General features: G+C 38.2%; 3 protein-coding genes across 7 annotated transcripts; all 3 read left to right on the top strand.

The window, feature by feature from the left end:
* The first annotated feature begins 2,279 nt into the window (after positions 1–2,279).
* On the top strand, positions 2,280–7,361 carry LOC117405199 (FUN14 domain-containing protein 1-like). 2 transcript variants are annotated; one of them, XM_059030061.1, is made up of 5 exons: positions 2,280–2,427; positions 3,402–3,555; positions 3,928–4,003; positions 4,575–4,703; positions 6,173–6,408. In XM_059030061.1, exons 1-5 carry the CDS (start codon positions 2,409–2,411, stop codon positions 6,263–6,265), a joined length of 471 nt encoding a protein of 156 aa, XP_058886044.1. In that variant the 5' UTR covers positions 2,280–2,408; the 3' UTR covers positions 6,266–6,408. The 2 variants fall into 2 exon arrangements, with proteins under 2 accessions (XP_058886044.1, XP_033863958.1); XM_034008067.3 differs by lacking the exon at positions 6,173–6,408 and adding an exon at positions 6,437–7,361 and having other exon boundaries at positions 2,286–2,427.
* Positions 7,362–10,496: 3,135 nt separating this feature from the next.
* On the top strand, positions 10,497–40,044 carry LOC117405305 (EF-hand domain-containing family member C2-like). Of its 3 annotated transcripts, none has more exons than XM_034008257.3 (16): positions 10,497–10,637; positions 11,893–12,081; positions 13,108–13,258; positions 14,115–14,338; positions 16,642–16,893; positions 18,860–18,967; positions 19,964–20,102; positions 20,851–21,016; positions 21,820–21,962; positions 22,829–23,025; positions 24,349–24,482; positions 25,256–25,453; positions 26,790–26,882; positions 27,218–27,320; positions 36,507–36,603; positions 37,247–40,044. In XM_034008257.3, the coding sequence occupies exons 1-15, from the start codon at positions 10,596–10,598 to the stop codon at positions 36,600–36,602; spliced, it is 2,235 nt and encodes a 744-aa protein (XP_033864148.3). In that variant the 5' UTR covers positions 10,497–10,595; the 3' UTR covers position 36,603; positions 37,247–40,044. The 3 variants fall into 3 exon arrangements, with proteins under 3 accessions (XP_033864148.3, XP_033864149.3, XP_058886046.1); XM_034008258.3 differs by having other exon boundaries at positions 38,757–40,027; XM_059030063.1 differs by lacking the exon at positions 37,247–40,044 and having other exon boundaries at positions 36,507–36,616.
* Positions 40,045–49,377: 9,333 nt separating this feature from the next.
* On the top strand, positions 49,378–60,803 carry LOC117405258 (norrin-like). Of its 2 annotated transcripts, none has more exons than XM_059030064.1 (3): positions 49,378–49,495; positions 54,836–55,198; positions 60,056–60,803. In XM_059030064.1, exons 2-3 carry the CDS (start codon positions 55,007–55,009, stop codon positions 60,278–60,280), a joined length of 417 nt encoding a protein of 138 aa, XP_058886047.1. In that variant the 5' UTR covers positions 49,378–49,495; positions 54,836–55,006; the 3' UTR covers positions 60,281–60,803. The 2 variants fall into 2 exon arrangements, with proteins under 2 accessions (XP_058886047.1, XP_033864074.1); XM_034008183.3 differs by having other exon boundaries at positions 49,378–49,490.
* The last annotated feature ends 11,286 nt before the right edge of the window (positions 60,804–72,089 follow it).

The raw sequence follows: 72,089 nt of genomic DNA on the forward strand, positions 1-72,089 counted from the left end.
TGACACATCATTTATACACTTCATAACCTAAATCTCATCTCACAACTGCAACAGATCAACAAACAACCTCTTGTGGTCTCTATATTGTGTCACTCAGCCACAGTTCCCTGTCTTTCTGCCAGGTGGCACTTGGCTGGAATTGTGGAGGACAATCAGGTCAGAAGTGCGCCAGCCCTCCATCAGCAAACCCAACAGAACAGCTGGTTTCTTTCACAGGGCAAATTAATGCATGTGCTATCCTTTAACAACAGCAGTAGCAATAACACCAGTTGGATGGTTTGCTTAATAGCCTCAGTGCTGCCAATATTATGCCTTTAAAACCACTGGCACAGAATGACCTAGAGCATCTTTGCCTATGTACATTAAGGCATTTCGATTTCATGCACTTGCCACTCAAAAAGTTTGGAGGTGTGTAATCAACTGTGACACAAATGTATCCTTTAGTAAAATAAATATTCCAATTAGCACCTACCCACACACATATTGTTACATTCCCACTAGCATCTACAGTTTTGGTTTGTCATTTCAGGCAGTGGCCAGTTTGTTAATAAAAAGACCAGCACAGTAAGTTAACACACTAAGAAAAACAAAAACCTATTAGCTTCTCTCATTTCAAACCAGACAATACAAATTTAATTTAAGAACTACAGTATATACTCTGCATACCACCATCTTCGTTCTAAATGGAAGGTGCAGACAGTGGGTTTTTGTTTCCTTCCTTTTTCACCTTTCCACCTAACACCAATCCCTACCGGTAATGCATTGAGGAGTTGCAGGCTGTTGAGCTTTTATTGCCAAATGCTAGAAGAAAATAGCACCAAATGAGAAAAATAAAGTTATTTTGTGTGTCTAGTGCACGGGGTAGAGTGGTAACCTGTCTACAGTCAGCCGGTGCACTATGTGGCGCAGCAGATTCATTCACAAGCCTCTCATGCCTCTCCTACTCAGGTCACATTTGAAGTGACACTAGCCCACACCACAAAAACATCACAACATTTGCCACATATGGCAGGCGCCAGTCAAATGTATCTTCAAGACTACTTTGATAAATCCCCATATTTAATTGTTGTTAAATAACCTGAAACAAGACCACCAGACTATAAGGGCACTTTTAGACAGGCCCAAAACTGAATAGCTTTGGATTGATGTGCATTCATAGAGCTGTGAAGAGAACGTTAGGTTACTCACGTAACCCTGGTTCCCTGAAAGAGAAGACAACCACCAACGACATTATGTATGGGATGTGCCTGCACACTGGGTAGGTATCGCTGAGCTCTCTATATCAGAGCTGCCGGTAGGCCCCTTCCTGGGATGATACACTCGGTCCCACCCACTGAGGGATTAAAACCGTCATACTGAGGAAGCCATTTCTCTTTTTCCATCGAACCCGTGAGGGCGACCGATGCAACCTCGCGGTTGGTGGTGGTCTTCTCTTTCAGGGAACCAAGGTTACGTGAGTAACCTAACGTGCACTTTCAATTCAAAGATGACCACCAACAACATTATGTATGGGATAATGTATACCACAGCCGTCGCGAGGGAGAAGGAACGGCAGCATATGAGGGACGCATCAGAACCGCATAACCCCAGGGTTAGCATCCCATACATAATGTCGTTGGTGGTCGTCTTCGAATTAAATGGGAATCTTTATTTAGCTTGAGTAATTGTCCATCACCTTTCATGACCCCAAGATGGTGCCAAACGATCAGTTACAAATGCCACTTCCCTTAATACATGATGCTGTTGAAAAGAGTACAATGTTATCAGTGAATCATGAGTAAAACATACAATGTGGAAAAAACAAGCCCCTTTTTAGTTTATATTTTGCTTTTTGTTGAGGTATATAATCCAAGATCTTTGATAAACGAATTCATAACCCCCAACTCTTAATGCAGCAGCATGACAAGAGTATGGCTGAACATAGGCAAGGGACCTTCAAGAAAGGGGGGTAGACTTACTTATTGAAACAGAAGTGCATCCGTTTGCAATAAAAGATTTGTGTAAGGTACCCTTTATTTGTTTGTTGCGATTGAGTCTTTTAAATAAATGTTTAGCTTATTTTACCTACTTGATTTCTGATATATGGGTCTAAAAATAAAAACTGGCCAAATTATTACAATCTACAGTAATTGTAAAACGCTGACACCTTAGCACAGAGTTGATACCGGTTCCCTTCACCTCTCACTTATTATTCTAGACCAGACACGCTCCGCCGACCCCACAGCACTACACCCCTAGCTAGCTATCAACAGATATATTTTAGTGTATTAATTTAAACATGACAGGGTGACATTGCCCCTACGTTACCACATGCAGACACTAAAGCTCGTGTTTCCTGATGCGACAGTATGTACGTAGTCGTAGGTGGAGCCTAGGAGGACCTCACAAAACAGAGAGTATACTGCAAAATGGCGGAGCGCAGAGAAGGTTGGTGTAATGTTCGTGTTTCTTTTTTTTAAAAAAACTAGAGAAAATCCACCCAGCAAAGCCACTGTCGGTAAAAAAAAAATAATGAGCAACTAAAAAAAAAGGAATGACTACACGGTAATGACTAATGTCGTAATACGACTACAGCCGGCCAGTCTGTGACTAAGGAGCATCAGTACATTTCATACTGTTGTTTGCGGTACTGCTTGCTGTATATACGTAATTAAATATTTGAATCTTTAAAAGACTAAAGAAGGGAAATTTATTTTCTTACCACCTCTTCTGTTAATGCCAGGACTGAAAATGTGACAGAAATTGTGTATATTACACACAGAAACAGTACGTTGGGGATTCTGTGCAGAACTGCCAGGACGAGGATTGCCAATAAAACTAAGTAATATTCGTTTTCTTTTAACTTTAGTAAAACCGTGGTTTATGTCATATTATTTAAAGCGTTTATTTGTGATGTTTGTGAGTACAGTGCCTAGGAGGCCTTAGTCTTTTTTGAGAAGCGGAAAATGTAAAATACTATCATAAATTTGGATGTTCATAAACGGTGCACGTTATCCTGCAAAATTGGTTTGCCATTCATTTGCTAAGTATTTACCCTCGCTAAACGTCCAACACGGGGATGTTTGGTGATAGGGGACATACAAAAAAGAATGACAAAACAGAATGCCCATTGAATATAATGGAGAAAAGAATGCCCATTAAATAACGAAACAAATGATGAATAAGGAACGAAAGCTTGTATCTTAAAATCCCTAACAGAAATCATAAAACCCTAATACTTTTTCTTACAAATAAACTAATGTACAAAATAAAAGTGGAATGACAGCTGTTTTCCATTGAATAACAGGCCTGCTTTCTTATAATTAGTTTATTCATTTTTTATTGTGCGTTTTATTTGTCATTTTTACTGGAAACGATTAGATTTTTGTATCTGTATCATTTTATTTTCATCTCCCCCAAAGATCAAGACAGCGATGAAGACTATGAAGTGGTGGATTTGACAGATTATGCAAGACGGCATCAATGGTGGAGCAGGGTCTTTGGACAAAATTCCGGGCCGATTGCAGAGAAATATTCAGTCACTACTCAGATAATGATGGGTGGAGTAACAGGCTGGTATGTATTAAACTACCAGACAAGTACTGTGTGAAATAGTTGTGCACTTGCATGATTTTCCCCTAACTTTAAGCATGTGAGTTTCATGGGGCTCCCGAGTGGTGCATCCGGTAAAGGCGCGCCGCGTGGAGTGCAGGATGCGCCCTTTAGCCTGGAGATCGCAGGTTTGAATTCAGGTTATGTCATTGCTGACCATGACCGGGGGTTCCTAGGGGGCGGCGCACAATTGGCCGAGCAGGGCAATCCACTGCATTTGTTTTGAGATTCTCTTTTACAGTTTGTGGAGACTGGTGGGGGGAATCTGTATTTTCATGATGGTGACTTTTGAATATGTTGAAGGATAGTTGCTGATATAATTCTGTTCTTTACAAGGTGTGCAGGATATCTGTTCCAAAGGGTTGGGAAGATTGCAGCCACAGCAATCGGTGGTGGATTTATTTTACTACAGGTATGATTGTGTGGAAGCAAGCATTTAAAAAGCTGTAACTGACTTTTATTATATCCACTTTGCAGTGACTTATGACAAGAAAAGAAAACTTTACTCAAAACAACATTTTCAAAGATACTATCCAGCACAATATGGTGACAGTTTTAATCAGACAGTGTTTAATTGTGTTTTTTTTTTTGTTACAGTAGCAATGCTAAAGGAAACTTACAGTAGTAAAATTCTTAGATAAGTGTTTCGACTCAAGGTCTTTCTCAGTGTCTTCTATAGTATACTAATAACAATCCAACAAAATGCTGAAATTAAGTATTGTATTTCTCACATTCTTAAAACCATTTCTTGTACATGCGTTTCATGTAAAAAAAAAACAAACTAGTGATTGTTTACAAAGTATCATTAAAACATTACATTCAATTTGCCATTCACTCATTACACCTCAAATATTGTACAAGAAACAAATTCTATACATTTGTTTCCCAAAATGATTATTCGCAAAAGCATTCACACCGGAATGCTTGATTTGAGAAAAAAAAAAAAAAAAAAACTTGACTGCTACTGTGTGCATTACTTCCAGTTTGCAAATCACAGTGGATACGTGCAGGTTGACTGGAAGAAAGTGGAAAAAGACGTCAATAAGGCCAAAAAGCGCCTAAAGAAGAAGGCCAACAAAGCAGCACCCGAAATCAGCAATGTGATTGAAGAGGTAGGAATGATGATATTGTGGATTGTCAATCAGTAACTCAATCTCTGGGTTTCCTGCTTCAGCTTCTTGGTTTTAAATGATGGCATTATGCATGAAAAACTTCCACTGTGTTAACTGTTTTTTTTAGTAATTCTGGGACAGACAATGTACAGGATCATGTTTGATGCAAATTACCAAGATATCGCATTGCCAGAGACAGGCTGCTGTTTTTAGGTGTATATCTGTATACGTGGAGCAGCACTGGAGGTGTAGGGGGTGTGGGTTATTCCCTGACAGACAGAAGAGATCGAGAGACACGAAGGCCGTTACGCTGTGTTTTCAGTTTGCGTAATGGCCAAAAAATAATAATCCTGTGAAACATTGTTGATTATTCCTGTGAGAAATCGCTTTGCTTAAAATACTTGTTTCAGCTCTCAGCACTCTTCAATGGGTTGGTTGTGACAGCATGTTCTTTAGTTTGGTGCATGTAATGTATGCGACACAGAGACGAGATTGAACTTCACCGAACTTTATTAGCACATTCCCCCCTGTTGATGGATGAGACTAGATACACAGCTCTGTAACAACCAACCCAGTTGCAGATCTTTATTATTATACCATAACAAGCTGGGTTAAATCAATAAATCGTTCAGACAAAGCACAGTAATGTGTATTCCAAACACTTTTGAGAATCTTTTTTATTTCAAGGTCTAGAAAAAAATCCAAAGTTCCACAATTTTACAATAATCCTTTTGTATGACTTCAGTTTCCCATAGATACATTTTCATGTAGTATGTAGGTTTTAAAATATAAAATGTGGGACACAGTACGTGTCCAGTTTTACTTGCGATAAATGGAAAAAACATTTATGTTGTATATTTGTATGGAACAACAGTGACATGGGTTTTCCACTTATTCTTGCAAGCACACGTGTGATCAAGTGTAAGTAACGTCTTTTAATGGTGCACCAACCATATATATCGGAACAACGACAACAAAAGCAAACTCCACTATCACATGATCACAGTAAAGTTTATTAGAATATTTAAAATGTGAGATGAGGCACATCATTAGCATAGCTTTTTTAGTAATCAATAAGTAGCCTATATTATTTTAACTACAAATAATAAAATACCACTCACATGCACTACTGTACTATGCAGTAGGCTAAGATTGAAAGAAAACAAAAACGACAGTCGTGAATTTAAAAAAAATGTTTAGAAAACCAAATATTTATGCTATTTTTGAAAGAAGATCTTAATGTTTTGAAAGGTAAAAACAGGTTTCTCAGTCGAACAGAAACGATAACGCTATGGCAAAAATCTAGTTTCCCCTCCACAGAATGGCGTCCATGCATTGCTAGGGAGTATGTCATCCTATGACGCAGACTCTGCATCTACTGACAACCATAGATATCGAATATTATATATGCTGACAACTACTTCCACAAAGTGTCAGGATGTGCATGACTTGTCCTGCCTCGCCTGCAGGGGGTTGCGAGGAGCTCCGTTTCTTTCGCCATGTCGCTGCCGCTGCCCCCGCCCCCGCCCCCGCCCCCCGCTCCTCCCACCACCACGTTGTGAAAAATTCCTGGTGAGAACCCTGCATATCTAACACAAACTTTATTCACAAAAACTAAAAGGAAGCAAAAGTACGTAACCATACTATTTACAGGGTTTCTATTTACAGGGCTTCAGCCCTGCCACAGGGGGGGTACATTATAAATGTTGTTCTGTCTCTTTGTTTTTCTATAGTCTACAGAATTCGTGAAGAAGAATATTGTGCTCTCCAGCGGGTTCCTTGGAGGATTCTTGCTTGGGCTTGCATCGTAAAGATTCAAGGCCTACAGGAGCTCCCAAAACAATACTTGATAATAGTAACTGTGAAGCTTTTTTTTCTGTTCACGAGCAGGAAGGGAGAGTGTGTGAACAATAATGCAGGAGGAGAAGCAGCAGTACAGCCAGGGCACTCCACAATGCCTTCCTTCTCTTTACTGTGCCTCTCAAACCAGCAAGAGCCCAGGAATCTTTATTTTGCCTGGCCAAGAAAGTGTTATAATTCTATTATAATCTAATTATAATTATATTATAATCTAATTATAATTATATTATAATCTAATTCCATTTTGTAACACGAGAAACACCAATTGGATGTACTGTATAAAATAGTGTCAAAATATTGTATATTCTTTGTAAATGTTGTTATTGTTTTTTTGGGGGGGGGTTTTGTGTTTGTTTTCAGTCATTTTGCCTTTAAAAGGATTGTACAATACATGTGGGGGTCAGTGCAATCCCAGTAAGAAATTCAAAATATATTTAAAATTTAAAGTTGTATTTTATATTTTCTGTTTGATTTAATTCATTAAAAATAATAATAATAATGAATGCAAATATTGCATATTCATATATTTCTCATGTCATTCCTAACCAGTTTTACCATAAAATGATGGTTGTTGAAATCAGTGATTTTGACCAGTTAATCAATATGCTGGTAAAGGGTATGCTCGGTAGAACAATGAATCTGGACAGGAAGCAACAGCAGACCATGAGGAAGAGGGCTGTGGGGTTGACACCTTGGGGCTAACTCACAAAGCTATTACAGTACTCCAGCACCATTTTTTACTGAAAGAAGACACCAATTGAAGCTTTAAAACCTGAAATAAACAACCAAGGAATTCAATATTCTTTCATTTACTTCTGTTTGGGTTTTGTTTTGTTTTGTTTGTTTAACATTAGTGAGTGTTTTTCTATTTTGTAATAGGCCTTGCTATATTGGCACCTTGTTTCAGAGGGCACTTCAGTTGAGTGCTTTTGGGGGCACTTACAGATGACATCGCCATCTATGATGCAAGGTGCCAATATACCAATCTCTAAACCATGACCTGTGGCACAGACGACATTGCCAGAGATTACAGGCCACTGTTGGCCTACTCTGGATCAGTAGAGAAGAGTTAAATCATCAGTCTTGCCCATTCAGCACCATTTATTAACATCCAAATATTGTTTGGAGATGAGTGTTCGTTTTTAATCTTGCATGACAGCGCAAAGACCAATGCAATCACAAAAAGGAAAGATTTTTTTTTTTACCTGAATGAGTTCGGACTAACACAAAAAATAGCCAATGGTTAGGGTTGTGTTGATACATGAAGGTGGAGATGTCAGATTTAATGTTTAAAAGGTGTAGTAACCCAGGTTTTAAATTCCATTTCCCTACCATTAAGTACCCCTATTACTGCATTGCTTTAACATAGAACTTTTACATTTAAATATTTCAAATGTTCTTAACTTTGAAACATTTCAGAAGGTGCGACACTACAGAGCTACCCTCTCCTTGTGGTCTGCTAATGTTAGTTCCTTAATTTTTTCTATGCTGGACCACGCAGCCTTTTCAGAAGTGTTATTCCCCTCTTCCACCCACTGTTTCAGGTAAATGTGATGTCACAGCATACGTTAAGGTAAGTGGAGTTCTGACTGAAAGTGGAATCTCTGGAAAGTGTAACTGCACAATAAAAGAGAAGTGGAAAAGGTGCTGAAGGTAATAAAGGTCCTCCTTTTCACAGGGACCCACAAGTTACTAAGACAAATTGCATTAATTTACTGTCTATTAAACAACATGTTTTTGAATGAATGTAAACACTATAAATCATCCATAACAACATGAGTTGCTTGTGTGTTTGTTTAAATAGATAAGAATATGTCCAAATATAAACTTTTTAAAAAAAGAATGGGTTACTAACTGAATTCGGATACAGTTGGAATTGCTCTAGTGTGGTTGTTGTGTTGTGCTGGGGCTGTCACTGCCTTGCTGTGTGGTGTCTCAGGAAGCCTGGGAATTGTATAAATAAGGGTCTGAAGCACATGGTCCATGTGGACCACGGTGAGATTCAGAACTCCTTGGCAGTGTGTGGTACTCCAGAATGGAGTTTGCTGTCAAGACAGTCTTGCACATGTTCTTTAAGTCTCTTGTCTATTTTCTGTGAAGTCCAAAGTATTAATTATTTTAGTGACTTCAGGTCACCATTGATACCATGCCCTGGCACCCTAAATGATACTGAATAATAGGCAGCCAGATACTAAGTAGTGTATATGTGACCCTTTTGTAACTGTTTAACGCCAATGATAGCCACAATAACAATATGATTATTGTGATTTGCATATATCCTTACCTCAAATTAACATATGATATTCAAGTTAAGATGTGTTGTTTCAGTGTGATTTGAAACGCCTGCATAAAATATTGCCACCCCTAGATGAGAGTGTCAGTATAGCCGCAGCTGGCTTGATAAATGAAATGTCTCTAGAACACTGAATATTTATGTCAGTTGATAGTTGACAACGTGGCCTTCATAGAAAATATCCATTTGATTCTTGGCTTCAAACAGTTCTATGGGAAAAGCAAGATTTGAAGTGTTATTTACAAAGGACATCTTCAGATGTGGGCTCAAGTCTCAAGTAGAATGCCACAGAAAAGAACTGTTGACTAGCAGCAAATTATTATTTTACATGAAGGGAATTTACCCGATTTCATTTTTCAAGCCTTATTGAAAAATTATTGTTTGATTGTTTCTCACGGATACTGGGATCACCATAGTCTTCGACTGGCTACATTTAATATAACAGCCACTAAGTCAAGAGTTTCTTCGCACTTGCTTAAATATACTGTAATATTCAAACATGTGAATAATACAGTACAACATACATTTTGTTTATTATTCCTGTTCTTATATTACTAATGTATTTCATTGGTTGTTCAAGTGATCGTTTGTTTTTTGCTCTGAGATACAGTGTTTGTACAAGGAACTTCCCATCGAAGGAAACAACGGTTCTGTTGATCTTTGGATTAAGTAAACAAGTCCTTCATTAACAAGCATATCCTCCAGCTGTTTTGGACCTCCGCTGTCATGTAAATATATTCTCTAAACAAGAAAATGTTTTAAATGGGAACCCCTCTTGGCAGGCTTGTTGGTGATGGACAAGCTCATCAATGTATGAAAAACAAATACAAATATAACACCCAAATATACTAGAGAAACGACACATGTGGCAGGTTTGTGTTTGTAAAAACTGGTTTGCTGATACCCCATGTCAGTTCTTAGTCAAATATTACATATTTAAAAGATAGGAAGATAATAAATCTGAAGCTATCAAATCTCTCTTGGTAAAACTAACCAATTAGCCATATCTACTGTGGGGTTTTATTGGCTTGTGAAAAGCTGGCTTGCCTTTACTGACAGTGTTATAGGAGGTCTTTGTATTTATTTTCTCTACCCTTGTGGGCAAGAAGGGTGCAAGTGGCACAGCATTTATTTTTATTGTAATTTGGCCTTTGCAAATGTTTGGTCCTGTGTTTTTTTTGTTTTGTTTTTATAACGTCGGGTTTTTTTAAGTCCACATGTACAGTTTTTTGTTGTTATACATTTGAACAAACCAGTTGTTGTTTTTTCTTAACCTTATGAAACTGAATTCCCAAACGCACGGTCTTTTTTTATCTGCAACTGGCGAAGGTATTGTATTTTACACGATCGGGTGACAGGTCCTAGGTGCTTACAAGACTGATAATTAGTTTTTTACAAATATAGTTTGATGATTAAAAACACCAAATAATGGTAAAGTTTCATTCCATAAGAAAAGTAGCTTTTAAAATAATGCATTCAAATACATATCTAATATTTAAGAAACACCTTTGGTTGTATGATGGTCCTTAAAAAATAAACGTATTTTAGACAAAAATTCTAAACCCTTGTAGGTGACGTAGCGTACTACTGTGACGTTCAATGAAGTACCAGTATCTGAGCAACAAGGGACCAAACAACGCACTCCCCATAGCAACCGAAAAGTTGATACAGAAAGTTCTACGCAGTCCGACTGCAAACACACCGAGTTACAAATATATTGGATTCTGCATTCTGCCAACATGGCGCTACCTCTGCTCCCGGGCAATTCCTTCAACAGAAATGTAAGTAAAGATTAAAAATGTTATAATTTACTGAATTGAGAATATGTGAATGTCTTTTTTATTCTAGTTTCTACGCTAATTTCATAATAGGGAACACTTAATGCAGATTAACCTCATATTGTTATCTGGAAATGCATTTAAATAAATAAATAAAAGCTGATATTTGCAAAATATATTGCACAATAACTCCAAACGCCTGTACTTGATAAGGAAAAATAAGGGAGAATGTAGCGATTAAACAATATAAAATCAGGATACCTAGAATAACATACGTTTTATTTATTACAAGTGAAACGAATTAGAACCAGTGGTGTAGTCGAGGGTATACGCAGGTAAACGAGGTTTACCCACTTTTAATTTGGGCAATATAGCGTTTACCCACTTCTCATATAATGGTTACAGGGTTTACTCTTTTTGTTCTGTGCTTTGCAAACCCTTGGTTAACGGTGAGCGTCTCTGTGCTGCGGTGCTGCGAGGTGACAGCTGACCGCTCTCAGTCAGAACTGCAGCGCGAGCATGGGAGCGTGCAGCCACTGGACTCCCGGAGTGTATAACTGCAGGCTCGGAGACCTTGCCCGTGGTTTTGCTGTTGTATATTTTTATAAACACTTTGAGGTTCATTTTTTATTAGTAAATTATATTTTTGGTTTTGCTGTTGTACATTTTTATAAACACATTAAGGTTAATTTTTTATTTTTATTTACGATTGTTAGAGAGAGAGAGAGAGAGAGAGAGAGAGAGAGAGAGAGAGAGAGAGTTCTGTTTATGCTCTGTTTAAGGCTGTCAATTATTCGCAGTTAACTTCTGCGATTAACGCGTTTTTTTAGATGTGAACGCTTTCATTTTTGCCCCTGATGTCTTCCAAACCCAATTAAGGAACCCGGAAACAATGGTCAACCTAAGTTCCTACCATGCCACTGCCTGGCCTCGAACACCAAACTGGGGAGTTTAACCACTTTTTTATTTACCGCTACACCACTGATTAGAAACATTTTGGAAAAACTGAATTCAACCATATGTTATCCATAACAACAAAACACCATAGAATAGCTATCAATACAAAAGGAGTTTTTGTACAACCAAATTGACAAACGTTTTTAGACTATGAAGACTACAGGTTTTATTGTGTTATTACCACAGCAAACTGGTAGCTAATATTGTTTTTAGAACTCTTAACACAAAAAGTGAGTACAACAACATGATATTTAGGGCTCAGTATGGCCTTTGAAACACAATTTAATTATATTCACTCCAGCTTGGAAAGGAGAAGTTCAACAAGTCCCAGCATTTCGATTATTCCAATGGCATCCCGAAGATGGTGGGTGAAGAGAAGCCGGGCATTGGAGGAGAGCTGCTACTGGGACAGAAGATGCGCCCCAAGTACACGGTGTTCCCCAAAGGAGAGGGCAGCGATGCACCATCCTGGGTTGCCTTCGACAAACAAGTACGATTCCAAGAATTTGCAGGGCCACGTTTACAAAATTTTTCATCAATCTAAAGGACGCATCTTTAAAACAAACAATTGAAATTAATATGTATGCAGCTGTTAAATAAAAATAAATAAATAAAAACACAATAGATTCTGCTGTGTGTTATCTTGAGATGATCAGACATATGTGTTGGGTTCTGTTTGTTCAAAGACTGATTTCTGCCAAAAGCTGCATAAAACTAATTCTTAATATAACTGCTAATTTTTCCCTTTCTCTATACTTAAATCCAATAAAATATAAGTATTTATCTTTCTGCAGCCCTGCTGTTAAACTACCAGCAGCAGTCTTATCAGGGCAGTAGAATTTGTACTGGTAAAAAGATGAAATGGTACCATATCAGTCCAGAGATGATAGGCAAAGAGAAAGAGATGTGGTACCTTTTATTGGACAAACTAAACAATAATTAATCACAAGCTTTCAAGACCTCAAAGGTCTCTTCTTCAGGTGAAAGTAGGAAAGAGAGATTGATTATTACATTCAAAAGTGGCATCAGAACTTTTAACAACAAAACAAAAAAAACATTTTGAATCACTTCATTTCTTATGCAAGGAAACAATGATGTGAATGTAGTGCTCAAAAAATTGTAGATGATGGGTCCTTTTGGTATTAAGTTCTGTTTATTGCGTCTAGTTAGGGAGAAAATATCACTGTCGAGTTTAGCTTCCTTTCTTCTCAGAACTTAATACCCAAAAGACTCATAGTATACACTGAATGAGACCTTGGCACTGGGTATCAAGATATTAATTGCCGGTCAATCATGACAGGCCCCATGCATAGTTTACTTAAAACCAGTTATACCAAGCAATGATGTTATTGCATTTTTATCTAATTTCATACATGTCATTAAATGAGACCGAGCAGTGATGTCATTGCAAACCAAGCATTGAAACGTGGTGCAGTGACTTCAGTGTTTGCTGTGTAAGTTAAACAGAAGTAAAAAACTGTCCATGTTAGAACGTTTTAAAACCCTGTCTTCAAAGGTGTTGTGCTTTGATGCCTACTTCCAAGAATCTGTACATGAAAAGAGGGAGGAGCAGTTCAGAATCAGAAGGTGCAAAATTTACTTCTACCTCGAGGATGACACCATACAAGTTGTGGAGCCAGAAATAAAGAACAGTGGGATTCCGCAAGGTAATAATCCAAAATAAGTCAATACATTAAAAGCATTTTTTTTGGATGTATAGACAAAGGGTGTAAAGTACTGCATGTCAATGTTTGTTTTTCTAAAATTATAAGCGCATAGTTTTTTGTTACTATACACTTCTTGAGCGTGTGTCTCTATGCATAAGGGAAGCTTCCTTGCCTCAGCTGAGATCATAAAGCTTGTAAATACTTTATAGGTCTTATGAATAGAAGCTAAAGCATATGTTCTAAGTGGTTGATTCACAGCTGATCGATTCATGCTGTGGGTTACATTGCCAAACTATAATTTATGTCATCCAGGCCAACTAGCTAGTTAACCATGGAAGCATTTGCTGGCCAGACATGCCATGACCGTGCCTTGAAGATGTGCAACTACAGCCTTGTGTTTGAGAAAAATGACACATGCTGACCAAAAGACTTCAATCAAGTTTAAAAGAACATATCTTGTATATTGCTTTTCACTACAGTATTTAAGCAAAAATATCCAACTCTCCATTTTAAAGTACAGCAGTGGCTTCACCCTGTTAAGTACTGAATTCATTTATTTTATTTAAGTATTCCTGATTACTACTAAGGTCCTAAGTGGCTTCCATTACTTGGGCCAGAGAATACATTAGCTAACAATTAGGAATATAGGGAGTCATTTCTGACATGTAAGAAAACACATTAGTACCCAGTTGAGCCGACAGGTGCTATGCACCCAATGCATTTGTGGTGCAGGGACTGTTCATTGCAGTAGTAAAGCACCTTGCACACATCAGTAAAGATGCTTGCACATAAAAGCATCTATAGATGGGTGTCGTGTATTGTAGTATGTTGTATGCTGATGTCTGATTTTCACTAGGTACTTTTATTCGGCGTCACCGCATTCCCCTCCCACCACCATACGATGATGAGTGTTACACACTGGAGCACTTCAACATCGACCAGGAGATGGTGTTCTACTCCCGGACCTTCACGATCACTGACTGTGATGCGTTCACCAGGAACTTCCTGAGGAAACTGGGGGTGCGACTGAACTCCCCCAGCACCACCCCCAAGGACCCATACAGCACTGTCCGCAATCAGGTTAGACGCCCCCACACACACAATACACAACACACAATACACTACACTTTTTTTGTTTTGTCAGTAAATAATATAGATATGCATATATGTGTAATATTATATATTCTCAAGAAAAATATAATGTAGGTACATAAAAATGTGAATAATTGACAAAACAAATAATCAATTATATCAGGACTACAAGTCCTTCTTCAGCTGGATGGAAAAAGCAGTGCTGTAAACAAGCTGGCGTTATAAACAAGTTTCTCCCATGAAACGATTACCCCTCTCAGTCAGACGGCTGCAGACAGCTTTCACAACCTAAACTAATTGAGACAAGAGAGCCGTGTGAAAATTTGGGACAGCCATGTGAAAGTCGGTGTTCTTTTAAATGGCGAGTCAGAAAGAGTGTAGAGGAAGAGTGTACAGTAAGTGAGTTATCATTGCTCCAGGAAGGAGATAAAATATGATGATCGTGTATCCATACTTACCATTCACAAAAAAGGGTATTGCATGAGGGAAATTGCAAGAAATGTGAATGTTTTTCGCAATGGAGTGCAGACCACAGTCAATAGATACAGAAAACTGGTAGCTATGCAAAGAAAAGTGACCGAGGCAGAAAGAGGAAAACAACTAAGAGTAGACAGAATGATTGTTGAAAGTCCAAGGCTAATCGCTTCCTAACCAGACCTCAACTTGCTGCTGATTTCAATTCCACATCAAAAGTCACCATATCAAAGGAAAGAGTAAAGGGACGTCTTTGAGATGCTGGTATGATGGGGAGAGTTGCAGCTTGAAAGGAGGAAACCAACAAAAATGCCTAGAATGGCCAATAACCATAAAGATTGGTCAAAATATCAATGGAGAAGAGTGTTCTGGACAGATGAATCAATGCTTTAACTTTTCAGCTCCAAGAGGAAACAGTACGTGAGAAGAAAAACAGGAGAGAGATTGTCAGGATGTTTTGCAGTGCAAACAGTACAACATGGAGGTGTTAACGTGAAGGTCTGGGGTTGTTTTATTATTATTATTATTATTATTATTATTATTATTATTATTATTATTATTAGTTTATCTGACGCCTTTATCCAGCAGAGAGGGCGAGAAGGGATTGGAGGTAGGAGGGGCAGTGTGATGAAGAGAGTGGTAGGCAAGAATAAGGTTCTTGAATTGAATGCGAGCAGAGATAGGTAGCCAGTGGAGGAAAGCAGAGGGGTAGCATGATAGTAGCGAGGTTGGGAGAAAACAAGATGAGCAGCAGAATTTTGAATAAGCTGAATGGGGCGGATAGCCAAAGCAGGGAGACCAGTAAGGAGAGAGTAAAAATGTTTTGTAGTAAAAATAGAAGGTACATTACATTCTTCAACATCATGCAGAAAACAGTCACTCACTAGTCACCTGGCCTTAACCCCATTGAAATGTTATGGGATGAGCTTGACACGAGCGGGGCGTGGGGAGGTGTGGGGGGTCTATTTAAATAATCGGCTTATCTAAATGGGAAGGATCAAGTTGCCTCTCTTGTCTTCAGTTGGATAGCTTTCCTGCAACTTGTGTTAAGATTTACTAAAACATTTTTAGTCTAGTAACCTTTGTTGAAATGTTACAGGGCTGTATTATGACGAATAAGTTATAATGCAATAAATATTAATTTCAAAGGGACATGTTTATGTTATACTACATAAATACACAACATACAGCGAAAACTCAATATACAATAAGGAGGTTATATAGAAGTTATTTAAAAAAAAATAATAATCTATATTATCTACTATCATCAACCAACATCTGCAATAAACTTGAAGCCTAGATTAAGATTTTGCATCACTCGCTTCACCTGCGGTGTGCATTAGTCAATTTAAAACCTGTGCCTTAGGCTTGTCTGAGCCACTGGACCAAGTGTTTAACTTTAGAAATGAATACAATGTGGAAATCAGGATTCAACCACTAAAATATTTGAGTGAATTATTTGACAAATACTGTACCCCAGTTGTGTACCCTGGGCTGCTGTGGGATCCTTTGAATATATATATATATATATATATATATATATATATATATATATATATATATATATATATAACCCAGGTGGAGCTACTCACTAATAGACACCCTTAATCAAATAACCACCCAGTTAAAGAGAAGATTGAGAAAATAAGCGCCCAGGCACTATTTTGAGCAAATACAGTACATACATAAATATAGGAGATGGAGTCCTGATAATCATTTTCAGTCAAAGGTGAATATGACCACCTCTACTCTGTAGTATGTTGCTGAATAAACAGGTGAAAGTATCCCGTACGAAGGTTTCTAATTTTGTTTTGTAGATGCAGGAGAGCATGAAACCCCTGCGGCCCTTTGAGCGCTTAGATAAGCTGAAGCAGTTCCTGGATCACGACCGGCACGTCCTGCGATTCTTCTGTTTCTGGGATGACTCGGACACAATGTTTGGGGACCCTCGGGAGCTCACGCTGCACTACTTCCTGGCGGACGACACCATCGAGATTCGAGAGGTGGTGCAGGCCAACTCAGGCAGGGACGCGGCACCCATGTTCCTCCAAAGGAACAAACTGCCTAAGGTCAGGACCATGTGACGATCCAGGTTGTGGATAAACGTTTCTATTACATGTGACCTTTAGAGAATATATTTTTTTCTTTATTATTATTAGTTTTGCTTCTTTGCACTGGATAGTTAATTATTTTATGTACACTATTGTTGTACTGTGTTAAAATGTGAACTGCATTTGGTTGATATTTCTATGTTCCGGTTTGGTAGAAAAAGGCAGCACAGTTGATGATTCTGATGATTATTCCATGATTTCTTGTGGCTGCTGTTTCCTTTTTACCTGCACGCAGACTACAGAACAGTAAACATACTGATGTCTTTATGCTTGGCAGTCCCTGAGTAGCCATAAGAAATGTTTACCAAATCAGTATCTTTGCCAGCTATTGCTAGAGAACTGTCCACCCAAGAGGTATTGAGTTTATTATGGTCTCAGTTAGCTGAACGGTTCCTTTTCATTAGCTCAGACAGTAATGTCGTGGTTCCAAACAGTCACTTGTGTGTCACCCTTTTTATTCACACCTGCTATTTCTACACATCTGTTCCTTCTTAGACGCAGGTCCGAACAGCCCCCGAAGAGATTCCGGTAGCATCTGGCTGTGACCTTTTGTAGTTTCCAATTTTACAACTGCCAAACCTGGCAGTGCTTTTGTTACAGCCAGTATATGATGTTTCTGAATCAGTTGTGACTCAACTTACCTTCTCAGTTCTGCTTCACACAGACACACACCCTTAACAGGTGCAAAAGGTGTGGGAGCAGGGTTCTCTATTTTTGTTTATTACGTGGCTTGCTTTTAAAGTGAGTGGGTGGAATAACAGCATAAGTATCTCCTTTTTTTGAATTGTACAAAAGTCAATCGGAAATTATATATCATATATATTTAGTATATATATATTATATATCATTTTTGACTTTGTCATGGATGGCTAAGTGGTTACATCACAGGCCAGGAAGTAAACAGAGGCAGAGTACTGCGGGACGAAGTGCTGGGCGCGTATTTATTAAATAAATCAAACAAACAGACACAAAACACTTTAACAAAACAAAAAGGCACGATGGCCAAAACAAATACATCTATACAAACAAGTAGCAATTATTTATCTTTGTGATGTCTCTCTCTCTCTCTCTCTCTCTCTCTCTCTCTCTCTCTCTCTCTCTCTCTCTCTCTCTCTCTCTCTCTCTCTCCTCTTAACCCTCTTCCCCCTTATGAGCGGCTGCTGTGCTTTTATACATGTGACCATCTCCAAATTCGTAATCACTTAATCAATTTGGAGATGGCCACATTACGCACGAGTTTAGAGTAATGGGGCTTTAACCCCATCCGCGCTGCCAAACCATAACAAACCATCATTTTTAACGAACACAATGCAATACATTGAAATAATAATAATAATAATAATAATAGTAATAATAGTAATAATAATAATAATAATAATAATAATAATAATAATAATAATAATAATAATATTACAAAAATAATATAAATAAACATTGGGGCGGGCAGACCCCGTCACAGACTTTTACAAATCGTAAAGCTGACCAAATAAATTTGAACCTAACTGCACATGTATGGTTGAAATTCTATAAAAAAATGCCATTTTGTATTGGAAGCCAGGTGGTGGTTACTGTGTAATTAAAACCACAGTCACCGCCACCTTTTCCATGGTTGTGTATGGGGTGATGCTTTTCTTTATCATGGTTGATGCGCTCTCTTTCTGCCTGGACAAGCTTTGCTTTACTCCACACTGAACACATATATGGATTGACAGGGCTGCAGCTCCAGGCTTCAAAGTTACCTTGCTATCCAGCAACGGCAGTGAGCGAACTGTTTCCGAAAGTATGAATTAAAAAGATGTATTTATTTTTTGCTTTTCCCTGCATCGCCTCCTTTGACAGACTAATTTCATAAACAAGCTTGATGGTAATAAAACGTAGAAAGGTTTTCTAAAATATCAAGGTTTTTATTTTTTTTTTGTCACAGCATGCACCAGCTCCTAAACATCAGCCTGGTGAAATAGCAGATCGCACCGTTCTCAATGTGTTTGGTCCAATGGGACACGGGGGGCGCTACATTTTGGATAGCCGTAAGGTTGGTGAAAAACATTAAGCATGCATTAATCATTTACTGCCTTTAATCTATTTTAGTCAGGTTGTCATGAATGAAGCAGCTAGGATAGGCAACCTCAATAAGGCATATTAGAAATATATATCTATATATCTATATATCTATATATCTATCTATCTATATATATATATATATATATATATATATATATATATATATATATATATATATATCACCAGGGATATAAATAATACGCTGTAGTTGATCATACCATGAACAGCATAAAATATTTCATAAGAAATTTGCCATACTTTCACATATAAAGTGCTTCCCAAGATAAAGCCTTCTCTACAGTCTGTTGTCAGTACAGTAAAAAGTCACTTAAGCAAAGTTTAATAAAATCTAACTGACCCTCTTCAAAAATAGATGAAGGATTTAAAAACAAATGTCCATTTCCTACTAATGCAGAAGTAAATCGAAGAACACATATCCTACCCAGTCATTCTGCATTGTTAGTGAATGGAAAACTTCTGTTCGCCTCTGTCTTTGTGGGGCATCTTCCAATTCTCTTGCCTATTTTTGAAGAGGGGATCGTTATCATGAGACAGGCAGATCTAGTCTATCTGATTTTGCAAAACTACTCCACTTTCCTTTCCTGGAGCTTGTTCCTCTTGCTTAGCCACACAGTCCAGTCTACTCAATGAGCAGAAACCTGTTCCTGTACAACTGGTCAGAGTCACTAAATGATATCTTATATATAAACAGGGGGAGCTCATTTAGGTTCATGATCAATAAATGTCCCACCTTCACTCTCCATTCCTAGTAACTTGATAACCTTTTGGGGTACTTGGGAGACAATTATCTCATTAAAAAAATGCATATAGATTCTCATACCAATGTTATACATTTTTCAACATTTGCTCACTTTTAATCTTTCCTTTAATCTTATTAACATTTCCTAAAATAGTATCATACCGCCAAATGAATGCAGTTAATGAACCCATTGTCCCAATGTGTTAGACTGGAGCTGTGCATGAAGAGTTCTACAAGGATTGTGACCTGGCCATAGGGGCTGTGATAAATGTGTGGGGGAGGAAAGTGATAATCTGTGACTGCGACGGATTCACCAAGGAATACTACCGCACAAAATATGGAGTCGGTAAGTATTTCTTGAATGGAATTTACAGTGATGTGAAAAAATAAAACTGAGTTGTGGATTGTGCATTGTGAAATATGAATGTGGTATTTCATTATGTAAAGAAATTAAAAACTACACAATACAACACAATGCTGTAGTTGCAATCTATATATTTTAGAATGTGAAAGCTGGTTGCTGTTCAGTTTTCATATTCTGACTGCTGGAGTGGATCCTTATTGTCCGTTGGTAGCTGCTGTCCTCCTCCCTTGACTTCCAGTGAAACGTAGAACAGAAACATCGGACATAATTTAGGAATGATCTGCTTAATTGCTACAAACTTCATGACCACTAGATGGCAGTAAGAGGATGATAATGACAGACTTGTAACGTTTGGTAGAACTATTGCCATTGCTGCAAGAAGCCATTTCTAAAATTGATCAAAAGTGGTATTTACGTGGCACTTAAAAGTTCTAATATAACTTGTGTCTAACAATGGAGCAACCATGGGACAATGTGCTGTACACAGCTGAACCAGCATTTTTGACTTGCAACAACACAACGTGTCATTATTTCCTGCAAAGTCGACACCGCAGCTAGTTTTGTTCAGATTAAAAATGATAGTTACAGCTGCTTTAAAGGCACAGGTGTATTGGAAACAGACGATTTCATGCTACACGGGTAATACACACGACATACTATATATAATCCAGCGCTAAAGGGTTGAATACTGCAGGTCTGCGGTATAACATTTCTGTCTCCTTTTCCTCAGAGGACTTTACTCCAGTGAGACACAGAGCCTCTACAGGCCCTAGACTGGAAAAGAAAGTTCCCCCTTACAATGGGTTTGGATCAGAGGAAGACTCGCTGTGCTCATGCCAAGGGTTGATGCCGAAACCACCTCAGAAAGACTTCAGGAAGATGATGGAGAAAGACAGGTAGAGAAACACTTTTAAAAAAGGGTGCCAATGGCAGACCTGCAGCAAACTCTATTGACTAAAAGGCCTCTTTCCATGAAGTCAGGTGTAGTTTAAGTAAATTGTAGCTTATTTTTTGTGGAAGCAACTAAAAATAAATCAGTACTTGAAAATTTCAAAATAATAATGTATGTGCTTACTTACAATAATACATAAATTAGAGGAATACAGGTTACACCATGAACGTTCATGGAGTACTGTAGTTATTCCATGAATGAGGATGGTCTGGATCGGGTGTCTACTGTGTTACAGTGAAACAGTGGAATTACAAACCTCAAGCAATGAAATATGTAAAGTCAAAGCAAAGAAATAAACAAGAAATGTATGAATGACGTTTTTAAAGAATCAAGAATAATAAAACAACAACTTTATAATTAGTTCAACTACTACTTTTTTCTTTTCCATATAGCTTTGCAATACTGTACAGAACAGTCAGGTACATCTTGTCTACATATTTATTGTAATTGCATAGCCTGCTTTGAAAAATAAAAGTAACAGTATGTTAATGGAATTGTTACAAAACAAAGTGTTAATCATTTCTGGTAATAATGAATCAATGTGCATATGTTAGGTACAGAAATAAATATAACTGTTCAGCTTCATTTTTCATATTGAAATGTATTTTGTTCCATGTTCTCTGTTTCCCTAAAGGCAGTCGTTCAATTGCTTCAGCTTTAATTTGTTACAATGAATGTTCAATATCAGTAAAGTGATTCGGTTTTATAGGGCACGGGTAAATTGCTAATTTCACATTTAATTTCCAGACATGGACTGGACAGCAATGTGCTGCGCTTCGTTGCCAAAATGATTACGGACAGTCCTGTTGACAGCGAGCGGAAGTTTATCATCTCCTACTTCCTTTGTGATGACACCATTGCTGTGTTTGAGCCTCCACAGAGGAACTCAGGTAATCTATTGCCCTAGATTCTCAAATACCTTTATACAACCTTTCTGTGGTATTTAACCCCCTCCCTGCGGTGCTACACAACATATATTCTACTCAGCACAGCACAGCACAGCACACAAAAACTATCACCTCCACCAACATTAATTCTCTACACTAAATCCGTGAACACCTATTATATACACCCGTGACTGGAGCCTAATTAATCATTTAAACATGTATTCAACTGACGGCTCCAGCCACATTCCCACGTGTGTTTGCAGGGAGGATTTTAACTCCCTCCCTGCCACCCAATATTCCCCACATATACACACCGTGCCATACTGCCATGCAACTACACTAATAATACACACAATTCACAGAAGCAGTAACAATAATAACAGCAACAATATAAAAATAATACAAATCAACACACGGGCGTGGGGTACCCCGTCACACCAACCTTGTGTAGTTTGGCTTGTCTTAGTAGTAACAAAACATTATGTAACACTATAAAATGGCTTTGGTAAGCACAACACTGATTGGCTGAACATGATTCCTGACAACAATACACTAAATGTTTTCTAGGGTGGTTGTGACACTCGGCTTTGCCTTGTGGCTTACAATGCACCTAGCAGTGTGTATTTTTACTAGTGTACACCTAGGTGTGTCTTATTGCTTACATTTAGGTGTTTTCAGTGTAACTGACAAATGAGGATGGGTTGCTCACGGTCAACATCATGAGAAATAAACACAGTGCTGAACGTTCATAAATTATTCTGTTTATATCACAATTCTGGGAAAAATATTCACTCAGCGGCAGTGAGTATGAAAACATGTATTCAGTGCTGGATCTCTCAACACATGTAGAAACTGGTCGTCTCTTGCAGGGGTAATCGGAGGCAAGTTTTTGGAAAGAGGGCGGATAAAGAAGCCAGAGCAGGAGCTGTTCAAGAGCGAGCTGTCAGAGTTCTTCAAGACGCAGGACCTGTTTGTGGGAGCCAAGCTGTCTTTCAATGGGTACAACTTCCAGCTGGTGGACGCTGACGAGTACACCTTCAACTACATGGAGAAGCACGCAGACGAGGCAAGTCCAGCCAGTGATGACAGGCTTACCACTTTTGTTTCCCATGTATATTGATGATGCATTTCTGTTTGAGATAAACTGGGAGTGTTATAAGGAGGCTATGTGGTGACAGGCTATTAGATATGTTTTCAATCCCGCTTGAGACTGCCTCTCATGTTACTGGATGTGGGAGAAAAATCACATCTAATAGCTTGTCATCACCGATCCTATTTAGGGAACCTGTTTGAAAGAAAAGAACACAACGGCTCCTTATACATATTAATTCACTTGTGTGTGTGTGTGTGTCTGCCTGGTCCCTGTCAGCGCTGCCAGATTAAAAGTAGCCAGCTTGTGTTTTTGTGTTTTTTAAACCAGCCAAAACCAACCAAAAACCTGTACTTACATTTAAGACTTTAATATATATATATATATATATATATATATATATATATATATATATATATATATATATATATATAAGTGCTACATATTTATTTAAAATAAAAATAACATAGGTAAGCAATGTTATAAACGATTTATTTATTTATATATGGGCATTGCTTGTTTTATTTCTCAGAATTTACAGTACAAGCACAGCTGTTTCTTATGTGATGAAATCAAATGCGGTAGATCCACGATTGTTTTTTTTTATTATTATTCAGGAGGTTGTGTAAAATTAAATTGTCCTGAACTGTCAGCGTATAGTCTATAAAACAATAAATAAAATAATAAATTCTAATTATATTTGTACTGATACAGTTCTTTATTTGTTACCAATTAAAACCTTTAAACAAGAACCCCGGTCAAATGCATACAAGTGTCAATCATCTGTAAGGATCCCCATATTAACCAGTTCTGAGGAAAGAAGTAGGCGGGTTCACCATTTTCTTCAGCCGGATTTGCTGAATGCAAGTGTGTGCATTTGTGTGATTTGTCATTTTATTGGATGCCAGATGAAGAAACAATTACTTTGAATAATCCTGTAAATCGCTTTGGATAAGGCGTCAGCTAAATTAATTAATTAATTAAATTAATTAATAAATTAATAATAATAATAATAATAATAATAATAATAATAATAATAATAATAATAATAATAAAAGTTCAATCAGGGTGGCTATTACCACACTTGAGACTTGACCATTGTGACTTGAGACTTGACTTGGGACTTGACCATTGTGACTTGAGATTTGACTTGGGACTTGGCTGTTGGGGCTTGGGACTTGACAAAAATGACTTGGTTACAACTCTGCATAGAAGGCAGTGGGTTGATCCAAATGATATTTCTGTACTGTATTAAACATAGCTTTACTGACAGCAATGGTATTCCCTTGTTTAACCTAGTTCCCCATGGCTAACATTAGCACCATCATCAGCAAGATGAAAGAAATCTGTGACACCAAACTGAAGGAAATTAAAAAGTCCTTTGTGATGAACGACCCAACAAGCACTGGAGTTATTGAATATGCTCCATTCAGGTATGAGATCGAGAGCTACTATATAAAAACAAACTTGCTATAAATATATAGAGCAAAATACTCAGAAAACCATGTTATTTTTTTAATTGGATTTGCTTTAATGAATTAATATTTATTTAGCGAGTATCAAGACTTTTTAGGTAAATAAAAGTTCAGGCTTATGAGATTTGCTCAGATGATCACTTGAGATATGTTAGCTTAGTAATAACAAGCTATTTGCACACTTAAATGGATGGAGTGTCTACTAATTATCCTTTCGTGCGGAACTGTCATACTTAAATGTTAGAAGTGTCTGCATTTGTCCTTATTCAAAGCTGCAAGCAAAAACAGTTATTATTACAGGCACCAGTATATATGTTATGATTATCAATAACAAAAACAAATAGCCTATGGATTCTAGGAGCATTACATACTTTTGTTAGTCGCAGTGTGAAAATGCATTATATATAATATATACATTTGTTTGCTCTTTCTCATTATTAAATGCAAAAAAAAAAATGTTTTAGTAATGTAATTTGCATTAACATGCTGTGAACAACTGTAAAAAATGTCACCCTTGAGAATGCAACATTTAAATGAGTAATGTTTTGTTGTGTTACATTACAGGGACTATATATGTGCATTCCTATTCATAACTTACATCAGAGTATTTTGTTCACCAGGGTCTTACCATTAAAGCTAATGCACTTTGTCATGAAAAGCGCCATAAAAATGAATATTGTATTGTATTGTTGTTCCTCATCTTGTGTATAAACAGTGTTTCTGATCACTAGGAATCTCCTGACTGAGGTGGCAGAGGGTCAGCTGTCTGAACATGAGATCATGACTGTGGGGCGCCACTACAACATTCGGGAGCAGCACAAGACAGACACTGACCTACTGGTGTCTGTGGCTCAGGAGCAGCTGAGGAAAAAAACATTTGAAAGCTTCTTAGAACTGGCTAATTTCTTTGTGCACAACGACCGGAAAAAGTATTGCCTTGTGCATAATTCTCTTTAACTTTCTTTTGCTGTTTCAAACTTAACTCAGCCCTCTAGCCCAGGGGTGTGCAACCTGAGGCCTGCATGCAGCCCTCAAGGGTCAACTTATGGCCCCTACATTATAAGTAGGGCTTTTGTTTTTCGGGTTTTATTAATTATATTTTTCTGTGCTTATTTTTAGCTATTTACGAGTTGTAGTAAATCATTTTTTTCGGGGCTTTCGTTTTTGATATACTGTATGAAATTAGTGTTTTCGGTTACATTCCAAAATGCTAGAGCGTTTTTTTTTTTTGTTTTTTTCTGTCAAAATATGTATAGTAGTAACTCGACAGTACTTGCACACTTAAGTTGTACCTTCTTTCCATTGCAGTCTTCCACATCGAAATCCCTATGGTCACGGGCACATTCTTCTGGGGTTTTTGTGTGTAGGCATTTTTGTACATTTCGCCACAATTCTGTTTTAAATCCTCTGTGTCGTAATCTCGTTTTAAATCTTGCAAGTGGAGTCTCCAATAGAAATGTAGGAATGTGCTGTCACTCAATAGTTGGGGCGGGTTTAAAATATTCAGAGCGAATAAGTCAATATGAATTGATTAACCATTTCCACAGTTTTTCTGGTGTTTTCCGGTGTTTATTGGCTATCCACCGATTTCATTTTTTTTGTATCGGGGGTGTTTTATCTGGTTTTATCGGTTAAAACTGAAAATCAGAAGCCCTAATTATAAGCAGTATAATCAGTTCAGAGCAGCTGCATAGAGATAAGTAAATATAAAACAGACATACAACTTATTATCAAGAATTCAGCTTCTTATAAACACGCTGTGTCATAAGAATTCAGCTTCTTATAACCATGCTGTGTCATAAGAATTCAGCTTCTTATAACCACGCTGTGTCATAAGGGGATAATGAGGTCCTCAAGGGCCTCTCAGGGCCACACATGTGGCCTTCAGGTTAGCTCTGGTTGATCACCATTAAAATTAAAAGCTGGTCTTCCAAAGGGATTACAAACTAACTGTACTCTAAGTTAATTATGATGTTCAGTTCAGAATCTGGTCAGGTAGCTTTCTTTCACTGGGATAAACATTCTGTTCAAATGTCATATCATGAAATTAGACAAGATCAGAATAAACAAAATGCTGATGACCAGTTCCTGTGAAATGCTATTTCCTCTTCACCTTGTTCCCCAGTCCTATAAATCTACGCTACTTTTTTTTCTTCCTATAATTATAATGCCACCTGCTTTAATATTTACCAGATGTTGTTGTTGTTTTTTTTTTCATTAAATCAAACTTTTTCTTCATATTGTTCTTTTCACGCGTTTGAGTAGGAGCGGATTTCTGCCCATCCAGGAGAGCAGGACGCTTTGCAAAGCTTTTAAGCTGCCTGTGGCCGATGATCTGCTGAGAGAAATCATGGCAAGGTAAGTCTGAAATAATAAACAGGGAACATTTTTAAACTTGTGTCTGGCTTCCTCTGCTGGCAGCTGAGATTTGGTGTGTCTGACTGATTTGCGAAATGCAATTTGATGAAGAACTTTTTTGACATTGGATAACATAAACCTTTCTTTATTATCATGTATGCACTATGTAAACTGCACAGAACAGCTGAGGTGGCACATCTAGCTAATGTATTCTTAACTTACAAGGATTTTGCTTCATAAAAACATTGTAAAATGTCACTATATTTAGTTAGTTTTCTAAACAAAACCCAAACCAGTAACACATAACTGAGGTGTAAACTTTCTTTACTATCTAGGTTTCAAAATGACCAAGAGGAACTGGATTACAATGCATTCCTGTCAGCATTAGACTGGAAAGAGCATCCTTTACCATATTCTCAACCAGGAGCACTTATCCAGGTAAATATCATTCTATATATATATATATATATATATATATATATATATATATATATATATATATATATATATATATTGTGAGGGATTGGTTAAAGGAAGGTGAATGACAACGTAAACCAACTGGGTGGTAAACAAAGAAAATTAATAAAAAGTGTTTGGGGTCAAAAAGGAATGGGTTAAATACACTTTGTAAATAATAACTGTGTGTTAAGAAAAGTACAAATACAAATAAAAAGTATGGTTTAAGATAAATGTTTAATATTATGCAGAGACAATACCTGGGGGACAATAGGACCAGGGGGAAGCTACTGGAGTCAAAGCTGGCTCCAGGTCAAATTAATTGTCCAATTTCATGACCTGTAAATTGTTTAATAATAATAATTGGTTACCATTTAAATGTCTGTTTGGTGAGTGTTTTGGTGAGGGTGATGGTAGGAGCTGAGTTGGAGAGTGGGAGAGTAAAAACACGGGAAAAGAATATTCGTATTGTGAGAGCTGGTTAACGACATTTTGGAAGGTATTTGGATTACGGTTTTGGTTTTGGAGACGAGGTAACAGGCTTAGCCTGCCCCGTCATTAGTTTAGGAAACGATTTGTTTAGTTAGGACCCGAGACTGGGTTAGGTTTGTTTTCTTTATTTTCTTTTTCCAGTCTGTAAATAATAAACATACGCTACGGCGTTTCCTTGCATCTGGTTGTCAAGTGTCTGATTGAAGCAAAGCCTGGGATAGGAACGCAGATCGTCACATTGTGGTACCAGAAGTGGGGCTTAGAAGAGCCCAAGAAAGCACAAAGGGAGTGTGAAACCCAGCAGCCTACCGAGGCGCTGCTGAGGGAGGAGAAAATGGAACAGCGGGCCGCCCAAAAGACAGGTCCAGAAGGAGAAGCACCTGTCAGTGGATCTCCCTGGTGTGAATGGTGTGGAAACCCGGTCCACCGCTGGAGAGAGTGCCCGGATGTCCCGCCAGACTGGTGTGGACTGTGTGAAGGGTTCGGACACGAGTGGCAAGAATGCCCAAACCGAGATCCAAAAACGGGGCGTTACCAGCCTAAGAAGAGAGAGGACAAGCGGTACAGGTTGACCCGGGAGGCTGCACTAAAGTTTTCCTGGTGCCAAGAGGATGGACACGAGGAAGCCAGGAGGGAGCTGCTACTACAGGAACCAGAAGTTTTCTGGGGAGAAGTACACACGGTGAGGGATTGTCAGCCGCCACAGGAGACGCTGCTGAGGAAAAGACAGTGTGACCTGCAGCTGCCCATACAAACCCAGGATGATGGGAAGAAGCGGTTACAAGCTCAACGGGTGGAGCAGCAGAAACTGAAGAGCCAACTGCAGGAATTAAAGAAAAACATGGAGATCCTTAACCAGGAGAAGACAGCTGCTCTTGACGAGGCAGAGCAGTGGAAAAACAAGCTTTCAGAGTGGAAAAAGAAGGCAGAAATCAAGTTCTTGCATAACCATAGCGCTGTAACGTCACTACAAGGCAAGTTGAAAGAGCTGGAGAAGCAAGTTTGTGGAAAGGATGAACAGTTAAGCAAGCTCACAAGGAATGTTGCTAAACAGCACAGAAGCAAGTCTGAGAGAGACCAGGTGTTGGACAAGAAAGAAAAGAAAATCGGTGAGTTAACTGCTGAGCTACAAAACTGTGTGTGCAAGATAAAGGAGCTGGAAAACCAGCTTGAAAAGAGTGAGGAACATGAGTGTATTATAGTGGAGCTGCAGAAGAAGAATAAAGTAAAAGAGGCAGAAAACAAAGAACTGTTTCTGAAACTTCAACAAGCTCAAGTACAGTCTTCTGAAATGGGAAACAGAGTTAAAGAAACTGAAGATCAGTTGTATACTTTGAGAAGAGAGACTGAGCGTTTGAAACAGGAGCTTGAACACAAAGAAGAGGGTTTTGAGAAGTTGAAAATAGAAGCGCTGAAGAGTAAAGAAGAAATGCACCGAGCAGCAGAGAAATGCAGTGCGGATGTACAGCAGATTTTAAAGGGAAAGAACAGTGAAATACAAGAAGTGCAGAACTTTCACAGAATCAAGCAGAAGGAGATGGAAGAGACAGTTAGTGAACTGGAGAGGGAAGTCCAAAGTCTTGTGCGAGAGTTACAGGTTGTCCAAGAGAGCAAGGGGAACCAGATTGCAGAGCTGAAGAAAAGCGCTGATTATTTGAAAGCTGAGTGGGAAGAAAAGTTACAGTGTGTTGTGAGTAAAATGAAACGGGAGAAGTTCGAACTTCAAAAGAAATACAGGGAAAGTAGTGAAGACGCAAACTCTCACCTGTCCCAGCTAGAGACCCGAGTGCAACAGCTGACAGTGGAAGTTGAGGATAGCACCTTGCAGTGTCAGAAACTGACCCAGGAGAAAGTAGTCTTGGAGCAACAGCAAGTGAACAGCATTACAGAACTATATGAGGTTAATCTAAAGTATAATGCCATGTGGGAAGAAAAGGAAGTGCTTGGAAAGAAGCTTGTAGAAGCAAATAAAGAAGTTGAAAAACACTCCACTAGAGTGAAGCAGCTTACACAAGAGAAGGAGAAGTTGCAGAAACTGTACAAGATGAAGGAAAGTGAAGCTGCCGGAGGGAGCCGGGAGAGTGACACTCTGAAAAAAGAAGTCCATTACTATGCAAGTAAGTCGAAGTGGGCACAAAACAAGTTAAAAGAAGAAGTTATTGCACATACAGAAACCAAGAAGAGACTGGAAGATACTGCCAGCAAACTAACTCTAGTGAGGGGAAAAGCTGAACAGGAAAAGTTGAAGATACACCAAGCTGAAAGCAAAGAGCTTGATACTCAGAAGAGAGCCTTTAAAGAAAGACTTTGTGCTTTGGAGTCCCACGTAAAGTGCCTGGAAGCCGAAAAGTTAAGTACTGGGATTGAATTTGCAGACTACAGGAAGGTTGTCCTTAGACAGGAAGTTGAACTTCAGAATCTTCGGGATCAAGTAAAAAGGGTACAGAAACTTGAAGGACAGGTTAAGCAACACAAGTCTGTCCTACAAGAAGAACAAATGAACAGAGGAAAGTTTCAACAGGTCCTGCAGAAATGGATGAAACAGAGTTCAGATATGGAGAGCCAAGTGAAGGAACTCTGCAAGCTGTTTGAAGCGCGAAAGGGAGTTGGAACTGCGGTCAGAGAGGCACTGCGAAAGATATGTACTGCTCTTAAAGAAGCAAAACAACAGCGGACCAAGCAGGAGGAAGGCAAAGTTAACCTGAAGCCGAACTTGAGGAAATTGAATCGGGAGACAAGGATGCATCAGGAGGAACTGCGCAACAGAGCTCAAGCCTTGATGGGAAACCTTCAGAAAACTCATCAGGAAAACAAGTTCATGTTGAAAGATATAGAAGCCATGGAAGAGAATCGGTCCAATGTCTCCCAGTGTCTGAAGGAGTTGCAGACACAGCTAGAGAAGCAGAAACAGAGCGGAAAGGAAGCCTTAGTTCAAAAGGAAAGAGTTAATCAGAAAGGGGACCAGGAGCATCAGAAGAAAACAGAGTTGGCATTTAGAGATGTAAATGGGGTTAAATGTCTGCTGCAGGCAAAAGCAGAAGAAGCACCCAAGCCCTCTAGCCAAGAGAATAGAAAACGGAAGCGCAAGAATAACGCTTGTACTGTTTCTTTGAAGAATAGAACGAATGGTAAGCTAGAGCGCTTGTTGCAGAGAAACAGAAGGCGTAAGGTCAAGCTAGAACTAGCTTCACCGCCAGCAACTGAGGGGGAGGAGGCACCTCGGTCATTTCAAAAGGTAGTGTCAGAGAAGGGGCACTCGCAGAGTTTGCAGCAACCACTGGAAGGGTCGCTGAGTAAAATAGAACCTGAGCAGAAGGAGCTTGTGCAGCTGGAGCCGACGCAGGGGGATCCTCAGCAGCCACCGGAGATGCTGCGGAGGAAAATAGAGCATACAATGCTGGAGTACCTTCTATTGTTGCCAGCATTACCAACGGTAAACAGTGAGCTTAGGCTACTGCTGAACCTGCAAGAAGGGACAAAGGGGACGTTGGGTTTAGTGGGTAGGCCAGAGGTTAGAAGTGCACCCCTTTATAGAAGCATGGAGCTGATGAGAGGGTCAGCTCACACCCGAGGCCTGGTCTTTGATCGGGGCCGAGTGAGTCGCAATAGTCCCTGTCACCAGTCTGGAATGAGTACAAGTGGACTGGGAAAAGGTGTTGGCTAAAGAAAGCTAACAAAAAGTGGAAGGACATCATAAACAAACTGGCTGGTGAACAAAGTAACCAAATAATGTAATGGATTTTGGCGGGTATTAAAACTAAAGACGGGGTAATGAATAAGTTTGTAAATAACGGTGTGTTAATTAAGGGAAAGTAAATATAGCATAGAGTTGGAAGAGGCCTCGGACATTGGGGAGAAAATTGTACTTGTTAATTTTGCAGCTCTGCCAGGTTGGTATGCCCGACCCCACGGGATCGTGCAAAAGGGGGGGTAGTGTGAGGGATTGGTTAAAGGAAGGTGAATGACAACCTAAACCAACTGGGTGGTAAACAAAGAAAATTAATAAAAAGTGTTTGGGGTCAAAAAGGAATGGGTTAAATACACTTTGTAAATAATAACTGTGTGTTAAGAAAAGTACAAATACAAATAAAAAGTATGGTTTAAGATAAATGTTTAATATTATGCAGAGACAATACCTGGGGGACAATAGGACCAGGGGGAAGCTACTGGAGTCAAAGCTGGCTCCAGGTCAAATTAATTGTCCAATTTCATGACCTGTAAATTGTTTAATAATAATAATTGGTTACCATTTAAATGTCTGTTTGGTGAGTGTTTTGGTGAGGGTGATGGTAGGAGCTGAGTTGGAGAGTGGGAGAGTAAAAACACGGGAAAAGAATATTCGTATTGTGAGAGCTGGTTAACGACATTTTGGAAGGTATTTGGATTACGGTTTTGGTTTTGGAGACGAGGTAACAGGCTTAGCCTGCCCCGTCATTAGTTTAGGAAACGATTTGTTTAGTTAGGACCCGAGACTGGGTTAGGTTTGTTTTCTTTATTTTCTTTTTCCAGTCTGTAAATAATAAACATACGCTACGGCGTTTCCTTGCATCTGGTTGTCAAGTGTCTGATTGAAGCAAAGCCTGGGATAGGAACGCAGATCGTCACAATATATATATATATATATATATATATATATATATATATATATATATATATATATATATATTGTAACACAGCAGGGAGGGGGTTAATCCTCCCTGCATTGGAAAAAAGATGTGCGAATGCACATTTGTTTAAATTGAATTGTTTTGCCTTATTGTTTTATTTAATTGGTTAATTGTTTTATTATTAATTATCCCCTGCACGTGGTAATTATTGTTAAATTAAAACCAGGTGCAGGGTATTTAAAAGAGGGCAGTCAGTTTGCTGGGGGCTGCTGAGAAGAAGGAGGCAGAAAGTAGTACTCTGCTTCCTGGCAGTCGTGAGGAAAAAATGGTGCTGTATTAAACCTGTGTGGTTTTTGTGTATTGTTTAGAGGAGAAACAGCCTAGCTGTCCCACTTGTAGTCAGGTTGTTCTTGTGTGTTAGTTAGTGCTTGTAGAGAGCTAGGTGTTTATTTTGTTTGTGGGTATTTTGTGTTTTGTTTTATTTATATATAAAACCATAAACTGCATAATTACAGGTAATAATAATCTGATACTGCACATTCTTTCGCTTGTTTCAAGCTGCTTCCTTTCTATACTTGCAGTAATGTAGGTGAATGGCTGCTAGGTAGCACAACTGGCCGGTGCACTAGCCTAAAAGAAACCTGAAGTTTTTCTAAATTCAACAGTATGCAGTGTTTAAGAGTTATGGATGTACTAGCCTTTCACTTTGGGCTAGTTTGCTGGTCTAATAGTCAGTGGCCAGTAGCTCACACATCCCAAGACCACAAAGAGAATAAAAACAGTTTACAGTTCTCCTAACCCAACATAGCTACCATTCAGACTCTGATGAGGAATAAATTAGGACATTCTTTAATTGTTTAGGGGTTGGCTGTTCCCCTCAACTTTAATTGTCTTGTCTTGTACCTTTTAAAGTATTAATAAACAACTATGCCCCTGTTTTATGTTCTGTCAAGCTCTAACCCCCCCCCCCCCAAAAGAGACAACCCTTACAAAACTTTACAGAAGTATCCCATTGTAAATGTAATGCAACATATACTGGAATAAGAAATAAAAAAAATAGAATTAATTAATTGTGGTAAACTTTTACCAGGTTTCCACACCACCTCAGTTTAGTCCACATTACACATTTGAACGCATTTCTCTAACTGTCACATTTACAGCAAGCTAATGGATGGTCAACACATCCATTTAACTCCACTTTCAAAGTGCTGTGTAAATGTGCTGTGAGAGGCAGTGCTTCGCCAGGGGCTCCTCTCTTGCAGGCTTGTAGTGATGTAGGAGCTCCTGTGAAGCAGGAAGGCTCAGTGTCAGCCACCTACACCATGCATTTAGATTATAAAGCCTAGCCTGCAACACCTACAACCTAAGCTAGGGTGCAGCCGTGCACCTTTAATGTTTATTGTTGTATCTACATATATGCTCCTTGCATTATAATATCACAAAGCAGCAACACATACAAGATTTCTCAGCGCTCTCTCTCTCTCTCTCTCTCTCTCTCTCTATATATATATATATCTATTTGTAAAGTATAATTCAGTTATATTAATTATGGCAACATTTTTCAAAGAGCAAAATATATATATTCTGTTGTAAGGCGTGTGAGTAATAATGGAATTTCCAGACAGTAATTTACGTGTAAAATAAAAATTTAACTTTATTAATATTTACACGGAAAAACAAACAAACAAAAGAAGGATGTGAGGGAGGGAGTGCTGGAGAAACAAAACGAAAGGAACGGAAGCTTCTTAGTCCTCTTCTTGATATGCTGAACAAAGAAACGGGAATCAGAACAAAAAGAACAACGTTAGTAAAGCTTCCGTCCGCGATAATAAAAACAAAGAGAACCCGGCACTGCTTCTCTCCCTCCAGCCTTTCCTCCACCTATACTTTGTGGGACCAACCCCGAACACAGTAGCACGTTCCCTTTAGTATGCAAAGCTCCGCCCCGGTAGTCAGTGGAACACCAATTCCAAACTAACAAGTGTCCTTGAACCTCACTTGACTCCAGTGGCTGGTATTTACATACTCGTACTTCCGCCCCTCACCAAGGTGCCGCCCCTCATAAAGATGACTTTCTTCATGGTCACGAGATCTTGGTAAGGGAAGTCCCGAGTTGGTTTGATGCCTTCTACTGTTGAGAGGCTGAATTACAGACCGAAACCCCTTTGACTCATCACATCTATATATTTAAGTGAATTTATATATTAAGCATTTTAGCAAGAATAAATAGTGTTTAAGGGAGGACAGTCAAATTTATTGCTGTGTAGCACCACAGCAACATGATAGGTCAACACCAGAGGTGGTTACCTGTCAGCAATCACAGACCATAAAAACAAATCAGAGGTTGTGTAAATTGCAGTCGTAAAGGCTCAAGGCATGATGTATCAGTGCTTTAGAAACTACCAGAAATAAAATGTGGTCCTATATGTTTTTAATGATTATTTTTTGTGTGTGTAATGTGGTTATTTATGATTTACCGTGTTTTGCTGTGCTTTATTGTCACTGTGCTTTTCCTATTCGTTACTACACTTAGCTACGGTTTTACCAGGGATTCCTCGGAAGCCTGGTATAAAAAGATGCTTATTTGTCCTGTTTGTTTCATGGATGTTCTTCGTGTTTGTTTCATGGATGTTCTTTGTGTTTGTTTCATGGATGTTCTTCATGTTTGTTTCATGGATGTTCTTCCTGTTTGTTTCATGGATGTTCTTCCTGTTTGTTTCATGGATGTTCTTCCTGTTTGTTTCATGGATGTTCTTCGTGTTTGTTTCATGGATGTTCTTCCTGTTTGTTTCATGGATGTTCTTCATGTTTGTTTCATGGATGTTCTTCGTGTTTGTTTCATGGATGTTCTTCGTGTTTGTTTCATGGATGTTCTTCCTGTTTGTTTCATGGATGTTCTTCGTGTTTGTTTCATGGATGTTCTTCCTGTTTGTTTCATGGATGTTCTTCATGTTTGTTTCATGGATGTTCTTCGTGTTTGTTTCATGGATGTTCTTCGTGTTTGTTTCATGGATGTTCTTCCTGTTTGTTTCATGGATGTTCTTCGTGTTTGTTTCATGGATGTTCTTCATGTTTGTTTCATGGATGTTCTTCCTGTTTGTTTCATGGATGTTCTTCCTGTTTGTTTCATGGATGTTCTTCGTGTTTGTTTCATGGATGTTGTTCATGTTTGTTTCATGGATGTTCTTCGTGTTTGTTTCATGGATGTTCTTCCTGTTTGTTTCATGGATGTTCTTCCTGTTTGTTTCATGGATGTTCTTCGTGTTTGTTTCATGGATGTTCTTCCTGTTTGTTTCATGGATGTTGTTCATGTTTGTTTCATGGATGTTCTTCGTGTTTGTTTCATGGATGTTCTTCCTGTTTGTTTCATGGATGTTCTTCCTGTTTGTTTCATGGATGTTGTTCATGTTTGTTTCATGGATGTTCTTCCTGTTTGTTTCATGGATGTTCTTCCTGTTTGTTTCATGGATGTTCTTCGTGTTTGTTTCATGGATGTTCTTCGTGTTTGTTTCATGGATGTTCTTCCTGTTTGTTTCATGGATGTTCTTCGTGTTTGTTTCATGGATGTTCTTCCTGTTTGTTTCATGGATGTTCTTCATGTTTGTTTCATGGATGTTCTTCCTGTTTGTTTCATGGATGTTCTTCGTGTTTGTTTCATGGATGTTCTTCCTGTTTGTTTCATGGATGTTCTTCCTGTTTGTTTCATGGATGTTCTTCCTGTTTGTTTCATGGATGTTCTTCCTGTTTGTTTCATGGATGTTCTTCGTGTTTGTTTCATGGATGTTCTTCCTGTTTGTTTCATGGATGTTCTTCCTGTTTGTTTCATGGATGTTCTTCGTGTTTGTTTCATGGATGTTCTTCGTGTTTGTTTCATGGATGTTCTTCGTGTTTGTTTCATGGATGTTCTTCGTGTTTGTTTCATGGATGTTCTTCGTGTTTGTTTCATGGATGTTCTTCGTGTTTGTTTCATGGATGTTCTTCGTGTTTGTTTCATGGATGTTCTTCCTGTTTGTTTCATGGATGTTGTTCATGTTTGTTTCATGGGTGTTCTGATGCTTGTTATTTTCAGACTGCCAGTGACTGGAACAGAGAAGCCACTTCTCCAGCAGTGAAAAATATCAACTACATGATCTTAGTAGAGGATGTCTTTGGCAAACAAGATTAAAGTGAGATGTTAAATATTCTCTTTCTGTCCCTTCTGTGAAACACACACACCTTCCTTTTAGTGGCACTTTTAGCTTCATTTTGTTTTGTATTTTTTATTAAATCTGACACTAGGGCTACTATTGCGGGTAACCTAGTGGTAGCACTTGTGTGCACCTGTGCGATGTGTCAATACCCAATCCTCTGTGTCTGCCTCAATATTATTCAGTGACGGCTCACGCACGTAACAAATCTCCCTGTTAGGGGCAGACAGAGTGTTTAAATGACAGATACTTGTCTGTGATGGGGGTAACTTAATGCAAGGTTAGTTATCTACAGATAAGCAGCTTTGCAGAGGATTAAATAAATAACGTCTTGTAAAATAAAATACATTCATTAATTCATTCAGATTTGAGATAAATGCTTATGATATGCCAGCTTCTCTAAGATAAGAAATGGTCTGAAAATAAAATGCAAAGGAGAAAGGCTTTTAAGAAGCCGGAGCATGAAGATCCTGCAATCAGTGGCTGGGTTTCCATGCAGCTTGGAAAGTGTCACTCTCTCTCCACAGTCATTATTTTTGTATTTTTGATTTTTTTTTTGTAGGGGTCGCCAATTATTTGGTATTGTTTTCTCCCCAATTTAGTAATTTCCAATTATTTTTAGGCTCAGCCCACCGCTACCACACCTGCGTTGACTCGGGAGGGGCGAAGACGAACACACGCTGTCCTCCGAAGCATGTGCCGTCAGCCAAATGTATAAATGTCTGTTTTTAAGTCAGGGTGCAGTGCTAAATTGTGCACAATCACAGGCAGCCACAGTCAAAACGGCTCCAGTTTAGGCCAACATACCATAAGCCAATGGCCCTTCTATTGCAACACATCATCTCTGTATATGGAAGAACTATCTCATGCTCTCCGGCCATGCAGAAAGGTCACAAGGGGGGTTTGCCAGACTTTACCCAAAATGAAAACATACTTTAACAATCCTGAATGAGCGTGCTATTCAATTGTTTGTCGCTAGTGGAGTTTAAAAAGACAAGCAGTCGTCATCTGCAGGTTCAGAGCAGTGTAACCAGACCCCTGTTATCAACCCTGCATCTCTTACTGGGACTGAAGCGGCACATTACATCACTTGGGCATTATCAAGTTTTCATTCTTAGCTTTCACACTTGCTAAAATGTTAGTCACCCGAGCACACAGCCCCTCGGTTACAGCACAAGGTTGACGTCCATAAGATGTGAAGCATATGTGGCCTTTTATGACTTCCAAAAGAGGGAACGAGAAAGTCTTTCTTGAGAGTAAGCAGTAAGGTGCTTTTGCAGCACTGCACTTCTGTGCACTTTTTATTAAAAGGCAGATTTCAGCTTTGCAATGGGGGGCATAGTGGCACTGTGTCTTAAAATAGTAGTACCTTCACAGAGTATTCTATATTTATATGCAACCTGCATGAAAAAAAAGAAAGATTTTAAAATAAAACTTGTGTGTGTGTTCTTCCTAGCCAGTCAACAACCAGATGTTAACTTCCACTATTTTTTATTTTCATTATGCATTTGTATACAGGTTCATAATGGCAGAATGAAAGAGGCACAGCAACATATTTTAATAACACAGGTTTCCTTAATGAAACCAATGTATGCATACAAAGGGTACAGTAATACCAGACCCAGCATCATTACAAGCAGACAGCAGCTCATGAAGCATTAACACGGTGTTTGGAAGAAACCAGCTGCAGATTCATTTTTGTCCAAAACTTTTTTTTGTTTCAAATTGATTTTTAACACCTGCAGGTTTAGGCATTTTTCCCAAAACGCCTTAAAAAAATGTCTTCAGAAAATCTGCCTAATAAAATAGCAGCCACCTGAAACCTGACCTCAGCTGCTTTCATCTCACAGTAAGGTTTTAACCTCTGCACTGCCTGTACAAAGCTGAATTATAGAAAAAAATTATTCCGCACAGGGAACTGCAGGCTTTCAATCCTGTAAAGGAAGGCAGTGATAACTCAGTTATTCACTTAGGGCTAGTTTTTCAAATTTAGCACTTTTTAAAGAAAGGAAACAATGCTCAACAAAACCAAATACGTAGCTCAGACAATGTGTTTAGTGGTATGTAAGTAGTTTAAAGTTGCTATTACTTAAGTAAAGTTACTTACAAAGTTTTTTTTTTTCTTCTTCCAGAAAACATCCTGAGAAAATAGAGGTTCTGATTTTGGTCTTTCTTTTGCTGTTTTTGGGGTAATTTAGAATTTTTAAAGACATGTTCAATCAGGATATAAATTCCATATACATGCACCCTGGGAAGAAACTTTAGACTTAAATTTGAAGATCCTTCAATTTTATAGATTTATTAAAAATAGAAATACCTTTAATTGGTTTTACAAAAAATGATCCTTTATAATAGCTACACAACATGAAGGGATCTGTCAGGATAACAAACATCTTATGTGTCCCTGTGACAGAGGTCGAATGATCCTTGGTGTTAGATCTCCCTCTTGACCTGTGAGGGCACTGTGTAAAAGGAACAGAGTACCCTTAACTAAATGGCACGACAATTTATTCCTTAGGGTAGGTGGTATCCAAACTCAATGACCCAGACAGTAAATGGCGTGGCATCTGAGGATTGGAGGAGCGGATGCGCTTGTTAACCTAGGGGTCATGAGTGAGGGTATAAATAGGGGACCTAGTGTAAGTGATATTTTCCTTTGTAAATGGTTAGAGAAAGAACCAAAAGGAAACCCTGCAAATTGTGAGAACCATGAGTGTTGTATTTGTTAGTCTGTCTTGTTTTGTTTGTGTCATTTTAAGACTACTAACACTATCCGGAGCTGCAGCCGCAGGCCAGCAACAAATCCGGACACCAGCACTTCCCTGTTTCACACGAGCACTAGTTTCACGCACTAAATAAACACTGTGTTTGTATTCTGTGTTACATGTGGGTGAGGAAAGAACTTGGACTTTTGTTATTTGGTTTCGGGTCAAACCCGAGGATTACAAACTAAGTGATACACGCCGTTGTATCACTGCCATCATTCATTATTTACAGGTGTTTGCCCTAAGGCTCTGGACATTGTATAATAAATCAATAAACACCCTCGCACCTGAAAAATCATTGACTGTGTGTTCTTGTATCCACTCTGCACTGCACGCACCTGTAATCAATCACCACTTTGCCACAGTCCCTAATTTTAAAAATTCCATTCTAGGGGTAGACATCAGGATTTATGAGGTTTAACCCTTAATCCAATGTAAGATGGCAAGCTCTTTACCACACAGGCCTTGCGCATGCACCTAGCAGGGTTCTATTGTTTGTAAACAGTGATCAAGTCCATTTTATCCTGATTCTTTAATTCTGCACAAACAATTGTAAGATACTGATGTTAATAAATAATCCAAGTAAGTGTCTACATGATATGGTAATTGCGGATCCCTGAGGTTCAAATGTGCGTATGATGGAAAATTCGCTTACGCACTTATGATAGTGAGTCTCAATTTAATTAAAGGGAAAAATTAAATAAAAATAAAACACAACATTAAGGTTTATGTCTTCATTAATAAAGCTCTCCATTTGCTATTTATACCAAAAAAAAATCAGTAGTACCGGTAACTATTTCCATTCCCGTCCTTTTGCTTTTTCATTATACTTTGGGGACATAGTCATTCTAATAAGGAAATCGTTGCATGGTAAAACAATGATTTCTAGTCTTATTTTGAATTAATGCAGAACAACACTCAATAAGGCAGAGTTTTGTATATCCTGGAAGGTAAAACCTAATTCATGTTCCTAGTTTTATATTTGGGTGGAAACTAAATCTCACTGTTCAAATGGGCCCAGCTAATTTTATATAGTATTTAGAGGCACCAGCCCTGGCAATCACAATGGGCAATGGGTCACTATAGAAGGCTTAGCCTTTACTCAGAAATTATGAATTTGTGTTTTAAAGTTATAGATGTACTAATGTACTGTACTGAACACTCTAGATCATAGAAGAGAGGCTGAGGTTCAGCACTTGAAGTAATAAGGTGCTAGAAGCAATAACTTGAACTTATATGGGGCCTAAATCACAAAACTGCCTTGTCAATCCTGGGACATTTGAAGACGCTGCTCTGGTTTTGTGGCTAACCCACTGAAATAGACATGTACTGTTTTTCAAACACTTGAAAATTCGTGGACTCCAGATCGCTGTGGTTAAATACAAAAAAAGGGCAAATGTTGTGCTTCAAAGACAACAATTATATTTAAAAGAAATGTAAGATTGTGCAATTGATTCGCCTGGATTCAGCATCAAACAAACGATGTACAACAACAGGGAAGTCTCAAAAGGGCTAGAACACACAAGAAAAGTAATCACTGTTATGCTATGTGCAAGAAAATGTAATTGCTTGTTCTATGATTCACTGATTAATGCGAATAGTGCTGACAAGCAGTTATTGCATTTTTAAAGGTATTCAGTGCGTCAGTCTGTGTGTCTTTTGGCTGTAAACCACATGGAACAACTGCATAATTTCTACTTCTCATTATAAATTTTCCTCTAACCAGCTATCCACTAACAAGAAGCACAGTATTCCATGATAAATGTAGCACAGTGTTCTGGAACTAATTTGTTCCTATAGACATTTCCTATAGTATAGTACACCCAGAGTGCATTAAAGGCAAATAGATTTGAAAATCCTTTGGGGCAATTGGACTACATTTTAATTAGGCACACATCAACAATGTCTCATTTTCTGTGGTCCTGTTATCCTTCAATGTGTGGGCCCCTTACTGTAGATTTAACCTTCAGCCTTCTACTTTATCTGGATATCTGTGCTGTGAATAGTGAGCTTGCTTTTATTGTGAGCTTCAACTGTGATGTATTCCATGAAACACCCATATTTAATTGTGAAAATTGTGTGCCAATACATTCTTTATGTGACTGATAAAAAAAAGCAATACATAGTTAGTCTTGCAACAGATATAATTCAATTAAACTAGCAAAGTTTTCCATTGTGGTAGATTTATTCATCTTTTTAACCGAAGCAAAACCAAAAGGTTGTTGACAAAAAAAATCAGTTTCACAGTTGATCTGTTTGTCTTTGCCCGACAATGGTTTTAAAAGTAGTGGCTGTTGGAAATAACTGCTGCCTGAGTAACAGACACAAACCAGACCTCTTTCATGTTTTTTATTGTGTCTGCCAGCACATGCTGAAACATTCATTGACCCTTCTGTGTTCTCAGTCTTCACTGTGCCAGGGAGAAATATGTATTTATCTTCTCCTAATGCAACAGGCCTGGAAAGGGTGACATCAAAACCAGCTAATCTATTAATCCCTTTTTATTGCTTTATTGAGGTCATAGGCCAAAGACAGCATTGCCTCCCACCTAATTATCTATTTCAAATGCTTATTTCTACCCACAGCTCAAAACCACCCTGTTAATACAGAGTAGCCTATAGTGTGCGTCACACAATTGTCTGAGACCTACTGTAGTGATTTATTTTAATTGTTTGCATTATTTACATCAATAATTTTAGGTCTAAAGAGGCCTGCTATCAAGTTTTATAACAGTTTAAACAGTTTAAATATTAAAATGCAATTTTTAATAAATGCTTTTTTAATACAGAGTTTTGACTTATGATTCTTTTAAGACCAGGCCCCAAGCCCTGTACATTTGAAGACATTCCTTAAATAATCTTTTTTTCCTCTAAATGATTTAAGCATTGGTATGTTCAGTTGTCCTAAGTTATGCAGGTTTTGACCTGCTGAATATTTTGTCCCATTCATCTCTTGATCTCTCAATCCATTTTAGCTTGAGATGTCTGACTCCCACAAGAGCCTCCTCAATTTGTCGCGGATGAACGTTTTCCTGGTGTGGTCTTACATCACAGTTTCCATTTTCTTGATGTACTAGAAGGTCCCTAGAAAGGAACCATGAGGATCCCTTGTCTGCAAAGCCAATAATTTATTGAGCACAATCTCCATTAAATATAAACAAATGATGTTGTAAACCCCAGAAGAAAAACTACTTTACTAAAGAAGAATCTGCACCATAAATCCTTTGTTACTCCTCATAGATAGTGGCTGTACCAGGTATGATACTGCAAACCTGTGCATGCTGGACATGCAGGTATATTCAATGCTAGTTTGTTACTTGGAGCTCTTGTCCGCCTCATTGCCTCTGTTGGCGACACAATTCTTCTCTGCAGGTGTTGTTTTCAGGACCAAATAGCGCCTGGGTTTGTTTGCAGGACTTTTTTTTAGAAAAGAGTTGAAGAGAAAGCAAATGTTGAAATCTATTAGAAATCCAGTTAAAAAGCTTACAATATAGTCGTTTTATCAATGCTCTTGTCACAACTTTCCATGCTAATGTATAGTAAAGCATATTTATAAACAGCTCAGCCCCCACACCTTGCATTTACACTTATCTTCAATCATGGAGCGTTTATACTCAGAGACATATGGGTTTATCTATGAAACCAAACTGCATTTTCAGAAAGCAGCATTTACCCAAGTGCTTAGTTTGACCATTATATGTTAATGTTATCCAGTTGGGAATTTTTTTGACAAGGAGGAATTACATGATTTCTAAGACAGCTGTAACAAGGTTAAGTTTTCTTTGCAATTTATTTTGTATTTATAATTGAAGATGTGTCGTTTTTCTATTGAACTTTTATTTTATATTGATATGTTTTTTAAAGCACATGTGAATGTGTGTAAGTAAATTGTGTTGTAATTGATTAATTAGTCCAATTGTTTGTAGCTGAATACTTTATATATAAAGTGTCATTAAGAAGAACGATTCTTTAGCCTAAAATGAAAATCCATTTCCTTTCTTTGATAGCTGTGAGAATGGGATTATTTAGTCAATGGAATATGTGCCCGATGCTCTGTATCTGAACTCCATTGGAGGTGAGATTGAGGACTCGCTTGGTTTTGTTTAGTTGCAGCACCGAGTTATTTTGATTTGAATACATCTGTTTTTATGAAGCCCTGAAAAAAAAGGATTCATTTGATATATTTTATTTTTGTAAATGCGAAAAACATATTTTATCTTATAAATAAAAACATTGAACTCCACTTCACTTGTCCTCTACTTTCCTTGTGGTTCATGCATTGCTCCTTCACAATAAAAGAACCCGTGCTGTTAAATTATAGGGCAAAATTGAGAAACATAACATTTTAGTTGCTCTTTCTTTATAGAGCTGGCGTAGTCGGCTTAGCCTGAGCGTAGTTGCCCTCGCTGTAGCTGTGCACCCTTCTAGACTGGTTTGGCTTTGTTACCCCACCCCGTTACACAGCTCTGTGATTCTCTAATTCCTGAAAGAATGATAGAAGGTCATATAAACTTTATTATAGCCCCTTGGTGTTAAGACTACTGTATAAAACAAGTATGTCAGTAATTAGAGCTATCATCAGTATGATGAAAAGGTTAATGACCATGTGTGACGGGGAGCCCTCCCCTTGTGCCTATGTATTTATTTATTTATTCATGTATATATTATCTGTTATTAGTAGTATTATTATTATGATTATTATTATTGCATGTGTGCGCGGATGGACAAAAGCCGTCCGACATTATTGTTTATTGTTTGAGACCGGCAAAAAAGTAAAGCTGGCGGGGATGGGGTTAAATCCCCATCACAATAAAGCCCGTGGGATTGTGGCTGGAGCCTTAATAAGGTAATTGTTTAATGGGTAATTAAGGCTTCATCCACAGTATAAAAGACCCACTCCGGGCTCAGACAAAGGAAGAGTATTAGAGTTAAGGAAGTAAGAGCGAATGCTACCAGCCAACAAACAAGGTACTCGTTTTTATACTAATAATTATTTATTGGTGTTTATTTTTACTTTGGCCAGTGTGCACTTTATTTTTGTGTTTTGTGTAACCTGTTTATTTAATTTTGTTTATTAATAAAATACTGAGCGCTGTAGAGTGTCTCAGTTTCACCCGTACATCCTGTGTTTTTGGTTTTCATTTCCTGGTCTGACGTCACCACTGCAGCCCTGTGACAGAAATACAATGATTCTTGGTTGTAAATCACCCTCCCAACCTGTGAGGGTGTTAAGCAGCCAGAACAGAGTTCCTTGGACGGGCTGGCCTGACAGTTCTTTCCCAGGGTTCAAGGGAAGTTGGCGAGCCAGGAAGGAGGCGAGACTCTGTTGCAATAACGCATTGCCCCGGAAGGGAAAAGATGTGGCAGCCGCAGATTGGAGAGGTGGCTGTACTCATTTACCAACGGGTCATGTGTGACAGCATAAAAGGGGATGGATAATCGTAATCTGTTCCTTCGTTTTGGTTTGAGCTTTAAACCTGTAAGGACTGTGAGAGACCCTGTGAGAAATAACATTTCGTGCGTGTTTTGTTTGTTTGTCTGTAATTGTCTTGTTTTGTAAATTTAGACGGCTGACACGATTCCGGAGCTGTCGCCAAGGGCCAGCACAAAGCCAGAACAGCACTGCACAATTGTCACTAATAAACTTTATCACCCACCACGAGCACTGCTGCATGCACCCAGGACTGGTGACCGTGTTAGTATTACTGTGGGGCGGATATTTGTGTTTATTGTTTGGGACTGCAAACCATTGTTATTTACACCGCGCAATACACCAGACCTGGATACAATAAAATTCCTTTCCAACTGGATTATAACTCTCTTTGTCTGTTTCATCACACACTGCATCACCCCTGCACCTGTACCCACTTAACCACTTTGCCACAAGCCCTCACTGTCACACCATGAAATATATCAACAGTATGTACAGAATAGTAAGAATTATCAAGTTTCATGACTATTGGAGAAGTTATTATCCAGATACATGTAAAAATGCAAATGTGATATATAGATGGATGGATGTACGAACAGACAGATGATCCCCTATATCCCCAGAATCTGATACTGTCAATAATTATTCTTAATAATGTTTAAATAAATACCAAGTTTCAAATGTGACATATGTACGTTTGTATGAGATAATAAAGCAGAAAGACAAGTGAAACAAAAAACTCTTTCTTTCATTAAATGCGGTTCTTTCATAATCAAGGACTTGAGACAAACATCACAAACATCACTGCTTTCATTTATTTCCTTTTACTCTCTTGTTCCAACCTGCATTTCCCTCTTCTTTGCTGTAAAGACAAGAGCAATGAAAGAATGTTTTATTTTAAAAGCAACAGACCAGTCTCATGATGACTGCTGAAGAATTTGATCATCAGATAAGGGGATCGTCTTAGTTGTCTCTTGTGGGTGCATCTTGGATGCAAACCATGCGTCAATTAAGTGATTATTTACTGCAGGATGGTTCAAATATGTAAGTAATTCAATCTCAGTTTTTTTTGTTTTTATTATGTTAAGATGACTAACACTGCAGGCAATTTTAACTGCTTAAGGAACACCTTGCTATAGGTATGAAATGTACACTTATACTCACTTTATATAATTTTCAAATTCAGTCATCACATCATGATAACGTTTCTAAGAGTTTAAAGCACCTCTTTGGCCTCAATAATGCCTCTCTTAGTTCAGCTGGTACACGAGAGTGTAATCATTAACCTGCCCCCTGCAAAACTCTGCCAGTTGATGTTGGAAATACATCAGCAATAACACATAGAACTCAGGTGGTATTTCCTAGCCCCACTGGATGGGTAAAGGTCAATGGTACACAGAATACATTTTTGAGAGCCCTTTTGAGGCCAAAGGGATGCTTTGAACTTTTATGTTTCTAAAAGCATTAGGATGTGACAAGTGAAACAGCAAATAAAATACAAAGAGGATCTAAACAAGAAGAAGAATACATGATTAAGATAACTGTGTTATTTTATCAGCAATTATTTCAAATACTGCAAAATTAATTAATTCTATAGGGTGATGCAAAACTTTTGGCCATAGCTGTAGCTTAAAGTGATCAGTTATCTCAATTATTATTATTATTATTTTTTAACTTTTTAGGCTGTACTAATTTTAAATAGATAATGTGCAGTTTTAAAATAAGCACATGTTATAACACTGTGGCAAGATGGCTTGCGTGGCGACGTCAGACGAGGAACTGAATGACACAGAATGGTTATTGAAGCGCTGATGAGCATGTTTCATTTATAAATAAAAGGTTTAAACAAGACAAAACACTTAACAAAACAAAAGGCACGATGGCCAAAATAAACAGACAAACAAAACACTAACACCAAACCCTAAAACAAGTATAGTGCTGGTACTTCCAGGACGAGTAGTAATTGTTTTATTACTTTTAGTTTCAGTTCTGCCGACTCTCTCCCGTTCTCTCCCTCAACGGATAATTGCAAAACATATGACACGGTTTATTTAGATTTACTTGGATATATAGTGAAAAGTGTTGAATTTAAATCAAGGGAAGTAATGTTAAAACTTTACAATGCATTAGTAAGATCTCATCTAGAATATTGTGTTCAGTTCTGGTTACCCCGCTACAAAAAGGATATTGCTGCTCTAGAAAGAGTGCAAAGAAGAGCGACTAGATTTATTCTGGGTTTAAAAGGCATGTCGTATGCAGACAGGCTAAAAGAATTGAATCTATTCAGTCTTGAACAAAGAAAGACTACGCGGCGATCTGATTCAAGCATTCAAAATCTTAAAAGGTATTGACAATGTTGACCCAGGGGACTTTTTCAAATTGAAAATAAAAACAAGAACAGGGGTCACAAATGGAGATTAGACAAAGGGGCATTCAAAACAGAAAATAGGAGGCACTTTTTACATAGAGAATTGTGAGAGTCTGGAACCAACTTCCCAGTAATGTTGTTGAAGCTGACACCCTAAGATCCTTCAAGAAGCTGCTTGATGAGATTCTGGGATCAATAAGCTACTAACAACCAAATGAGCAAGATGGGCCAAATGGCCTCCTCTCGTTTGTAACCTATCTTATGTTCTTATGTTCTTATGAACACACCGGCCCTGTGTGCGTGAAACACTGGCTCTTTTATGCAGCTGTGCCGAGATTCGATTGCTAATCAATCATTCAATTGAATCTCGGCACAGTGTGAACTACTTTGTGACACACCTGTGCCCAAATACTAATACACATTTTATCTGCATGTGAAGTGATTGTGCAATCCCTGTGCGTAAATACAAACAAACATTTTAAATCACCCGTGCTACACAGCCCAATTTATACCCTGTGCACGAATACATACACACCAACAATAACACACCACATAAAACATAAAACACAAAATACGCACAGGGGTGGCGCACCCCACCACAAGCACACATGTATTTGAATTTTAAAACACAATATTTGGTACTACTCTAGTTTAAAGGAAGCTCTCAATTTCTATTCCTTATTCTTGGGTTGTCTGTTTGCACTTTGGGCCATTTCACCTCAGCAGTGTCTGCTGGGTCAAAGCATGTTACTGGTTGAAGGAATGTCAATAACGGATGCAGCTGGCTGGTTGTTGACAGCAAAGAAGCTAATGAAGGGGTCGGGACAAATTTCACTTTCCAATTGAAATGACCCAGGAAGTACAAGACAATCGAAAAGCATGTGCACAGTAGCAGTAGATATCATTTTATGAAACTATTTTGTTTGCTACAATTACTTTTAAGTTCAGGAATAGAGCAAATGCAGTCAATGTAAAATGCCAAACATCAGCAATCAAAAGATCTTCATGATGAAACTATAACATTTCCATAGATAGCGTTTGTGTGCTTGTATCTAGTTTAAGGGTATTTTAGTTTTAAAAACACATGGAGCAAATTCTTATTTGTACTCCTATCAATGATGTGACAATCTTATAAATAACATTGCATCTCCACATATTTTTCTGCAATTGAGAGGACCCATAAGAGTTAATAAAGTAATTAGTTAAAACAATTTAGAAATAAACTGCTCTGTTATTGAATCGTATTTTGTCATATACTGGTACTTGCTAGGACCAAAGTCATTGTATTTTTTATCTTGCTCTTAATTGTATTATTACTTGTACTGTGATTCTTGAAATGTATTTTTGTTTACGACTGTAAGTCGCCCTGGATAAGGGCGTCTGCTAATAAATAAATAATAATAATAATATAAGTTCACTGACAATTTTTTTTAACAAGAAGTCCTTTTCAAAGTCTTCAATCAAGTGTTTAATAGTTATGGATGACATTTAAAACAGTGTCTCGATTCAGTAGGTTTTGGGCATTGTATAAAGTCATTTTTTCTTAATTATTACTTTTAATGTGTTGTAAAGCGAGATGCCTTTACATTGGTTACATCTCACTGTTGTTACCATATCCTTGTAGTTTTTGTTGATGAAGAAAGTCATTTGATATGAATTGATACATTTGGAACCAGAGTATTAAATTCATTCACGTTGTATTTCAGACATTTTTTATGTTTTCTTTTCCTGTTAGTTTTTTTTTTTTTTTTATAAATTCCAGTCTTATCTGGTGTTCACATCCCACTCTTCACCCACCCTGCACATTGCTGTGCTGTTGTGTGAAAGGCAGCAAGTGTCAGTTTTTAAATAAACTGAATTTATTTCTACTTTTATTACCTCCTAGTCCTCAAAGACTGGGCTCTGGCATTGGGTGATTTCTCAGATAACAGCATGTCTGCAGCCATTGGGTCTTCTGTTGTTGGAATCCCCATTTGTTCCCTGAGCGCGTCAATGTGTGTGGTGGTGGGGCAGGGGGGTAGCGTTGCTATCCTGGGTGATATATGACAGCAATGGCACGCCTCCCAGTTGACACTAGCTCTCAAACAACAGCATGAACTTTTTTTGTTTCCAGTGTAAAAGAGAAAACCCCATGTGACTGTCAAAGAAGAAAGGGGAGGGAGAGAGGGAGGGAGGAAGGCTGAGGGAGAGCGAGAGAGTGAGAGAAAGGAAGCATAAAGGCAATTCATGTTTCAGGATCTCCAGTCCTGATAGCTGTCTGATACAGTAGCTGGATTGTTCACTCTGCCCTGAACAAGTGAGAGGTATGGTAAGTGAAATACAGGGTCAGCTTAGCACACTTGCTGCCTCTACCCATTCAACATGCATGTCCTACTTCTTTTTGAACCCGACAAGGGTGTATTTTCATACCTGTGTTTTTTAACTTCATGTCTTACTTTATATTACATTCCTTGTGATTAATCAAATAATTTATATACTGTATGTACATTCCACATGGGTTATATATTATGCTTATTATGAACTGTCAAGTTGTGGAAGTAAAATACATTTCCTGGAAAACTAGACAAGGCAAATTACAACTGTAACTGTAATAATCAAATTTATTCAATTTATGATAGTCTGAAATATTGTAACCATGCTGTGGTAGAAAATGAGTAATGTTACTCCCAAGTAACAAATTAGGCTAGTTTTAAATCAACACATTTGTAAATTATGCAAGTAATTATTTCATTTATGTACTTTGATTCAGCACATTTAACAGAAGGTGGGGAGGCGCCTCTAAATAACAGGCATGCTTCTGATTCAATGCATTCACATCTTTTTAAATACAATCAGACGTTTTATAGAAGCATGCAAACAATTGGGACCATTCTTAAATTAAGCTTCAGTTTTACCTATTTGTGTGGCCCCTTGGTTTTTTTTAAAGCTACAGCCTCCTATAATCATGTTCATTTTAACACTAAAATATAAGACCGTGTTGATTTGCTCTTTTTAGTGTTCTGTGCATTCGCCTTAATCACCTTGTTGGTAGTCTAGTTTGTTTACATTAGATTAGCTATGGGTACTTAAGCTTTCTCCCTGTAAAACATACCTCTTACAGCTTGCAGGTGTAGGATATCATACACTCGTCAGTGTTTTCTTTCTAGGTCCACTGAAAGGCAAAGTATTACAGGTACTGAAATACAAAGTTTTAAACAAGATTTGGAACTACAAAGTACATGTTACAGGTAGTTTTAAAACACGCAGGACTACAAACAAATAAGTTAGCGTGTAAGTGTATTCATAGACTGCCTACATTTGTCAGTAATTATGCATTTACAAACGAACAAAACATTTTACATGCTAAACATAAACCTAATTCAAGTAAGGGAGATGGGTGGCATAATGTATGGTTCAAAGAAGCTTAGATTGGAAAGCTGAAGTTAGCTTAGGGTTGATCCGTGTGTCTGGCTGCCATTGGCTGAAATCTGTGTTAAAATCCACAGTGTTTGTCTTGGCGTTATACCGAGGATATATTTAGTACTCAGCTTAACTCCTCACACAACAGTAAATGTAACGGCGAGTGTGCTCCAGTGATTGCTCCTAACTTGGGATGCACGTGCCATTCACAGGTCCCTGAGGGGATGTAGGACATGGGAAGGAATCTGCCCCTGGTTATTAAAAGCCTGTGAAACAATAGGGAACAAATGAGCAGACACAGTGATATAATCTATAGGCTAGGGTTAGGACATCTCTATTTAATGCTTGGGAGAATCTAATTCATAGCATTTCCAAGTTGACAAAACTACATACTAGATAATCATTCTGTACAAGCTTTAGTGACCTAGATATAATGTGGTCAAAATTGTATTTAAAGATCCCTGTTTGTCTATTATTGGCTTCCGTACAACCCGTTAGGAATTTGGGTTTATTTATTTAAAACGTGTTTATAGTTTTAAATCTATTGTATATCCTGTATTAGTTGCAGAGCCATTTGAACTCCCCCTCTCCATCATAGTATTCCAGAACTTTGAAAATGTCTCTAAAGCTACAAAACATTAGAACAGCACTCTTCAGAGAGTTTCATTCATTACCTGTGTCTAAACATGGAGGTTACTGCTCTATAGTATTACACCTTTTGAGATGTTTCAAAGTTAAAATAAATAAATAAATAAACTAATTTAAAATACTGAAGGGTTGAGCTGAAAAAGGTTGTGAAGCTAATTGTTAATAATTGCGCAGACTAATTCGCTAATTTTTTTCACCTCTGAAGGTCTGGGTGCAAAACTGGCTCAAGTCACACGTGAAATGAAGTTGGCCTTAATTTAGCCAAACATTGCAATAAATCCTCATGACAAAAAAAACACATTTTGCTCAATTTGGCTTGAGAGTTCAAACTGAGCCGTTCACAGAACTATGAGGGGAAACTGCTGTAGGCATTGTGCCTGACTGTAGCCAGTAGAAAAAAAAGAGTTTCCAGACCATTTTTGTCATAGATACTGTATAAGTTCCAGGCACATCATTATGTATACCAGCATCTTGTGTAATAGAAACACCAAGGAGAATAATTAAGGTACTGAGGCACACTGTTTGGGTTGGTATATCTTTTAAGTTGGAAGAAGGTTGGCCTCAGTACATTTTGAAGAAAAAATGTCAAAAAGATAAAAGGACAAAAAACAACAACATTAGCCTGATACCACACTTTATGCTGTGGTTTAACTTTCATATTTATGACATGTTTCGCTTTGTCTTCGCAATCAAACCAAGTAGCTATCTACAGTCCTAGCTTACTGTTTGACGTCATATTACACTTCTGCTACTGACACTGTAATGGGACGTTGTAATTGTTGCCTGGTTGTAGAGTTTGACAAACAATACATAATGCAACAATACATTTTAAGAAAACTAAACTTCAACTATGTGGTAGAAACAGGTTCCTGCAGGGAATGTTGTGTTCTGTCTGTTTTATTACCCTTTTCACTTGACACTGCTTGTCTCACAAAGTTATTTTGTTATTTCTTGTCATTCAGGATTTCCCTTATGGATAACCTAAAGACAAAACAGCTACTGTGCCTCACCAAATCTAAAATACATTGGCAGTGTTCTCGTTATCAGTTTTAAGTTAAACCTGTAAGGGTCTGTGGCTAGTTGCATGAAACACCTTATGTCAAGTTAAGTTTACCCCTGGAGTGTTTACAAAAAACAGCTAAATGCATTAAAGTCAAAACATCAGCTAGGGGTAATGTATTCTCAATTATTACACTTAACCCATGCAAGCCATCACAGGAAGATTTGTCCATCATTAGCATTCTGTATCCAAACCACCACCACCACCACCACACCAAAACAAAATGAGTATCTCAAAAACTAGAAGCTAATTGGATGGCCACTAAGACTGAACCAACAGACAATACAGTACAATAGAAAGGCCAATGATTGAATTGTCATGGAAACTGCCCCCTTAACCCCTAATAGGGTGGACCATCAAGGGGAGTGCACATTTCAGCTGCTTTTGCTGTCCAGTGAGGTTATTGCTACAGTAGATACTTCTGCTCAAAATATCATTTTCACTCTATTGTGGAAACCCTGCATCCCAAAATATACAATGTCTCATATTAAAAATGTATAAGAAAAAAATATCTTGTGTGGCTCCCAGATTTGTTTACAATGTATATTTAAAAAAAATTGGAATTCCCATCTAAATAGAGAATGTTAACAATTTTGACTTGGGTTACTGTAAAGATGCTACAAGTCTATAATCTACCATTCTATAATTGTTTACATTGTGTTACTTTGTCATACATAACAGTATGCAGTATAAATATATATGACATCACAGTTTGGTTATGGCTTGAATTAGATCAGTTAAATCTCCCAGAATGCATGTGTTAAAGAGTAAGTGTCTGAAGCATCTCCCTGCTGAGCACAGGTGCAGGGAAGCCAGGAGACAGGATGAAGCCACTGTACTGCAATTCAGAATGGGAGTTTCCTACATGCCAGCTGCTGGTATGGAACAGTTATTAGCCTGAGTTTAGACACAGTTAATAAGGTCTAGAGTGTCTTACTGTCATTTGTTAAAAAAAGTACAGTGTACGTTTTCATATTCAACACTACAGAGCAGTTAAAAAATGGATGCAGATGCAGAGTTTGATCTAAGGAAAGTAATTCTCAATTCAGCCATTTCATTCAGATTTAAAACTTGAAACAAACTCCCTTTTCCATAAATAGTACTTGTTCTGTAAATAGAATACCCCATGAATGCCTACGAGGCTCCTTGCTTATTCCTCCAGTCTCATTCTCTTGACCACAGTTCTCCATGAACGATCATGGAGTATCCTATACATACAGCATATAGTTACCGTTCAAGATTATAACACTTTGTATTTTTTTTGCAGTGTCCTGTGTTATGCAGACAATCATTGGTGTTTAGAAGTTATATTCAATTACACTGAAAGAGTGCCAATCAATGCTTTCAAACCCATGCCTTACCTCTTATTAGATTTATGAACCTTATTACTGGTGCCCCTTTTATTGTGCATATAAATTCAAGTATAAAATACAGCAGCAAAGGGACATATGATTTTCCACATACAAAAAGGGGGACTAATGGAAATTCTACTATTGAATATATAAATAAATGCTACGACTATTATCTTCTAAAATGGTATGGTGTGCTTGTTGAGGGACTTGAATGACATTATGACAACTGTTTTTTTTATAGCTGTAACAAAACATATAGAAGGCAGGGCTGAGTTGTTTAAACACATTTTGGGTACATCATACACCTAAATAATTGATTGGTCAGCATTGCAGGGAGACAGAACCAAGACTGAATGTAAGGGTTTGTATGCTGCAGTTGCACATTTATTGGTTTATGCAAGTTAAGAAAAAAAAACAAAAAAAAAAACATAATGTACATTAAAAATCAAAAAGTTCTCAAAGAGCATTGAATCATTGTGAAAACCGCTTGACCCTTCCAGTGACAAATTTGCCGTAAAAGTCCTTGTCTTATGAGGAACTCTGTTGGAACGCAGTGTAGTGCAATCACTCAGCCAGCCTAGACTGCATTGAGGTAGGCTTAAATGTACTCAGCTGGAATGTTAGTCCTGCTTTAGATGATAGATGATGAAGGGGAGTGACTTGCCTGGTCCAATTTGCTGCTTTTGTTAATGCTTTTGTGGGAGTTCTCTGCCTGTCATTTTTATTAATATTAGTTGGCAGGTTCAGAGAGTTACAGACCAAACAACCTCTTTGCTTTTTATCCAGCATTTTTGTGTTTTGCAATAAATCTACCAAAGCTATCATATTATCAAACAATATTATACATGCATATGTCCATATATCTGGAAAAGCACTTCTCCAGTTGTGATGAATCTTAGTATTAAAATTATTTAGCACATGTTTTGGAGAGTACTAGATACTGGGTATATATGAGGGTGTCTGTCTGTCTGTACATTTGTCCATCTTTATGTCACTCTTACATTCTTGTATATATCTGGAAAACCATGTATCCAATTGTAAACTATTTGTCTACTTGACTAATGGGTTAAGTTTAAATGCATGTGTGAAGCAGTACAGTCGATTACAGTTAAATGCCAATTTTCAACAAATATTATTAAATATAATTTATTTGCATCCTTAATAACTTTAGACATTTGTGATTCTACAGTGTAAGTAGCTGGGGAAGTACAGAGATCTGAACTACATGGAACTGAAATACCTAACCACACCTCGGCTCTGAGAGGCTGGCTTCCTGACCTCAACTCTGCATCCTGGACAATACTGAATAAGCAGGGCTCCTGGATTGCTTGAATCTTCACCGCTCACCTTGAGGTCTATAATGAAAAGCACAAGCCCCCTGGGGAACCCTGGGGTCACCTTGTTATTTCTTGTATGCCCCCTGCTGGTGATGCTGAGATGCACAGCCAGTAAAACAGACAATGGGAATGTTGCAGAAACGGACCCAGAGAGATGCATGAGGCACCACTTTGTGGACACAATCAGCCATCCTTTATATAAATGCAACTCTAAGGTAAGAAAAACGCTGTACCACTTTATTACACTATTTAGAACCAGACTGCTATTTTAACTACCTGGACCTTCATGTTCGTCTACCCTGTGAAGAGGAAGGCATTGTTTTGGCAGCTGCCTGCTTCTTCAAGGGGATGGAATTTTATTATTATTATTATTTGTTTATTTAGCAGACGCCTTTATCCAAGGTGACTTACAGAGACTAGGGTGTGTGAACTATGCATCAGCTGCAGAGTCACTTACAAATACGTCTCACCCGAAAGACGGAGCACAAGGAAGTTAAGTGACTTGCTCAGGGTCACACAATGAGTCAGTGGCTGAGGTGGGATTTGAACCGGGGGCCTCCTGGTTACAAGCCCTTTTCTTTAACCACTGGACCACACAGCCTCCATAAATGGCCTTTTTGAAGGCCATTTATTCACAAAAGTGTCAATTATATTTTCTCAAAAGGTAAAAAAAAAAAAAAACTTTCAAATTACAAAAAGAACCTTAAATGAAATACCTGCAGTGTTTATTTTCTAGTTTGATAACTTTAACAGATGTTTTTTCTCATTAAAAAAAGAAGAATGCACTCTTTGGAGTAAAGGGCTTTGAAAACCAACCCTTTGGTTTTGCATTCTTTGTTTGGCACGTGATCGCTCATGAACAAATTGATTACACGTGGAGTGAGGTTTATATGGAGTTTGCGCAGTCCACTACACCAATTACAGGTACTGTACTGTAAGTGGAGAAGAGAGGGGTTTCCCCCTAGAATCAGAACATTGTATCTGTTCATTCAGGGGATCCCCTCATGTGTAATATGATCTACCTCTGTGATGTGTGTATTGGATGCTCTCTTACAACTGCCAATTTTACCACATAATAACATGTCACCTGTTACCATGCAACGCTAATGACAGCATATCCACCTATGACTGGCAACAGTAAAATACATACAACCAATCAGTGGAACATATGTGGGCATCAAAGTTTTATGTCTCACAGTGCAATGGAAAACAGTATTATTGACCACTCACGCTAACACTAGTTGGGTGATTCAATATCAATATATCTGTGGACAAGTGGTTCCATAATGCCATCAGATTGCCATATAATGTAGATGCTGCATTTCTGTATAGAGAACTTTCTTAGTTGAAGAATGCAACTACATCAACCCTTTGAATACCAGAAGTGAAGTGATGTGCCTGATATTAATACACATTGATTGTGCTGTAGCTACTGTATACGCTTAGGAATCAGACATTATCAACACAATGCAGCATTATGGGCCAAATAATAGAATATATATTAAACAAAGCACAATTATTTGTTAACAGAAGATTTGAGCACTTCGAGGTTCCACGAGCATGATCAAAATAATAGCTCAGCCAGATGTCCATCTTCACAAGACTGTGCTATCTTAAAGTGCTGCTGTCATGAGGCTGAAGAGAGGCTTTCGCCCAGCCTCTCTGCCTCAGACACACAAAACAGCTTTGGCTGGCAGCTGCTGGCCCCGATTGTATCTGACTGTATTTAACTTTTGTTTTGCAAATTGGCCGTTTTTGCAGATGTCAAATCATTATATGACTGATTATTTTTTGTAACTTAAACCTGCTTCCTGATTTTTCGAACTTGGTGTTTTTTTGTACTCGTGGAATAGAAATACTGGCTTTTATTCAACAAGAGTTCTAGAATACTTATTTACCTGAGCATTCATTCAAATCCAACAATACAATGACTGGGCGAATCACACAGTTCAAAATTACATTTAGTTGCTAAACAGATTCAGAGCTTGATCTAAAGAAAGTAATTTCTCATGCAATGTAGATCTAAGCACACTTTCTTTTTAGCATATTGTACTTGTTATATAAATGCCTCATGTACATTCATAGTGCTGGGTTTATTTGGATGAATGTTCATGGAGTATCTACAATATATTGCTTCATCATAATTATTTCCTGGCTTACACTGAATATGACTCCCAGAAACAATAAAACCTGAAAGACTAGCCTTAATCTAAAGAAAATTCAATTCTCTTAAAAAACAACCACTTTTAGTTGATTCATATTAGCTCAGACAAATGCTACATTTTTACTGTCTCAATTGCTGCCAGAGCGCCGCAGATTTCTCTTTGAATGGTTCTATTGTGTCTTTTCCACCTTCTACAATTCAGACAACCTGTGAAACAACTCTGTAGCCTAAAAATAAAGACCTATGGAAACATGTGCTTGACAGCTGTTGTCGCTCCGTTATGTGAAGAGATTTCCATGTGGTAAAAGTGCATTAGTGGAGCATTGAAGGTACAATAGCACTGAACATGAAGGTAAAAAACAATTTCCTGAAGCTGATGCTCATGTCCATGATTCGATGAAGTCAATGCTGGTTAACACATGTCACCTACACTACACCTTAAGGTGCCTTACATATTCAATTAATAGAAGAATTTACACAGTAGAGAAGGGGAAGGACAATACCGGGATTTAAAAGAGCAGCTGGCAGTCCATATATCATTGAAGTAGAGAAGCAGAGGGGTGCGACAGCACATGACGTGAAAGAATGCTTCATTTTTCAGGCAGTCTGTTCACACTAAAGTTCACACAAGTTCCTTTGCTCCCTTGCACTTTCCCCTTGTTTACAGTTGCAATTTTCTCCTAAATCATCTTGTCAGACACCACTTTCTACAGTAGCCACAGCAAGTCAATATGAATAATAATACTATACTGTATATAATTCTACAGTACTGCTATAAATACATTATAGTACCTCATTGTCATGCAGATGGTATAGTGTTTGTTTCATACCTTTATTCTGACCTTGGCCAGTTTTGTACATGTGAAATGTTTTGGTACAGATAAAAATTGTGCTAAATTTTCTCAATTATTTGATATCTCTCCTAGTTTCTTGAGTAGAAACAAACAAAAATAAAAAGACGAGCATAACCCTTGTCTATGTGGAGTTATAAGGCTTTTCTCAAATACTTTTTGGACGACTGGCAGTTTCTATGAAGTGTATATACTTGGTTCCTGTGTTTCAGGTTTTTAATCTTCTAATAAGTTTAGGGCTGTGCTAGAATATGTTAGTGATAAATATAGGACACCCTGAGTGTACAAGGTGTCCAAGACAAAGCCTGCTGTCTACAAGTACACTATATGTGCCCTTTAGTGTTAGCATAAATATACCAGCATAGTTCTGCTGTGGCTATGCTACAGTATCAGTGGACTTTTTATGACGTTTGTTTATCCAAACTGTACAGTAATGTTTGTTTGCAGGATAATTGGAATCCCTGTGAAAGTGAACCTCAGATAGATTGCACTTGTCATATAGCTTAAGCTTTTGTAGTACAAATACACTATAAACAATGTACCATACAGCATTTGTGTTGTTTACATTAATTGATATACCTTTTCATTGAATTCCTACACCACTAACACAATTATCCATAGCATTTACAGTTCAAAATCAGTGCCTGCAGCAGAAGATACCACACTGGGGGCTGGTGACTTGTAAAGTAGGCCTGAAAACAAACAGGTCACAGATTCACAAACGACATATTTAAGACAGATCTAGAGGTCATCGGGTGCTTCCAGCTTTGTGAATAATAATAATATTAATAATAATAATTACTAGAACCACCATAATTCAGTACCTATCAATCCCTGCTTCACAACAAGCTTACTAAAGTGGGGTACATGGGCAGCCAGCTAGTTTGTCTGTTTTTCTGGCAGGCAACCAAAGGAGGACAATGCTGCTGCCAAGGCAAGCTATAACCCAGTGTGCCAGACACCTGAACAGTAGCTCCCCAGTGCAAGGCTGCAGAACTCCCGGTATTCATGCCAGCCATTTAGTGGCTGTGTTCTTGCCTGAAAAGCTTATCTAGCTCTTGTTATAATAACTGAAGGGTAACATGGCATGTTTTAAATGATCATAATTAGCTATTCCTATTCTATGAAATATTTACGTGCATTTAACATTTACAGAAAGTAGTTATTTTTATTTTTTTTTTTACTCGTGATGTATGTATTGCTTCCAGCTATTGGTAATAAAGTGATGTTGGAGTTGGTTAAATTATGAGCAAACGGTCTGAATATATTTTATGCCATATATGCTGTAAGTGTGTAAACAGCTTCAAATGTTTTCCTTGTTTTTCCCTCTTTTTACAGTGTTTGAAATCATTCCGAGCAGTACTTACTGCAATTACACAGATTGTGTTTTTATACTTTTTGATACAGTCTGTGTTAAAGATCCAGCACCATCTTGTCAGCATCTACTGTAGCTCACATGTCCTCCTGTATTGCTCGCTGTACAAAGTAGTTATGCACTAGAGGGCTGACTGCTACTATTATACAAAATTTTTGCAGATATAGCCTGTGTTACATAGGTCAGTGGCTGGCAACTATATTTGAAGTGCAGCTCCTGAACTCAGGTCAAAACACCTTAACACAGAGCAAAAGTTAATAAAAAACATATCTGAGTAATTGCAATAAGAACAGAACATGAGATTGCTATTTAAGCAACTATATAATGGTGTTTTGGTCTCTGACAGAACATATGACAGTTTTCAAGATCTCATTGAAATAAAGCATGTGACAAGGCCATGGAAATGACAAGAGGTAATGCTTGCACCTTTTTCATTTCTGCAATTTCTTAACCACTTACACCCATTACAGTAATACAGTGCAGTGCAAAAAACACCATTACTGTGATGCTATGCACCACTGTTCAAACTAAACTCTGTAAATAAGCACCTTGTTTCAATGGGCATTTAAGGGGTTCCTTACTGGTTTGGTAACAAATCAAGGCTTTGAAAATGAGCTCCTGAGATAGTATGGCTGTGTTTGTTACCACCCTCGCTGACGTTTCTTCCCACTCTCATTTCCAGATGGTCCTTCTTGCACGCTGCGAGGGGCGCTGTAACCAGACCTCCAGGTCGGAGCCTGTCATCTCCTTCAGCTCCATCCTCAAGCAGCCCTTCAGGTCCACCTGCCACTGCTGCCGGCCCCACACCTCCAAGCTGAAGGCTGTGCGTCTGCGCTGCACAGGAGGTGCCCGCGTCACTGCCACCTACCGCTACATCCTGTCCTGCAACTGTGAGGAGTGCAGCTAATCCCTGGGGAAGAGACCACACCCCAGGGCCATCATTAGCACCTGGGTATGTGGGTTTATACAGCCCACACAGAATGCTGTTTTTTTGGTACTAGCACAGAACAACCAATAGGGAACCTAATGATGCAATAAAAACAATTGCCCAGAGGGGGCGCTGTTAAATCCCTGTGTGCAAATCACATTATTTAACAGGGAAGAGCGTTCAGGCTGGTTCATTCTTCATATAGTGTACTTGGAGACAATAGTCTCCTTCACTAGTATAACATCCTCCACTGGACTCCTCATTCAGTCAATGCACTGCCCTGTTGTCGCCAGATTAACCATGTGACATGGGCTTTCACAGCGCCCCCTGTGGGCTTTTTTTTTATTGTGTCACTGTGTTCCCCATTGCTTATTCAGTGCCAATACCCAAATGCAGCACTCTGTGTTGGCTAGATTAGCCACAGAAATGATGGCTATACCCCATGAGACTTTCTTTTTGAAATTGCAACAAAACTGCTTACTAATGAAATGGATTTCTAAAAGCAGTGTCTCCCGCACAGTTTTCTTTTATTGTAGGTTACCCTACAATAGCCACCCTCTTTTAATTTATATCAGCAATTAAAGTGGACCCTTACTGAAAAAGGTGAAAAATACCAAATATTTGCAGAAACTCTAGCAGAACCATTAGCTAACCACTACATTACCAGCAATGACAAGTCAACATCAATGCATTTTGAATGTTTGGTTCATACCATTTCCCCTTGCTGTGGGACTAATGCATGGTCATTGTAGTGCCACTGCATTGCTGGAAGAGAGGTGTTTTAGAGACCCCACAAACCAGCATCTCAGTGACACACCCCGACACACACCAGGTCCCAGAAAGAAATCAAGGATACCTAGCTATGGATTGGTGAGCGCCCCCCAGCAGAACTCTTAAACATGAGCTAGAAAGAACCATTCCGACCACCAAACAGACTGCTGTTTGTTTTACTTTTTAAACCAGGAAGACTGAAGCCTTTTCACAAGAGACTCCTTGTTGTTTCTGAACTGCTACTGAAACGAAATTAGAAAGTGAACTTTTGACAACACTGAGCTGCTTTCCTTATTCTGGGAATACAGCACTCCATTCTGTTTTCTTCTTTTTTAAAGACACGTTTTTAACACTCACACAAGCAAATGCAGTGCACTAACAGTAAGCATATAATTCTGTCAGTGTTTGAACCTTGTATTCTGTATGAGACTAAACATCAATGAAATATAACTTGTAAAGTGGTCTATATATTACAAATGTGATGGCTTCTTTGCAGGTTGTAGAGAAGAGATTCCAATTAGAATGTCTCATTTAATGCCTCATATAAATCTACACTACATCATAAAACCAGCCTGTAAAATCTCATCTCTTTCCAACACTGGGGCTGAAATGTGCACTTTGGCTATAATGAATGTTTAATACGTATACACATTTACTCTTCATGTCCTGGAGGCTTCACAATTAAAATTAACTGGACTTGTGGTTATAATCCATTCCAACTATGAAAATATATTGTAGCTTTAGGATTACTTTATAAGACAACCCATTTTCATTCAAACAAAAATTGACAAAGAACACAAGAATACTGCAAAAAAGAATGCTTTACATGCCAAAACAAGATTCCTATTTGGTGTGTCCTTTATCGGATCGATATGCAAACACAAGATTAGATTTGAACAGTAATTAAAAAGCAGCAAGAATTATTATGGGTATAGATGATTATTGATTCAGATTTCTGAAACATGGATTAGTTTGTACCAGCTGTTTAGTTCCTTTGTGGCCTGCAATAAATCAAATCTCTAGCACTGCTAAAGCCATGTAGTTCTTCAATACCGTTTTCATTCAGATATACAGTAGCCCTGCTAATGTACCAAAGCTTGACCAAAGAAAGAAATGTTATAATGTTTACTTAAAAAAAAAAAAAAAAAAATCCAGTAATCTTGGGCTACATAATCTTACCTTAGGTAACATTGTCCAAGATTAGTGCTAAGTAGGTACTGTGAAACCAGCTGTATGAGCTCTTCAACACAAGCAGAAGCTGCAGTTACACTTTTACCCAACAGGTGGCACTATTGGCCAACAATGTTGGTTTTATCCCTCATGTGCACTCTCAAGCCAATAACATTTTGATACATGAGAAAGTATGCTCTTGACCTGCATCAGATTGACCTCTAATTACTCTTGACACAATTGTCTGATCAATTAAAAAACAACAATACAGTATCATCAATTTACGAAACCTCTATCTTTTATACAGATTATGTATTCTTCACCCAGTTGCAGATACTAGAGGTATCAAAAGGAAAAATTATTCCAAAGGTATATAGAAAAAACAAGCATTTGATATTACTATAATTACTGTAGCAATGGTGTGAAAACATGTATTGAGCATCTGTTATTCTGCTTGTTTTAGCATTCATTTAAAAGCTTTATTTTCCTTCTAGACAATATCAGTTCAATAAGGTGGTCACATAATTGGCTGACTGAAAGTGAGTGGCATACCCTGATCTACACTATCATAAATACTATGCAATAATCATATGATAAGTAGACGGTATCAACCTAATGACTCGAAACCTAATAATCGGAGTTCACATTAATGATCTAAACCAGGGGTTCTCAAACCTTTTTAGCTTTGGAAATGTTTCAGGCTGTGACGACCACCCACCCCTACCTCGTGTACATCAGTGGTCCCCAACCTTTTCTGGTACATGGGCAACAACACTGAGCAAGTACTGCACCACAGGCAACATCCTACTTTGCTGGGTCGACATTGTCAAGACCTTTTAGAATTTTGAATGCTTGAATCAGATCGCCGCGACCTAATACTGATCCCTGTGGTTTTCCACTGGTTACCTCACTCCATTTTGAGGTTTCTCCTCTAATCAGTACCTTCTGTTTTCTACATGTTAACCACTCTCCAATCCATGTGCATGCATTTCCTTGAATCCCTATTGCGTTCAGTTTGAGAATTAATCTTTTATGCAGGACTTTGTCAAAAGCTTTATGGAAATCTTAATAAACCATGTCATATGCTTTGCAATTATCCATAGTCGATGTTGCAACCCCCCAAAAAATCAAGCAGGTTAGTTAGACATGATCTCCCTTTCCTAAAACCATGCTGACTGTCTCCCAGGATACTGTTACCATATAGGTAATTTTCCATTTTGGATCTTACTATAGTTTCCATAAGTTTACATATAATAGAAGTCAGGTTTATTGGTCTGTAGTTACCTGGTTCAGTTTTGTCTCCCTTCAGTCTGTCGGTAACTTCTTTCATTTCTTTGAGTACTATTGGGAGGATCTCATCCGGCCCAGGGGATTTGTTTATTTTAAGAGCTCCTAGTCCCTTTAACACTTCTGCCTCTGTTAATCTAAAGTTATTTAAAACTGGATAGGAGCAGGTCGACATGTGGGGCATGTTGTCCGTATCCTCCGAAAACTTGTGAAAAGCAATCATTTAATATATTTGCTATTTTGTCTCTTTATCTATGATGTTGCCATTTGTATTTCTTAGACATTTTACTTCCTCCTTGAATGTTCTTTTGCTGTTATAATTTGTTTTAGCCCCCTTGGCAATGTTCATTTCTATCTCTCTCTTAGCCTTTCTAACTTCCTGTTTGACTTGCGCTTGCAGTTTCAAGTACTCTTTCTGTGTACTTTGTTCTTGGTCCCTTTTAAACATGACAATTTATATAAAGTAAGGCCTAATAGTCACCCATCGTTTGTCATATTAGTACAGCAAAATACCACATTATATTTTAATTGAAAGGTTCTGGAAAGCAAATCTACCTCTCTTTCTCTCTCTCTCTGATCACAATTCCCTCAAGCTTTCCCGCTTGTGTTATTTTCTCTGGCCACATACCTGGAGAAGTCATTTGTTAAAATGTTTTTCCGTCTGACTTCTGGGTTTAACGCTACAATTTATGCTGATCCACCCACAAGGGGGCAGGAGCATTTCTTCTTATATAGGGGGTATGTTATGCTGTAACTCAGGGGTTCTCAAACTTTTTTTTACCTAAGGCCCATCTCTTCAGCTACATTAGGCACTGCGGCCCACAATTAGCACTCCTTGGGGAAAATATCAAATTAAAAACATTTTATATGTTTAAACCTGTAACAGTCGACAACGCTGGAATGGAGGCACTGACAAGTGGCTATAACCACTGTTCAGAGGCAGAGCTCGGTGCTGGGGCAGTCTCTCCACTTAAATACCGAGCCGTACAGCGTTTCCTACTTCTGGAACCACTTGACTAAGGCTGAACTGAACTTATATCGACAGCTAATAATAATTGCAATATCTCAATATTCACCAAGTAACCAAGAGCGAGGATACGTTTCAAAAATAACCATGTTAGGTCATTAGTATTTTAGCATTTAAATTAGCTGCTTCTTTATTCCAACGCCAAACGTTATTCCTTGGTCATAATGACGGACTTGGTCAAACTGCTTTTAAAAAAAGTGGCGTGTTTTCAGATATTTCGACACAGGTACTTGTTTGCATTTTATAAGATTTATGAAGTTTACTAATGTTTTGTAAACCTACCAACTGCTTCTCTGAAGTTGCATTGCATCAAAACGTTGCTGTGTTATTCACCAACGATTTGAGTTCCTATCTGGAAACAAGTCTTTTAACATGTTGTGATGATGACAAATTAAATGTTTTAAATATGTCATACCATCGGTTATAATTGGGGAGAAAACAACATCAACAAAAATCGGTAGAAGTAGCTGCAGTAGGTTCCAATATTTGTCATTTTGTTCAACAAGATTATTAGAGGAGCATTGCTTAGCAAGCACCAAGTTTGAATTGCATTCAAGCCCAAATCTTCGCTGTCCTCATCCATTTTTAATCCACTAGATTAAAAATAAATATTATTTCTTAGCAGACGCCCTTATCCAGGGCGATTTACAAGATATCACATTATTTTTACATACAATTACCCATTTATGCAGTTGGGTTTTAACTGGAACAATCTAGGTAAAGTACCTTGCTCAAGGGTACAGCAGCAGTGTCCCCCACTGGGGATTGAACCCATGACCCTCCGGTCAAAGAGTCCAGAGCCCTAACCACTACTCCACACTGCTGCCCAAACAAGAGAACATCCTAAAGTTCGTCAAAAGCGCCAACTGAACTTTGAGCCTTACTTGGAATCAATTTCTTGTCGATGACTATGAAGCATTTGTGGGTGGTGTTTTTTCATGCGCCCACATCAGCCAGCAAGCATGGTTGATCACAGCCCTCTATGTTTTCAAGATGGTTTTCCAAACTTGTCCCAACCTACAACATTAAAAAGGGAAGAAATACTGACATTGTATTTAAATCAAATCAATATATTCCTAAAATCTGGCCATAAAATAATGAACATAAAAGATGAGAAACAGCAAGTAATAAAGCAGCAAGTCAACAGTTTACAGTGCCTTTCATATTTTACACCATATATTCAAGCTGCACTATAAATCACCTACATGTTTGGAGTGCTCCACTTAAATACCCAACTGAAATAAGGAAACATTACAGAGAAAAGGCTTCATATTTCACTGCACATAAATCTTTAACACTCTCCTGATAATCGTTTCAATCTCCTGTTGAGAGGAGCATCATTATAGGGATCATACAAACACAATACAGCAGCTTTCATTAGCCTTTTTTGAATCTCACCAGATAGTCAGTAGCTTGGTTGACACTAATTTTTGCAGACTTCTTTTGGCTCCTTGATGTTGGAGAAAGGAAATGCAACAGCAGCAGTATTGATGACATATCACTGTCCCACCCTGACAAAGAAGGGTGAAAAGCCTCAAATACACACATAATAAAACCTTTGGAAGAAACTTCCTGAAAGACTTTTTGATTTTTACTTTAAACAATCTGGTATGCACAGATTAAAATCTTGACCCAGTATGCACAACTTGTGCACTGACCAGACCTGAGTTCAATTGTACTCACAATTACAGCAGCATTAGTAGTTTAATGGCCTACCACAATGACAGTGTTCTGTTCAGGGACACTTCATTACAAGTATGCAGCAGGAATTACAATTATACTAGAATGTAAATAACTACATACATGCATTGAGGAAGAAAACACCTCAGAGAACATTAAATGTACAATATTGAATCCGGTTAAGATACAAAATAAAATATGAATTTATTCTCACCCGGATCACAAAATTCACCTGCATTCTCCAGGTGACATTGCTCTGCTGATCTTATCAGTGCTTCCACATTGCTGTTTAAGGTCAAACCCGTGCAATCTCTAATGACCTTTTCTTTGAAGACTGTAGGCCACTTCAAGAAACCTCACTGAAGCTTCATCACTGAACAGCATGACAAAATCTTGTTCAATCTGAAATGAAAGAATCATTATACATTTAACTGAAAAGAAATTCAGCTAGCTTACCTACTGTATAAAAAGGAAAAGAGAGAAAAGGATCAAATGTAATTTGAGAATTTAAAACTTGTAAGATTGCATTTAATTAATTGTTACATGTATTTGTAAATGCAAGTAAAATTGTCTAAAAAGAAAAATAAGTTAAAATACACTATTTAGCTAGCAGTTATTATGCATTCAGTTTCAGGGAGGCTGTGTGGTCCAGTGGTTAAAGAAACTGGCTTATAACCACCTCAGCCACTGACTCATTGTGTGACCCTGAGCAAGTCACTTAACCTCCTTGTGCTCCGTCTTTCGGGTGAGACATAATTGTAAGTGACTCTGCAGCTGATGCATAGTTCACACACCCTCGTCTCTGTAAGTTGCCTTGGATAAAGGTGTCTGCTAAATAAACAAATAATAATAATACATGCCTGCAGTGTAAAGCATGCCTGTTTCATTGCTATTGATTGGAAAGCATACCTAAGTGCTATATAGCCTACTACATATTAGAGAGTCAGTGGCATTGGTTTTAAATAACAGCATGGAACTAGCTCAAATGGATTTGCCCATGTTTATCAACAAATACTTTAACTTTTTTTTTTTTTCATGCCTGATAACATTTTCTTTTAACCTCAAAACCATACACTCTTATCCTCCCTTCAGATGTTTCTGAATGCATGTGGCTGTAATCCGATAAACTCTTGTGTTTATGAACAGTTGCGATTATGATGACCCTTTGTAGGTGGCTCTGATTCAAAAAGGTGTTTTATGTTTTACATGTTATACAATGACTTTTCAACTACCATCAACCTAACAATAATCATAATGGGGTTCTACACCTTTAATATCTTGAACCCATAGACAATATTGTGGGCTGGTATTGAAAACATGCTCGGGTGATAAAGATCTTTCCAACTAAAAGCAACAAGTGTGCAGATAACGGTTCTTGGCCCTCTCATCCAATTGCCTTGCTTTTGTTTTAGCATCCTCCTGATGCAATTCCAAAGTGATTATAACAATTGTTTAATATACAGTTCCCCTTTGTAAAGAAAATCATTAAAAGCCTGCTATGGTTGGCAGAGTAAAATGTCACCTTGGTTGGAAGAAATTTCTGGCAGTTTCCTAAAGTATCCCAGAATTAATTATCTGAAAAACCCTGTAGGGTCCTTTCTTTCTAAATTCAGTAATTGGTAAACAGGGCTGGCATTGTTTTTTGATTCAGTGCTGAGAGCAAATAATGGCTGTGGCTTCTGAACAGCACAGTAATCCCTGTGCTGCTTTGTTGCCATGGGTTACTCTTTGGGGAAACCATTGTATTGATTACTGTAGGTTCATTGGAGAAAGAGACGGAAATAGATTTATAAAATGCTTTCAGACATTCTGGACTGTATGTATAAAGGTTTTTCATACCGTGGGGTTTGGGGACGAAATTATAACACTATTATTTAGTTTTTAACTTGCCTGTGCTGTATAAACCAGTCTTGTTCTGGTAGTAGCCGCAGTAAGAAGTTGCAAAGGTGTAACTACACAGCAATATGGAGGTTGATTATACACCAGCTTGCTTTATAAGCATGCATTACATGAGGTCAAATGGCTTCCAAGTTCCTATTGTATTTCCACAAGTTGTCAAATTCCAATGCATCCCCATCCTTTGCAAATACAACAAAGAACATTTTGGAGCAGATAACAAAAATAAAACGTAACTAGTACTGTAAGTACTGTTCACCTTTTTAATTTCTCTGAAAATGCGAGAAATTCCTCCTAGTGCCCCAGCTGGTACGCCGCTCAATCTGAATCTTTCTATCCTGTGAACTCTAGCTGCACAATACCAGCTGATCAAACAAGCAAATATTAAAATCGTGATGCCATTGTAGAGTTCAGGTGTCTGGAATTATGTCTGTTTTAAAGGAAATGTTGGTGTATGTCTTTGGAGTTCAGAAAAGATAAGATTCTTTTTTACTGCCTTCCTTCCTGGGTTTCAACAGGATACACTGAAATAATGGGGAAACTTTAAGTTCTCTCACTGTTCATATGTTCAGAACAACAGGGGGTAAATATCTGGGTATCCCTAAATAGATAATTGTATCATCTTTAAAAATGCATTTATGATTTTAATCAGCAGTCTGTCTCGCATGTTCAGTTGTACCCTATATATGATCCTTTTAGTACCAATGCTGAATAACTGGGTGGAGCAGTGGTGTTGTCCTTGAAGAGAAATGTATTTCCCAGTCAATCCTCATTGCTAGTTAGTGGATCATGTTTGGAGTACCCCTGCTCATTCAGATCTTTTTCATATTTTTAAAGAGGAGACAATTATGTGTCGTATGGTGACCGTCCTTAAACATATGACACACGATCGTCTATATTGTAAAACAGCTAGTCTACCAGGATTATTAAACATGACAGGAAAATTCATTAATGTGGTTAATTAATTTAGGAAACATATTATCATATAGTATAAAGGTTACCTATATGGTAGTGCTCCACCATTGTACTGTAGAATTGCCACTATTCTGGACAACTAGGATTTTGTTCCAGTGCTGTAAATTCCTATCTGTGTATCAGCAACAGCTTGATTGTATTCAGGGTATCCATCTCCTCCTCCTCCGCCTCCTCCTCCTCCTGTAACTTGGCTCAGTATTGTAGAGGCAATAGGGCTGTGGTGATGAGCTCTGGTGTAGTTAGACCTGACACAATAGCATTTAATAAGTTTGAAATTTCTGCTGAGCGATGAATAAAGATGCAAGGTGGCTAGTGTCAGACTCAATTTCTCAGCTCAGGGGTGATAATGTAATTCTCAATTTATTGGAGAAGGAAAAGGTAATAACAATTCCCTTATAAGGGTGTGTCACAAAGACAGCCGGAGTGGGTGGTGTCAGACCAGAGCCAGGAAATAAATAAACAGAGAGATGTGGTTTGGTATAGCTGGGCGCGTGATCGCGCTCAGCATTTAATAAACAGAACAGAAAATAAAAGGTTTGAAACAAAACAGGACACGGCACTTTAAGCCAAAATAAATAGACAGACAAAACGAACTAACACTTAACAAACGGTGCACGGAGACAAACAAACACGGTGAGAACAAACACTTATATTTACGCTTTCTTTCTCTTTCTCTTTCTCTTTCTCTTTCTCTTTCTCTTTCTCGTTTCTCCTTCTCCACACCCGTTCTCCACTCTCGAACACCCAACCCTGAGTGAAAGAAATGTGCGTCTATATATAATATTGTGCTGGGATTCAATTACTAATTAATTATTCACTTGAATCCCAGCACGTGAATTAATTCTGTGCAACCCCGTGCTCACATATTACATTTAACCAGCACGTGAAGTGATTTGTGCTCTCCTCGTGCCTAAATACAAATCTACACTTTTAAATACACGTGAAACACAGACCCGTTTATATCCCGTGTACCAATCTATACACCAACATTAACACACGCACGCAACATACAACATATAACACACAAATGCACACAGGGGCGGGGCACATTGCCACAGGGTGATAGCCAAGGCTTTTAATATTATAAAATGCTTAACTCTCATCAGAGGTTCCCGGGAAAGAATCAGAGCCCATGTTTAATGTATATTATTAAGAGTTGTCCTTGGGATTTCCTTGATGTAGAAGCGGAATATATTCCTGAGTGTGTGTGTCTGTGTACGTTTATAAAAACATCCCCACAAAGCTGTGTAATCCTGACATGGATAACAGCCTCTGCTGAATCGTGGTGTGGTTGTGACCTCAGCACGATCTTAACCTTGCTCTCCAGATTTAAAAAGGCCAAGTGCCTTGCCCAACAGCGCCACCTAACTCCCAAACCCTTCTTCTCTTTAACAACTTTGGCTGCCAGCCAGCAAACCTCAGACCTTCCAAGTCAACCTTTTTGGTTGTAACACTTTTTCTTTTTCATTCCTCTCTTTTAAAAGCTGCCCTACCACATATAATCCATTTGTATAATGGTAATACAACGGTTTCAATCTCATCTGGCCATCTGCAACCAAAACTATGTGACAAATGAAGCTCTGTAATTCATGCTGGTTAATGTAAACAACTCTAGTCTCTGCAGTTTGGACTTCCAAGAATGTTCTGGCATCATGCTGTCTATTAATTTGTCAGCAGATCCTGTCAGTAATGTGAGCTGCTGCATGCCTCTATGCACAGAACCCAGTGTGCCCTAGACAGAAAAACAAAAACTAAATTTTTTTTTTAGCTTTAAGCAATTTGGAAGTCTGGTACTGGAGAAGTTATTAGAACATGTACTTGATGAAAACCATCAAAAATAGAAGCTGTGACCAGAATAGACCAGTAAAGCTCATTCTTGGATTCTGCATTCAGGTTCTGTATCTAACCAGTCCCTCAACCCTAAAGCTACTATCCAAAGTGGCTTTGAAGGGTGTAAAATAACTTGCATGCTGCTTGGAACTCCCTTTCAACATGTAGATATGATAAACCAACCACATTCTGTTTTGAAATTTCAGTCTGTATAAAGTTCTAGTTGAACGTTAAATGAATTAAAGCCCCATTTTGAAAGTATTGAGCATTGGGGGATGAATAGTGTTCCGTGTCATGAATAAGCAAAGCCAAAGCAATTTGAAGCAATCTTCTTGCCCAGTTACATCGTGGCTGCATTTTCACAATTGAGGTTGTCATGGAAACTGCCACAAGCCTAAGAGCCTACTTTTTCCAGGCCTGGTTTGATCTAATAACTTATTCATGTACAGATTTATAGAGGGGTAGAGGAAAACATGTTTGATTACCTATCAGGATAAAACCTTTTTGATGGCATTCAATCATTTATCTGTGTTTATTTTTTTCCATACTGATTATAGTATTTATTAAAACCTATTTATGAACACAGCTCCCGCCTTTATTATGTAACCTTAATGGGGGCAAAACCTTGTAGACAAAATTAAATAAGTGAAAGATTTTACTTTTTGTGGTTTCCAAAATGTACTTATTCGTGGTACTATTTTTTTTAATAAATCGTCTGCATTACTAGAAAGAAACACCCATGTGTTCTAGTTGAGAAGTATTGCCGGTGACCAGCATTCTAGCAGTCGGCTAGATTTTTCAGCAGGGTTATAGAATTCAGAGGAAAAAAGTTGGGGTAAAAGCAAAACCCACAGCTGTCTGGAGGCTTTTAATGTTAGAACATGAAAGAAAACTACATAATTAGGTCAAGACAACCCTTCAGGTAATGAGCATAGATGTCACAGAAGCAAAAATGATTCTTGACATAATAGGCATAGTATAGAACTAAGGGTACGATTGATGAGAACAGTACACAGACAGGTCCACCGGGTTATGCTTTTTATTTTTTTGAAGCTTTGCCTGCTGAGTAGTTATTTGATCCTGCATTGATGTTCAAAGACATCTTGTGCTGGCGTGAACATCAGAAGAGCGGGGGCCTCATCAGTTTGTTCC

This window comes from Acipenser ruthenus, chromosome 9, assembly GCF_902713425.1.
Source record: "Acipenser ruthenus chromosome 9, fAciRut3.2 maternal haplotype, whole genome shotgun sequence".
In the NCBI taxonomy this organism is placed as follows: Eukaryota; Metazoa; Chordata; class Actinopteri; order Acipenseriformes; family Acipenseridae; genus Acipenser; species Acipenser ruthenus.

What these genes read in the sequence shown, in the direction of transcription:
- LOC117405305 (XM_034008257.3), top strand. Translation starts at nt 10,596, where the DNA reads ATGGCGCTACCTCTGCTCCCGGGCAATTCCTTCAACAGAAAT. An exon ending in GGGTTGCCTTCGACAAACAA is followed by an intron (nt 12,082 to 13,107) that starts GTACGATTCCAA and finishes CTGTCTTCAAAG; the next exon opens with GTGTTGTGCTTTGATGCCTA. An exon ending in TGGAGAAGCACGCAGACGAG is followed by an intron (nt 23,026 to 24,348) that starts GCAAGTCCAGCC and finishes TGTTTAACCTAG; the next exon opens with TTCCCCATGGCTAACATTAG.
- LOC117405258 (XM_059030064.1), top strand. Translation starts at nt 55,007, where the DNA reads ATGAAAAGCACAAGCCCCCTGGGGAACCCTGGGGTCACCTTGTTATTT. An exon ending in TATATAAATGCAACTCTAAG is followed by an intron (nt 55,199 to 60,055) that starts GTAAGAAAAACG and finishes TCTCATTTCCAG; the next exon opens with ATGGTCCTTCTTGCACGCTG.
- LOC117405199 (XM_059030061.1), top strand. An exon ending in ATGGGTGGAGTAACAGGCTG is followed by an intron (nt 3,556 to 3,927) that starts GTATGTATTAAA and finishes GTTCTTTACAAG; the next exon opens with GTGTGCAGGATATCTGTTCC. An exon ending in GTGGATTTATTTTACTACAG is followed by an intron (nt 4,004 to 4,574) that starts GTATGATTGTGT and finishes CATTACTTCCAG; the next exon opens with TTTGCAAATCACAGTGGATA.